At 37.4% G+C, this 72,089-nt stretch overlaps 1 long non-coding RNA gene across 1 annotated transcript; it reads right to left on the bottom strand.

The window, feature by feature from the left end:
• Positions 1 to 54,661: 54,661 nt before the first annotated feature.
• LOC143663483 (uncharacterized) lies at positions 54,662 to 71,547 on the bottom strand. The gene is made up of 3 exons (XR_013165955.1): positions 71,436 to 71,547; positions 63,717 to 64,064; positions 54,662 to 54,934 (listed from the first exon to the last, which is right to left on the bottom strand). It is a non-coding gene; the product is annotated as an uncharacterized LOC143663483 (long non-coding RNA).
• Positions 71,548 to 72,089: the final 542 nt, after the last annotated feature.

Here is a 72,089-nt window from a genome sequence, read left to right as displayed (position 1 = left end):
GGGCATCCACCCCATTGTCCTTCTTGGTACTTCTGCAGGCAAAGATTTGTTGCAGAATGCTGTGACAGATGTTGAAACAATCGAACACATCTAGACATGCTAATTTGTAAACTATGAGACTACTGTGGACCGCACAGCATCCATTCCTCTCCCCACTTGGGTACCCACAACACGCAGTTTGGAGAGTGAGGTCCTGCTTAGTTCAAGCCATCTCTGGGAATCCCATCCTTCTAGATGATTATTGGTTGGTGAATGGGCAAAATCTAGCCAATCAGTCTCTGGGAAAAGCTGCTAGAGAATTTAGAGAAAGTTTTCCCTCCCTCCAGAAAAGGATTTTCTCTGGCTTCCACTAGATGTAAACAAAGACAGTGTGGGTGGCCCTGATGGATCCAGAAGCTATACCATGACCACGAGAGAACCATCCTGAGATCAAGTCCACCTTGTAGATGGCAGAGCAGAGAGGCTGAGATAAAGCCACTCGTGTCTTTGTGGAACTATGGAACAGACCCACCCCAAAGCTGGCCCTATCCTATCTTAAAGTTATTTGAGATAAGATGTACCCAGTTTGCTTAAACCAGTCAGAGCCCAGTTTTCTGTTTCTTGCAACCCAAAGCATCTGGACCACTCTGACCTACCTCTGGAAGACCACATGGGCATCTCTCCAGATCTCCCACAGTCAGGGAAGCAGTTCCTCACCTTTTAATGTTGTGGATAGTTTAGAACTATTGCTAATTAAAAAAAAAATCTTTCTAAGAGTAATATTTTTACTACTTTAAATACAATACAGGATTGCAAATGAAACCAATTTAATGAATAAAATCTAGTTATCAAAATACTAAAAGTGAAAACACTCTGCACATATAGTAATATTTGTGCTTCTTTAGTAATATATTAAATAATGCTATCTAGTGGTAGGTTTAATAACTCCTGGAACATAACAGTGCTGTTAATTTACAACCTCTGAGAAATTATAATGTAATGAAAATATCTGTGATTTCTATTTATGACCAAGTCACAGCTTCTGCTATCTACTGTGTTTTTTTTGTGACCCCATGCAATAATTTAAGAGTAGCTACATTTCATTAGAAGTTATTGAAAATAGAGATATTCTGTCTTATTCTTGCATGTTTTTAGGTCCATTGAAATCTCTCCATAGGCCTTTGGTGTTACTTGATCTCAAGTTATGGGCTCTGAACCAAGGAAAATGCAGAGAATGCCTACATTCATGGATTCCCCAAATCCCAGGAGCTAGTCTATGCTTCAGATGCTCTTTCCCTTGATTTCTTCTCTTAGGCAGCTCCTGGAGCTTTTCTCACCTAGTCTACATTTTTTTATCCTGCAATTATCTGCAAATAAACATTCTCTCCCTTACTCCTGAAGCTCACTGTGATTTCCTTACTGCATTTTCTTAATATCCCCAAAGAAATTAAATACACATACACACATAAACAGATGAAACACACACACATTCGCCAATCTCCAGCATCTCGAAATGCTTTTATCCCAGTCCTCTCTTCTGGGCCACTGAATTCATACCTGGGTGAAGTGATATTTAGCCATCTCAGCTGCGAGCCTTGGAAGCCTGTTCCTATTTGTCTGAAAACATTGTGAGGAATATGAGATATCCACTTCTCCTCTTTGCAGCTCCCTATAGATCAAGGTTTCAAATATAAGTTTCAGTTAATCTTCACTAATGACCAGGAGTTATCCATCTACCCATGTACTTCTCTGACCTCACTCATACCAAGCCTCTCTGGACTGGTTTCAGGGGTATCTAGAGCAGACAAATGGGTTGCTACTCAGCTGGAAAATCAAAACAGACCTAACAGAAACATGAAGGGATGATGGAAGGAAATATACAAATCTATTAACAGGAGGAGTTGTATACAGTAGGATAAAGAGTTTGTATATTCCTTCCTCATCTTTTTTTTTTTTTTTGCATGGGCAGGCACTGGGAATTGAACCCAGGTCTCCAGCATGGCAGACGAGAACTCTGCCACTGAACCACTGTCGCACCACCCCTTCCTCAGCTTTTTTCTGATGTTTTTAAATGCCTTAATTGTGAGGGTGCATTGCTTTTAGACTATGAAGAATAATAAATGTTTCAAAAGAAAAAACATAAAACAAGCTTTACAAATACCAAAATTAGGCAGGGGAGTGTCAGCAGCACCTACAACCTGTGAAATTCCCTTGGTGTTCTTATCTTCCTTTTGGGAGTCCCTTCACTTGACTAATAAAGAATCGTTTAGAGAGCTTCATCATTTACGATGTACTGTGGCAACCATGGTTTCATCTCATTTAACACTTGTAACAGTTCGATGGGGCTGGTATATTTGGTAGTTTTGTTTATCCCATTTTACAGATGGGAAACAGAGATTCACACAATCTGGGGTGGGGGAGTTAGAACAACGAATGTCCTGGGTGTGACAATGAAGTACAAGAGGAGCACATGTGAGGACTCTTGGCATTGCAGTCAAGGAGGGCAGAGTTAGGAAACTGAGATAGCAACAGGGTCCTTCTGTTAGATCCTTTCAATGTACAGGCCCTCCCCACAACTGCATAATATAGACATGCTATTGTTCCATGTTCACAGGAATAATCAGTAGTTCAGAGAGATTAAGTCCATACCCATACTCAGAAGCTACCAAGTTTTGGAGCTGGGTTTCAAACATGGGCATGCCTGACTCCTCTGATCGTGTCACCCACTGTCTTTCTATGGAAGTGTTCACAGAAGGTCATTGTTCATCAAAACCTTGTACATGGCATTGTACTACTCCACAAGATTATGGGAACACTAAAGCAGTAAGCATTGACTTTCAGACTATCAGCATCCAATTAAGTATCTAGCCCAGAGCAGGCACTTAATAGTCACTTGTGGAAGACCAAAAGAATAGGGATTTTTCTATCTGAGAGAGTCCCGGCATCTGATCCTTTTATTTAGGGCCCACTGCATGAAGAAACACTTGGCTGGCATGTCTGTGCTCTCTGCCTTTGCTCTGGCTTAGTACAAGCTGCAGTGTGGCAGCTCTGAATCTAGCATCCATTGTCCAATAAACCCAGGCCAGACTGCCCAATGCAGCATTTTCATAAATTTGCAGGACAGGATGGGGAGATGGAGAGAAGGGGCTTACCTATAATGATTTCCCCTCCAGCTGTCCCCATCCCTGCCAGCCTTGGGCGAGGTGCTGGAAATGAAACCTGCCTTGGTGAAGCCTGAAAGGTTAAAATCTGTGTTTCAGCAATAGGCTTTGTGCAAAATGACTGCTAGGCTGTGGATTAAGCTGTTCCCTGACCTTTCTGGGATGGAGCATTCTTCACAGCTGTCATTGCGTCAGCGCACAAGTACAGAAATATCATTAGGGGAGACATCTTGGCTGGGAGTCTGTGCCAAGGCTGGGGGAGGGTAGCTGTGCAGAGGAAGCATGACCAGCAATTCAATTAGGGGAGCTGCAGCCAAACATGGATGCTGATACAGAGACCAAGGAGGAAGCCAGGATGAGGGATGCATGGCTTCTCTGTGGCCTGCACTGGGTTGCATTGCAGTGATTGATTTCCATATCTGCCTCCCTCACTGGTCTACAAACCTCTCAAGGGCAGGATCCTGCCCTATGTCTCTAGTCCCCAGCACAGTGCCTGGCACATAGCAGAAGTTCAAAGCTCAGAATACCTTTGCTGAAGTGAAAGGAATTCAAGAGGATCGGAAATAAATAGGGCTCACCTGTCTTAGCTTGGATTCCCATAAAGCAGAGCCTGAAGCAATGATTTCAGTACAGGATGTTGATCAGGGAGGAGATCCCAGGAGGAAGAGTGATGGAGCAGGGACAGTGGGTCAGGGAAGGAGAAAAGCCCATAACGATGGTGATTCTGAGGAAGGCACTGTGGTGAGCAGCTGGGGCTTAAACCCACAGGGTCCCTCTGAGGAATTTTGGAGAATGTGCCTCAGAATTGTCCCCCTGGATTATGGGAAACTGGGGCATTTATTCTTTCACTTCTACACCTGGGGCTGCTTCTGAGGGCAGCAATTACCTCCACATTATAAGACTGCACCTGCTCTTGGGCTAAGAACCCTACAGTCTTAGAGGGACCCTAGTGTCAGAAAAGCAAAATTTAGTGCAGAAGGCACACTTGAAGGGCCCACCAGAGCCCTGCCAATATCATATTGGCCAAGAGGATGGCACAGGAGGCACAGAGCACATTTGCTAGGCTTCCCATCTCATTTTCATCATGTCTTAAGCATGTAGGTTATTACAGCTTAATTAGAACTTCACAGTCTGCAAAGCACTTTTTCATTCACTACTTCACTTAATCTCCCAATAACCCTAGGCAATAGGGAAGGGCATTCTTTCCTCCTAGTCCCTACAAAAGATGTGAGCTTGAGGTGGTCACTAAGTTTGTTCCAGAGGTTGAAGAGGTAGAGACAGAACTCCAATCTCTGGGCTTTCCAACTAGTTCTCCTTTCATTCACCAGCACTGGAGTCTTTTTTTACTCCTCTCCTAGCCTTAGGATTTTTGGAATGAGGAAAATGAACCACTGGAAGAAGCAAGAGTTATTATAGTAGTCCCGTATTAGATTTATAAGCATTCAGATAGGACTTACACATGTTATGGGAGAGGGTTAGGGGGATTGAGCAAAGAAGGAACCCTGGACTAGGGATCCAGAGAGCTGGATTCTAATTTTAGCTCTACCACTAAGCAACTGTGTGCTCTTCTTTCCCTCTGTAGTCTTCAGTTTTATTCCTGTCAAATGAAAAAGTCTGATTAGATAAGTGGTGTTTCTTTCTCTATAATAATGTCCAACCTGGCAGCAAACCTACCCAGTATAATAGTGTTATCAGTCCATTGAATGAATGTTGCAAACATTGGATTTAATGTCAGGGAAGACTGATGCCATCTTGGCTTCACTAGAATAGTGTGATCTTGGACAAATGACCTACCTTTTTGCAATTTGATATATCTTAAGTGAGCTTAATAATACTTACCTTGAAGTATCAGTGAAATATTAGTGATAACAAATGTGCACTTACTATAGCATTGCCATACGCATAAAACTTATAGAAAAATTGCAGAAAGCTAAGGCTTGATAAGTAAGATAGTACCATCAAAAACTTTTTGGTATACTAATGGTCAATGTTTCTTCTGTTCAGAAAGTACTTTTGTATGAAGTTGTTTTATTTGATTCTAACTGCTTGGAAGCACTCTATTTATCACAAGTTCTACTTAGGCACTGTTCTAGTTTGCTAGCTGCCGGAATGCAATATACCAGAAACAGAATGGCTTTTAAAAAGAGGAATATAATGAGTTGCTAGTTTACAGTTCTAAGGCCTAGAAAATGTCCCAATTAAAGCAAGTCTATAGAAATGTACAATCTAAGGCATCCAGGGAAAGATACCTTGGTTCATGAAGGCTGATGAAGTTCAGGGTTTCTTTCTCAAGCGGAAGGGCACATGGTGAACGTAGTCAGGGTTTCTCTCTTATCTGAAAGTGCAGATGGTGAACACAATCAGGGTTCCTCTCTCATCTGGAAGGGCATATGGCAAACATCTGCTAGCTGCTTCTCCTGGCTTCCTGTTTCATGAAGCTCCCCAGGAGGCGTTTTCCTTCTTCTTCTCCAAAGGTCACTGGCTGGTGGACTCTGTGTTTCATGACTATGTAGTTCTGGTCTCTCTGAAATCTCCCCATTCTCCAAAATGTTTCCTCTTTTATAGGACTCCAATAAACCAATCAAGACCCACCCAAATGGGTGGAGACATGTTGTCACCTAATCCAGTTTAACAGCCACTCTTGATTAAATCACATCATCCAGGGAGATGATCTCATTGCAGTTTCAAACATACAGTATTGAATAGGGACTACTCCATCTTTATGAAATGGGATTTTGATCAAAACATGGCTTTTCTAGGGGGCATACTTCCTTTCAAACCAGCACAGGCACCCATGAAAATAATATTGTAACAGGATTAAATAAAACATAAGAAATTAGTGTCTTCTATTTATCATCTTTCAAATTAATTTTATTTAGCCCCTGGAAGATAAACAATGCATAAGCAAACTTGTCCAAGTGCTACAGAACAATGCGTTCTTTTGAGATTTCTTCTTCTCACTACTGATGTAGGTATTTATCTTGTTTTCCAGAGCTACTATGATAAACACCACACAATGGGTTGGTTTAAACATCAAGGATTTATTTATCATTCCATGTTTTTTGATGCTTTGGCAAGGCCATACTTTTCCCTTGAAGTCTCTAGTACTCCGTTGGTCTTACGCAACCCCTAGGGTTCCTTGATTTGCCTCTTTACCTTTTTCATATGGCAATATCTTTGGGCTCCTCCTGTGGCTTTCTCTCACTTTTAATTTCCTCTGTATAAAGCCTATAGTCATTCATATTAAGGACCACCCAGATTCAATTTGGCTACACATAAATAGAATCTTGGAGTTCTTATTCACAAAAGAGTCCATACTTTAACTGATAATGTATTTTCAAAGGTCCTATTTACAAATGGGTTCATCCTTAGAAGAAACCAGAATGGAACTTGAACATGTCTTTTTTGTGAGGTACAGTATCTTAATATAGAAGTAAGGGAAAAAAGGAAAAAAAAAAGAAATAAACAAATGAAAAACAAAAGGTGGGTCACGGTGGTTCAGCAAGCAGAGCTCTCGCCTGCCATGCTGGAGACCTGGGTTCAATTCCTGGCATCTGACCATGAAAAAAAAAAAAAAACACACATAGAGAAACACTAACAGATAATCGTTTTTGCTATTGATACTACAGTTGCTGTTATAACTGTGATGTCCAATAGTTAGTTTTCTTATCCTCCCTAGCTCTTTCGACAAGGTTTCTAATTGATGATTAGCCCTCTTGAGATCTCTCTAAATGTTAAAGATAAAATTTATCACTGTATCGTCTTTGTAATAAGTTTTGAGTAGGTGTCAATATTCATGTTCTCTTTTCTATTTTCCCCAGATATAACATTAGCCTATACTTGGCATTTTAACTAATAGAGGTATTTGAAATGACTGCACTTCAAAACCTCATCTTTTGCACACACTCAATAAAAAAAGCATTAGTGAACCTTTCATTGATAGTGATTGATAGTGATTGATTGTGACTCTTTAATTCCAGTTCATTTAACATTAACATTTTCTAAATACACTTGTACAAAAAACATGATCAATAAGTCTAGGAATAGCCCTAGTTGTTTTAAGTAAACTTACCACCTTGAAATTTCCTATGAAAGAAGCTTGTCAACTGGACTAGGGGGAATTTGGGAACCATATCAAGCCCACTTAAGATTTCAGGAATGGTTGTTCTCATCTGCTCCACTTAATTTGTAGTTGAGAGCTAGAGCCAAAAGTGAGATATATAAAAAAAGAAAAAGCATTAGGTAGAGTACTTTTTTGCTCATGATTTAGGATCTTAATTTCTCTTACTATGAAATGGAGATGACTTTATGAGGGTGACAAACATGAGCATCTGCACAAAATCCTTTGAGTCATTCACAAGACTCTAAGCATCCCAAAGGATTGTCAGGACACTTAGAGAATTATCATTTTCATCTTGAGCCATTGTGCAAAGTAAATTCTTGTTTAGTTTTGTATTCTCTAGGAGATGTTACCTACATAAATTTGTGAAAGGTCCTTGCTTTTGTCCATTTGTAATAGAAGAGTTCAAGTGTGTCAGAGCTTTGGGGGTTCCTCAAAACCACTGACAACCTGAGGTTACATGAAAGCATGAGTGATTTCTAGATATAAAATGTATCCAGCCATCTTTTAATGTAATCATACATTTCACTACAGAGAAATAGGGAAAACAGAAAGTAGAACAATGTGGGAATAAGGTCAATTAGAATGTTGTCTTTTGGGTATTCTATAAGAAATGAGAATAAAACTGAGGATTTGGTGGCAATCAAGAGTAGAATGAGTTTGTAAGATAAAGTGGCCAATACCACATCTATAGAGACTTTGTGATATAGAAGGAACCCAAAAATCTATGCAGGCAATCCCTCTTACTTAATATATGAAGAAATGATCATTCCAACTGGGTGTTTTGTCTAAAGTCCCTAGTCCATCAGTGTATTTTCATTAATTCAGTCAATTAGTGTATGTGTTAGAGATGAAGGTAAAATTGTGATACTACAAAAAACATGTATTGGCCTCAGGATTTAGGAGTCCTCTAGCTCCAGCCTGAGCTTTTCTTCTTACAAGGTCCCTGAATGGGTATACACACCCAGGATAAAGGCAAAAGACAGCTCTCCTCAACATGTACTTCAATTGATACAAAACAATCTAGAAGAGCTACATATGATCCTTGTTCATGGAATTTTCCAATCTTTGGAGGAAGACTAAGGAAAATGCTGGTATGTTTAGCAGAGAGAAAAATGAAAATCTATCCTGTATTGGATACTGCCAGATGTCCAGTCACTGAGGACCTAGAGCATATCTTCAAAGAATCTTTTAATTTGTGATCTTTCTGGTGGTTATTATTCCATGTTCTTTTGATGTCTGATGTATAAAGCACAGAGAAAGAACAGAGCTCAGTCATGTCCCTTTTGGTGGATTAAAGTTTTGGCCCTAGAGTCTGGCAGACTTGAGTTGGGTCCCAGCTCCATGACTAACAATCCAATAACTTTGAGCAAGTGCTATGTCCCTTCTAAGTCTCAACCCAATCATCCAGAAAAAGAAAATAATAATACTTTAACACATTTTATGAGCAGTAAATGAGAAGCTGTATTTAAAGCACTTAGCACAGGACCTTGTACCTATCAAGTTTTCAATATATGTTGGATGATATTAGCATGCATAATCCTAGGACTGGAAAACTAAGAACCGCAAAGAACCACACATCTCTCTATATTTAGGCAAAAGGATAGATGTAAGGATGAAATATCAATGATGTAGCTCGATGAATATAAATGAAAATATATAATACCAAACTTAGTAAGCCAAAGATGGAAAGTTGTTGACTACACATGACACTTAGATAAGTAGTATGGCTTTCACATTAACAAAAAATAAGATTTGGGGACACTATTGCAATGACCTGCTAACAATTCTCTCAATCTACAATAACGCACCCTCCAAACCAGATTCCACAGAACACGTAGAATAGTCTTCCTAAAGTTCAATATGACCATATTACTCACTATTTAAATCCTCCCAAACATTTTCCTTGCCTTTAGGATGAAATCCAAATTCTTTAACATCCCTAATAAGAGTTCCATAATAAGAACTTTTATTCATATTCTACTCATATTCATATTCTACCTCTGCAGGCGCCCCTCTTGCTACTCTTCCTATTTTATCCCATGTTCTAGTTATACTGACACTTTTTCAGAATTTGGAGCAGAAAATATTCTTCTCTCTTGCTAGTCTTAGTACTTGCTAGTCTTAGCATACCACCACCCACCTCCCCCACATGCACACCATCCTCCATTTCCTATCTTATCCCCTTCATCCTTTAAGCCTTCATTTAAAAGGAACTTTCTCAGAAAGGTTTTGATCAGTTTACCCCTTTCTTCAAACCTTTGAGCTTCCTTATCTAAATAGTTAATAAACATTTTGGTTATTAAAAGTATTCTTCATTATCCAAACTTAGTCTACTCCTAAAATTAGATTGTATGGAGAATTTTTGGATAGCTTGAGCCCATATTTTATTTCCTTTATTTTCTTGGCTCTGACAGATGCTGTTGGTGAGTAGCCCATCACTTACTGTCCCAGGCATGCTGATGGCTTTCTACTCCAAGAACCTGTGATTGTCTAACTGAGGGCCTTCTCTAGCCTCGGGAGTATATGTAGTCAATGAGAACATCCCTGGAGATAATGGGAAGTTGACTTAGCCAATAATGGAGGAAAATGGTGGGAACATATCCCAGTTTTCTCACTTCCCTAATTAGACCACTTTGAAGTGTGCTGTACATTGAATCCTAGAGTTTCCCATTAAGATGAGGCCCAGCTGCCTAAAGTGTACCTCTCATTAGTGCACCTATATTGGCTTCTTAACTTCCCTCTCTCACTTCATAACTTGCTTACTAGAACTCCCTTGGGGTCAGCTGACAATGAACTTCTTGCATTCAAACCCTTGTTTCAGAGTCTACTTGTGGAGGAACCCACACCAAGATGCACCCCATTCAAAAACCCAACCAATTTACCTAAATATCATTGAAATATTTTTAAATGCTTATATAACATTCCAAGAATAATTTTGAAAAACAAATATATAAAACAGTGATTGCCTAATTTTACAGCATTGTAATGAAGTAATTAGAGGACATATTTGGGTGTAATGTGAAATGATACTGCCTGTATGAAATACAAACTACATTTTCCTCTTAACACTGCAAGCAATGTATACTATAAGGAAAACAAAAATGCAATATATTAAAGATATAGGATGAATGAAAATCTTGCTTAGCAAAATCAAACAGGTAAAACAATTTTTAAATTTGTGCTTATTAATTGAAGAGGTACTTGAGTGAGAAAAGACAGATGACTACTAGATGGTAGAGAAGAAGGAGGAGAGGGAGCTGGATAGTGAATGAGTGAAGTAGTGAATGCTTCAGGTTTGCCTGTATTCAAATTTGAGGAGCTGATGGAAAGTCTTTTACTTGGAGTTTGTGATTCAGGAAGTAAATGCCTGTGAAACAATATTCAAAGTCATAGACCAAGCAGTGGGAATAAAAGGCAAACCTAAATGTAAGCTTTTATTTTTATTCCTCTTGCTTGAAGTTATATAGCTACCAATAAGAAGATATTGATGTTACAATTGCATTTTTGAATATGGTGCCTGTCCTTATGTCTTGATGATGATCACTTGCAAAAGCAATCATTTTATCTACACGCTCTATAATTTCTTTGAAAGCTTTGGTCTTAAGTATTGTGTGGTGCTTCTTACTTTTCTTACTTCTTAGAAGATATTTTCACTTAATAATCTGGGAAAGATGATAGCAATAAGCCACAGTGTGTGTAAACAACACAGGCACTAAATGAGATTCTTCAAAGAAGACAATTGAAATATTACTATAATGCATTTCACATTCTATTTCCAAGATCTGCATGTAAGTTAAATCTTTCCATTAGAACACATGCAAGCAGGTTTTACTCAGTTCATTGGGTTTTCAAGTTGGCAGGTAAAATTCACGTAAAATTTCTGCAAGTTGTCACAGAAATCTTTGGATAATGAGGATATGAAAATTAGTTAGCATAGCTCTATTTTTTTTATTTATGTATTCAGCCCACTGGATTCTAAGTTATTCTACATAAAGACTGAAGTGTAGTTTCCACTGAGATGCTGTAGAGATGTCATATTTTCTGTTAGCAACTCAATGATACTTTCACATTTCCCTGTTACCATAAAGTCTTTAAGAATGGAAACTGCATTTCTCAGGCACTCTTGTCAGTGTGGTTTTGGGTTTGGTACTATGAGTGGGCAACCCAGATATGTTATTAGAAGGTAGGAGGTTGGTTGTTCTTCTATTTAGAGAAGAGCAGTGCCAACAGGGTCCTGTTCATGTAGTTTTATTTGGCAGTGGTAAGAGTTGTAGGCAGTAGCATCATAAGATGGGGGCATCAGTAGCCTTGATGCATCTCTGTGGACTCCTAAAGCAGTAATAGCAAATTATGGTCAGTATTCTGCAAGATGGTAGCAGACTCCTGTAATTTGTGATTTCTGGGTAAGAATAACTTTCCGACCCTCTCTATTTTTGTAACTTCCATATATTCCAACAATTTTGTTATCTAAATATTTGTATTAAATTTCTCTTTCTTGAAATACCTATTGTCATTTCCAATTTTCTTTTTGAAACCTGATTCATATGCTTGTTCAATTCTGGGTCCCCAGGAATTTGGACATAGAGCAATACTCAATAAGTACTTTAAACATTAAATACAGGCTTCTCAAAGATGGCAGCATAGGAATGTATGAGATTTAGCTTGTCCTCTAGGGCATCAAGTAAATAGTCAGAAACTATCTGAAACAACTTTGGGGGGCTTCTATCACCAGACACACATTGCACACCAGCCTGAAATGGGTGGAAGGGCCAAGATTGATAAAACACAGCACAGTATTGTAAGTAAATTATTCCATGCTATGAAGGCGAGTGCTGCTTCCTACTGGTATGACAGGCTGGCTCGGGTCTTTTTCCAGTGGAAAATAGAAGCTCTCTCTACTAGGAGCAAGGAAAGGAGAGCTCTACCAAGCTCCAGTTGCAAATTTGATTAACAAATTCAGATTCATGAACATCAGCTTCAAGCAGAGATAAATCTAAAGCAGACAAGAAAGAAAGCAGGAGACCAATATTAGCTCTGTCCCCAGTAAGGAGGAGGAATGGTTGACAAGAAAAAATCAACAACAACAGAGGTTTCTGGAGTTGGCCGAGCTCAGAATACTGGAAAAGGGCTGTGCACCAAAACAAGGGGTACATAAAGCTGGGTACAAACTCTAGTCTTGATTGGTGAACCCCAGGAAGCTGGGGACACACTCTGGGAACAGATTTGTTTTTCTTTTTCTTTCTTTCTTTCTCTCTCTCTCTCTTTTAGCAGCCCATTAAGGAAAGCAACAGGTATTCTCAGTTATCAGCTTTGTTTCAGGCAAGGGTGTAATTAAGGAATGATTGTGAGACAAATAATCCGTGAAGAGGTTATTCTCTAAGGACTTTTATTCTCTAAGAAAAGGGAGGCCCAGCACAAGTGGTGGCTCTTATTCAGAGAATTTATACATCAGGGACTGGACAGCAGCAGTAGTTTCAGCCTACAAAATCCTGAGCCCTATCTCTGTCTGAAACATGCAACAACTTCAATCTAAAGAAACTGAGCCCAGCCTGTCTCAAACATGCCATGAACTGGAGAGAAAGGCAACTTATTGAGGGGTCTGAAGAGCAGCAGCTCCCCTTCAAAAAAGAGGGACCAAGGTCCAGCACAGATGGTAACTGTTATTTAGAGAATTGAGACCTTAGGAACTGGAAAATAGAAATAATCTAAGTCTGTCTTCAGTCTCAGCCTGTTTCATCTGTGCCCCTGGCAGGGAAGGGTCTACTCAAAATTAAAGGCACAGTACCACTTTATGCCTGTGGTGGGCAGCAGGGTGACAACTGCCATTTGCTTGGAAGGACAGGAAAAACATAGAATTATGAGGCTTCACAGGAAAGACAGGCACCTGGTGGTTCTCATCCACAGGGAACTTTGATACTGATTGCACTCACTTTGTCCTGGGCCTGTCTTGTCTGGGAAAATCTGACTTAGGTCAATCATAGGTGGGGAGAACTTCCTCCCAGAGCCAGACCTCTGGATAAAAGTTGCTAGAAGTAAGAAAAGGAGTGTGAAAAACATATAAAGGCAAAAACAAAGCAAAACAAATAACAGATCAGAATTTCCTGAGGAGGATGAAGAAAGAGAGCGCTTTCTCCTCAGGCTGAAAGAACTGCATACGGTAAAAGGGCAATATCAATAACTTCAAGATAGGCAGTGCAAGAATCAGAAAAATAAGAGCTGAAAAATACTGATCAGCTAGGCAGAGGCTATGCTAGAGGTCTAGAGTAGTTTGAACCAAATGTCAAAGAACAGTTAGAGAGCAAAGCCAATTAACAAGAAAACCCTAGCCAAAGAGAGAAAATTACCTCCCAAATAAAATAGTCGAGGAAAACATGCAGAGACACCAGCAAAAATAATGAGTTATACTAGGAAACACAAAAATATGGCCCAGTCAAAGGAACACACTAACAATTCAAATGACATACAGGAGTTGAAACAACTAATCAAAGATATTCAAACAAACCTTTGAAATCAGTTCAATGAGTTGAAGGAAAATATGGCAAAAGAAATTAAAGATATGAAGAAGACCCTAGGCAAGCATAAAGAAGAACTCTAAAGCTTGTAAAACAAATGGCAGAACTTCTGGAAATGAAAAGCACAATAGAAGAGATGAGAAATGCAATAGAGTCATAGAACAGAAGATTTTAACAGGCAGAAGAAAAGATTAATGAAATAGAAGACAAGACATCTGAAATCCTACACACAAAATAATATATAGGTAAAAGAATGGAAAAATATAAGTGGAGTCTCAGGGAATTTAATGACACCATGAAGTGCACATATATACACGCTATAGGTGTCATAAAAGGAGAAGAGAGGGGAAAAGGAGCAGAAAATATAATTGAGGAAATAATCACTGAGAACTTCCCAACTCTTATAAAATATATAAAATTACCAGACAGGAGAGAGAAGTTTGGAGAAGAGTGTAGAAATGAAGATTAATTAAAAGTGTAAAAAGAAAAAAAAGAAAAAATGAGTATGATATATGAAATCCAAGGGACAAAATGGTGGAAGAAAGTTTGCTTTTACAGTAATAACATCAAATGCTAATGGATCAAACTCCTTAATCAAAGACATAGACTGACAGAATGAATAATAATAAAAGAACATAATCCATTTATATGCTATCTACAAGAGACTCACTTTAGATCCAAATACAAAAATAGTTGAAAGTGAAAATTTGGAAAAATATATTTCATGAAAACAGGAACCAGAAAAGAACAAGAGTAACCATACAGATATCAGAAAAATCAATCTTCAAATGTAGAACATTTGAAAGAGACAAATGACATTATGTATTAATAAAAGGTACAATACCTCAGGAAAAATAATAATCATAAATAATTATGCACTGAACCAGAATACCCAAAAATACTTGAAGTAAACACTGCCAACACTGAAAGAAGAAATAGATACCTCTACAATAATAGTTGCAGACTTCAATATACCATTCTCATTAATGGATAGAATATCTAGATAGAGGATCAATAAGGAAATAATAATCTTGAACAATATGATTAATGAACTAGATTTAATAGACATTTACAGAATATGACACCCTACAACAGCAATTATACATTTTTTAAAGAGTGCTTATGGATCATTCTCCAGGATAGACTACATGTTGGGTGAAAAGGTAGATCTCAATAAATTCAAAAATATTGAAATTATACAAAATATTTTCTCATATCATAAAAAATGTATTTGGAATTCAATAACAGATGCAAGACTGGGACATTCACAATACATGGAGGCAAAACAACACACTTTTAAACAACCAGTGGGTCACGGAAGAAATTGTAGGAGAAATCAGTAAGTTCCTGAGGTAAATGAAAATGAGAACACAACATATCAAAACTTACAGGATGCAGCAAAGGCAGTGTGAGATGGAAATTTATTGCCATAAAAATCTAAATTAAAAAAGAAGAACCCAAAAATTGGGGACTTAACTGCTCACTTGGAGGGACTAGAGAAAGAATAGCAAACTGAACTCAAAGCGAACAGAACAAAAGTAATAACAAAGATTAGAACAGAAGTAAATGAAATTGAGACTATGAAAACAATAAAGAGAATCAATAAAATCATAAGTTGGCTCCTTGAGAAAAATCAATAAAATTGATGGACACTTAGGTAGACTGACAAAGGGAAAAAGAGAGAGAATGTAAATGAATAAAATCAGAAATGGAAGGGGGACATAACTACTGAACTTGCAGAAATAAAAGAGATGATGAGTGGATACCATGTGTAACTATATGCTATCAAACTAAATAGTTTAGATGAAATGGACAACATTGACTCTAGAAGAAATAGAAAACCAATCACAAGTAAAAGTATTGAATTAGAAGCTCCCCAAAAAAGAAAAGTCCAGGGTCAGATAACTTCATATGTGAATTCTTCCAAGCATTCAAGAAAGAATTTGTACCAATACATCTCAAACTCTTCAAAAAATTTGAAGAGTAGGGATGATGGAGAAGCCATAAAATATTGCCAACATGGCTGCTGTGGCTGATGCAGGGCAACACAAAATGGCCTAGCCCGCGACTGGCTTTCTTCCCGGAACTGGTGGTGGTTCGCACTGCTGTCCGCCCTAGCAACAACGGTGACCAATCCCAGAAATCTGCCTCTCACCCTAGCAACAACGGTGACCAATCCCAGCCTGACACGTGTCCCTGCATGCTCCCAGCCTATATAAGCTTGTGCACTTCCTCAATAAAGCGGATGCCTTCCACTCACCCCTGAGGGTTGTCTCCTGAGTCGTGTGCTGTGTGCTCTGTGTCTGTGTGAGTGACTCAGTACCGCCGCTTACCCCCAGCCATCAGCTACCCAACATAGGGAAAGCTACCTAACTCATTATATTAAGCCACAACATCATCCTAATACCAAAGTCAGACAAAGTTTACTACAAGAAAAGAAAATGACGCACCAATCTCTTTAATTTAATACAGTTTAGATGTAAAAATCTTCAAAAAAAACACTTGCAAACTGAATCCAGCAGCTCATTAAAATAATTATACACCATGACCAAGTGTGTTTTATTCCAGGTATGCAAGCCTGGTTCAGCATAAGAAAATCAATTAATGTAATATACCACATCAATAAATTAAAAGGGAAAAAGACATTATCTTCTCGATGCAGAAAGGCATTTGACAAAATTTAGCATCCTTTCTTTTATCTAAAAAAAATAAATCTCTTTCTTTAATCTCACACAGAAGTTTTTGCTTTTGTTTTTGTTTTGTTTTGTTTTACATGGGCAGGCACTGGAAATCAAACCCAGGTCTCCAACATGGCAGGCTGCACTGCCCTCAGCATCCTTTCTTGATGAAAACAATTCACAGGATAAGAATAGAAGGAAACTTCAGCATGATAAAGAGAATATATGAAAAGCCTACAGCTAGCATCATAGTTAATGGGGAACCCTGAAAGTTTTCTCTCTAAGATCAGGAACAAGACAAAGATGCCCACTGTTAACACTGTCATTGAGCATTGTGTTGGAAGTTCTTGCTAGAGCAATTAGGCAAGAAAAAGAAATAAAACACATCCAAATTGGAAAGGAAGTAGTAAAACTTTCACTCTTTGCAGATGATATGATCTTATACTTAAGAAGTCCCAAAAAATCTACAGTAAAACCACAAGAGCTAATAAATGAGTATAGTAAATTAGCTGGATACAAGATCAACACACAAAAATCAGTAATATTTCTATACACTAGTAGTGAGCAATCTGAAGGGAAAATCAAGGAAAAAAATTCCATTTACAATAGCAACTGAAAGAATCAAATATTTATGAATAAATTTAACCAAGGACATAAATGACTTATACATAGAAAACTGCAAAATATTGCTAAAAGAAATCAATAGAAACCTAAATAAATGGAAGGGCATATCATGTTCATGTACTGGACAAATAAATATACTTAAGATGTCAATTTTACCCAAACTGATTTATAGATTCAATGCAATATCAAATGAAGTACCAACAACTTCTATTGGAGAGATAGAAAAACCAATAACCAAATTTATTTTGAAGGTTAGTGTGCACCAAATAGCTAAAAATATCTTGAAAAAGAAAAGCAAAGAAGAAGAAAGACTTTTGATTAAATGGCCAAGTTCATTCAAGTAGGATAGAGCACCCACTTCAAATGATGTTTGGAGAACTAGACATACATATCCAAGAAAATGAAATAGGACCCCTATCTCACACCTTATGCCAAAATTAACTCAAAATGGATCAAAGACCTAAACATTAAAGCTAAGACTATAAGACATTTAGAAGAAAATGTAGGGAAATATCTTAAAGATTTTAGAGTAGGAAATGGTTATCTAGACCTTACACCCAAAGCGCAAGCAATGAAAGAAGAAATAGTTAAACTGGATCTCTTCAAAATTGAATATTTTTGTGCAGCAAGAGACTTTATCAGGAAAGTAAAAAGACAGCTTACTCAAAGGGAAACAATATTTGAAAAGTATCTATCAGATAAAGGCTTAATATCCAAATTATATTGTTGTTGACTTGAGACAACTCAACCACAAGAAGATAAAACACCCAACTGAAAAATGCACAAAAGACATAGGTAGACATTTTTCCAAAGAGGAAATACAAATGGCACAAAAGCATATGAAAAGATGCTCAAACATAGACTTCCTATATGATCCAACAATCCAGTTACTGGGTATATACTGGGAAGAGCTGAGAGCAGGGACGGAAACAGACATTTGCACACTGATGTTTATAGCAGGACTATTCATGATTGCCAATAGATGGAAACAGCCTAAGCATCCATCCATTTTTTATGCAATGATGAGTGGATAAAAAAACTGTGGTATACACATATGATGACATATTACATATCTGTAAGATGGAATAAAGTCATGGCACATGCAACTTCAAGGTGGATGCACCTTGAAGACATATTGAGTGAAATAAGTCAGAAATGAAAAGACAAATACTGTATGGTCTCACTAATATGAACTAACTATAATGAGCAAACTCTGAGAGTTAAATTTAGAGATCGGACATTAAATGTGGAAGGAGTACAGAATGTTTAACAAGATTGATTGTTTAAGATTCAGAAATGGATAACATAATACTGTTGATGGTAGCACAATATTGTAAGTGTAGTAAACAAAGCTGAGTGTGAAAATGGTTGAAAGAGGGCTAGTGGGAAATATGACACCAGAAGAAAGATGAAGGATAAAACTGGGATTGTATAACTTAATGAAACCTAGAGTGGACGATGATTATGAATAATGTACAATAGAAGAATATTTTTACATGAGGGAGAACAAACAAATGCCATCATTGCAAGGTGTGAAAAATGGGATGGTATATTGGAAAAAATACAATTAATCCAAAATACGGTCTATAGTTAACAGTAATATTGCAATGCAATATTCTTTCACTAAAATAACAAAGACAATATACCAAAATTAAATGTAATTAAGAGTGGGATATAAGGGAGGGGTACCGGCAGGATTTTTTTTTGTTATTGTTGTTTCACCTTTTTTTCTCTTCTTCTTTGTAGAAGAAAGGAAATGTTCACATGTATAGTGTTGTGGTGAATGCATAACTATGTGATTACACGAGGAGCCACTGAATGTACACTTATGATGGATGGTATGGTGTGTGAATAATACTGTTTAAAAATTTAAAAATAGAAATACTGGAAAAGTTGTGGAAAGCAACATATATTTAATCACTGTGAGCAGGGAAATAGAATGGTGTCTGGAGGGCAGTGTGATGGGTCCACAGGAGGCTAAATTCAAGATTGCTATATGATCTTGCAACACTGTTATTAGGTACATACTTGGAAGAACCGAAACCAAATACATGACTAGACATTTGCACACTGGTGTTTATGGTAGCGTTATTCACGATTGCCAGTGGATGGAGGTGGCCTAAGGGTACGTTGACTGATAAACAGAAGAGCAAACTGTGATGTTTACATATGGCAGAATATTGTGCAGCTACAGAAAGGATTGAATCATGAGGCATGCAACTAGGTGAATGAACCTCGAGGATATTATGTTGAGTGAAATAAGTCAGAAGTGAAAGAGCAAATATCATATGGTCTCATTAATATAAGCTGTATTTTAAAATTTCAACTTCTATGTGAGACCAAAAGCCATAATTTTTAATTTTCTGAAGCACACTATCTAATTTAACTTCTCTGGTCAGTGTATCTAAACAACTACTTACATGCGACCTAGATTAGGATATGAGATCTTATTACTCTGTACAGGTTAATGTAATACCCTGAAACATTCCTGAGTATTTTGAGCAGAAAATAAAAAAGTATTTCTGAAGTCTCCTTGAGGGACTGGGAAAAAAATTGTAGAACTGTTAAACTTCCCCACATGCGGAATTCCTGATAATCTCTCAAACATTAGGGACTCCCAATTTAATAAAGCAAGCATTTGATCTAGAGGTTTGCCCATATGAAACTTATTTCTGCAATGGCAAAGCTAAGCCTACTTATGATTATGCCTAAGAATCACCCCAGTGAACCTCTTGTTGCTCAGATGTGTTCTCTCTGTCTAAGCCAACTCTGCATATAAACTCACTACCTTCCCTCCTACATAGAGCATGAGTTCCTAAGGAATAAGTCTCCCTGGCAACATGGGACATGATTCCGAGGGATGAGTCTGACCCTGGCATTATGGGATTGAGAAAACCTTCTTGACCAAAAGGGGGAAAAGAAATGAAGCAAAATAAAGTTTCAGTGGCTAAGAGATTTCAAGTCGAGTTTAGAGGTCATTCTGAAGGTTAGGTTTATGTAAACTCCAGCAAGGTATTGCAAATTGCTGTAGTATGGCAAGCCCCAAGCAACAGTATTCCTGAATATTCTAAAGAACACCCTGTGCTCTATATAAGACTTTATAGATATTTTACTTAGTAATTTTATTTTTTCAGAAACTTAAGGCCTCAGGGTTGTTCCTATGCCAGAGAAGCGTTGAAACCCAGAGGTACCAGTCTGTCCAAGAACATCAACTGGTTTCATTTCTCTATCCGATAAGGTCAACATTTCTTTCTAGAATGAGGAAGCTAAAATAGTTATTGCCAAGGTATACCTCGAGATTGAGATAATGATCAAATGAGGGAGAAAATTTAACCTAGAAATTAGGATTTGAGACAGGATTATGACTACTGACTCATTATATAGATATTTCTTTTTAGTTTCTTATGTATCAGAATAGCCCTGAAATTGGTGACGTGTCATCCAATAGCCTTGATCTTTGATGATGATTATATAACTATATAGCTTTTATCTAGTGTGACCATGTGATTATAAACACCATGGGATTGACAATCCCTTTATCGGGGTATGGATAGATGAATAGTAAATAAAGATCCACATGAAACAAAAATAGATTGGGAATATGGGGGAAAATACCCCTACATAAACTATGAATAATAGGTATAGTACCACTTTAGTAACCTTTCAATTGTAACAAATATTAGTAGATAGTAAACTGTAATAGTTTAACAAATATTAAAAAAAAAGTAGAATTACAAAAAAATACTGTGATCATCAATTGTGACAAACTTTCCACACCAGCGCAAGTGTTGAAGGTGGGGTGGTATTTAGGAATTCTGTATTTTATGCATTATTATTCTATAAAACCACAATCTCTCCAACAAAAGACGTTAAAAAAAAAAAAAAGCAATACAAGAGTGACATCATCAACATGGCAAGGTAAGACAGCTGCTGAAAATGTCTCCAGAATCACCTAAGAAGTGCTTAGAAGTCCAGAGGATGATAGAGACTGGAAAAGGTCCCTACAAATGCTCAATCAAAGAAGAAAAAATAATCTCTCAGTTCAGGTAGATTTTCTACCTTAACTCACCTACCCATATCCCTCCTTCTCCTTGGTCTTGCACAGCCTGTGAGTCACACACTGGCTGCCTTGGGCCTTCCTGCCCCAGATGCAGACTACAGATTCAGTCACAGCAGTAAATTGGAGCCCCGCACATATTCGTGCCAGGGTCCCAAGTCCACAGAGACCCAAGGCACAGCACAGGTGGCCGAGGAGTGCTGCATACAAAAGGGCCCGCAGGGAAATAGAAGAAAAAGAGAGACCACGGCAGAGCTAACAGCAAGAGGTGCACACACTCAATCCAGCCTCTACTGAACCTCCTAAAACAAAGTGGGCCTTTCTGAATTGACAGAACTTTCCGAATTAACCCCATCTGGCTCTCTGGTGTGGGATACCCTAAAGGGGAAGAAAGCAGAGACAGAAAATCTTCACAGAACAAAAAAAAGAGAGTGGCAACTGAACTGCTGTAATACAGGACAGGTTCCAGAAATGAAAACTGTATAGGAAAGGTGGCACTGAGTGAGGGAGAGAATTTAAACAAAATAGAAGTTTCAGGAGGAAAATACTGGGCAAAAACAAAAATAACAGATCAATGTTACCAGAGAAAAAATGGGGGAAAGGAAAGTTTCTCCTGGATGTGAAACAATTGTAAAAAAAAAAGTGCAATTTAAAAAATTATACCGTATATCCATGGTAAGAATCAGATGGAGAAGAGTTGAGAAAATCTGAAAAGTTAAACATAGGCTATTCTACTGACCCAGAATAAATTGAAACAAGTGTCAAAGAATAACGTTAATGCAAAGCCAATTAATAATAAAACCCTAGGCAAGAGGGAGAAATTGACCTCTCAGAGTTAACACACCAAAATAATCAGATGCCCAGACATCAGCAAAAAAATATTACAAGCATAATAAGATACAGGAAGATATGGCTCAGTCTAGGCAACAAATTAAACTTCAGAGGAGATTTAGAATTTGGAATAACTAATCAAAGAAATTAAAACAAACCTCCTAAATAAATTCAAAGAGATGGTAAATAATATGGTTAAAAAGATAAAAGGATATTTAGATGAATTGGGCCAGCATAAAGAAGAACTTGAATGTTTAAAATGTAACAGAAAGTTTTGGAGTAAAAGACATAATAATAGAGAATAAAATACACTAGAGGCATACAAAAACAGATTTGAACAGTCAGAATAAAGAATCAGGGAACTAGAATAAAGGACAATGAAATCATGCAATAAGGAAGTTTTACTATTAGACAGAGAGTTTTTCTACTGGATAGAGAAAAGAATAAAAAAAATTTAGCAGTGTCTCAGAGATTTGAGTGACAGTATGAAGTATAAAAACATAGGTATCTTAGATGTTTCAGAAGGTGAAAAGAACAGAAAGAATATTTAAAGAAATAATAGTAGAAAATTTCCTAATTTTATGAAAGACATGAATATACACATCCAAAGAATGCACCACATACTAAACAAAATAAACCTTAATAGACCTCCAAAACACAGACTAGTCAGAATTCGAAATGTAAAAGATACAGACAGAACCTTGAAAGCAGCAAAAGAAAAATGATGTCACATATAAAGGATCCTCAATAAGACTAAATTCCAATTTCTCATCAGAAATTATGTAGGTAAGAAGCCAGTGGCATGATATATTTAAAATACTGAATGAGAAAAACTTCTAACAAAGGTCTTTATCTAGCAAAATTGCTCTTATAAAATGTGAGAGTGTTTAAAATAGTCACAGAATTCTAGCTTTTCAACAAAATACGATAGTTTGTCAACAAAAGTCGTGCCTTTCAAGAATTACTCAAAGGAGTTATACAGTTTGGACAGAAAAGACAGGAGAGTGGGTTGGAAGAGTAGGAAGAAATGAAGATATTCAATATAGGTAACTAAAAAGGTAAATGCAAAAACTGATAGTACTGAATCTTCTATTGTGCAACTCTACTTTTAATCTCTATGAGTCAGAATGCAGATGAACATTATAAAGACATATTTCCTGATAACGAACACACAAATAGAAAGAGGTGATATGGTATAAAATAACACAAAGAGGGGAAACAGGGATATGGAAGCAGTGAACATGTATGCTATCGAATCCAAGTTGTTATCTTTTCTAGTAGGTTATAGATATAAGTTTTGCAATACATACCCTAGGGTAACCACGAAGAAAAAATGGAGAGTTAATGTTTAATTTGTACAGAATTTCTGTTTGCATTGATTGAAAAGTTTTGGAAATGCATGATTATGGTAGCCCAACATTAGGAGTGTAGTTAACAACACTGAATTATATGTGTGAATGCAGACAAAAGGGGAAAATTTAGGCCATATATATGCTACCAGATGTGCTACTATGAAACTGCTATGTTCCCCAGAAACACTATGCTTTTTAATCCTGATCCAATGTTGGGGGGCAACCATGTTTGGTTAATTCCGATCCAATACTATAGGGTGGAAATTTTGATTGGATTTTATTCATGTAAATGTGACACGCCCAATTGTGGGTGAGACCTGGATTAGATTGTTTCTGTGGAAATGTAATTCACTCAGTTTTGAGTTTGACCTTTTGACAGGATGTAGATGTGACTCCACCCATTTAAGGTGGGTCTTCATTCGTTTATTGGAGTCTTTTAAAGGGGGAAGCATTGTGGAGAAATCTCAGAACCGATATAGATACAGAAATCTGGAAGTGCTTAGAGAGCTGACCGATTCAGATGCAAATATTTGGAAACATTGAAGCCCCAGGAGATGGCAGGAGCTGAGAGAGACAACAGAAGCTACACAGAAACCAGAGCTCAATAGATGTCACCAGGTACCTCTCCATGAGATGCTAAGCTAAGAGATGAAACCCCAAGTTTTGCCCCAGAGCAGCTAAATCAGCTCTACAGACATATAGAGAGGAACCCACTGGAATCAGAAGCTGGAAGCAATGGAAATGGAAACAAAGACCAGCGGATGCCAGCCATGTGCCTTCCCATGTGACAAACATCAATCTTTCTTCAGAGTCAAGGTACCTTTCTCTAGATGCTTTAGTTTGGACATTTTTAACTTGTAACTTAATAAAGCCCTTTAGACAAACTGACTCACTTCTGGTATACTGCGTTTTAGCAGCATTAGCAAGCTAAAACACTGGAATAAAAAATAAAGATAAAACCTAAAACTGTTCAGTATATCAAACCCTATTTCAAATGATGGACTGTAGTTAACAGTACAGTTATAAAAATGTTCTTTCATGAATTCTAAAAAATTTATCATTCTAATGCAAGGTGTTAATAGAATGGTATATGGGGGAAATATACTCCAATTTACGCTGTGGATTATATTTAATACAATTATAATATTATTTCATTAATTGTTATAAAGGCACCACACTAATGCAAAGTGCTAATTCTGTGGAATATATGGAAACACTGCATTATTATACTATTTTTCTGTAAATGTACAACTTCTCTGATTAAAAATATTACTGAAAAACAATACAGGAAGGAAGAAATTTTCACAACTAATGAGAGATAGAGTCAAGACTTGAACCCAGGCTTTACTGAAATCCCATGCTCTTTCCAACAACCCACACATTTTCAGCTAACGAGCATCAATGAGGCTCTGTCTGGGCTCACAGAAGGTTGATTTTGGACATGTAGATGAACAACAAAGTTTGAAGGCACCCTCACAAGCCATGCGACGTGGCCAGAAAAGAAGTTAGCTGATGCAAAGATTTACATTTATACATTGAGCTGAATTACAGTCGTGCCCCTACAAATCTTCATCTGTTTAAATAAAGTTGTATATTTTCTTTAATCCTAATGTAAAAAATAATGATGTGTTTAAAATATATACAAATATATACAGTTTACATAATGTATATTTTATATATCATTAAAGTATCAAAAACCTTGAAAATAGTAGTCTTTCAGTTTGCTAGGCTATATGTCCGGTTGTGTTTCATTTTATACCATTCGTATCAGCAAACATTTATTGGAAAGTCATTTTATAATGAGAAACCATTACTAGACAAGGAGACAGAACCCACTTATGTTTGGAGAAGGATGTGCTCAGATAGAAAGAGAGAGGCACAAGCAGTGAGCCCATGAGGGAATTGATAGGCATTTTAAGGAAGTGGGAGTAGCTTGGCCAAGATGGAGTGTCAGGTGCGGGGAAGACAGGAGGACTTCTATTCTCAATGTTAAACTTCAGTTCAGCCCAGTATATTCACACACTAAAAGCCAAGTGACTGGTGCAGGCACAATCCAGATCTCTCAAAGATGCCTGGGGTAATTTTGCCAACCTCATATCTTAGGTTGCTCTTATTTGGATTCCATTTCATCCCCAGCTCCCATATCTCAATTCTGTCTTACATCTGCATTCCTCTTTTTAAGACTCAGGTCTTGGAATCTGTTTCTCTCTCTTCAGGAACTGGCTTTTGGTTCCCCATCAGAACCTGCTTGGATGACATTGGCTAAGTACTATGCTTACAAGGCACTGTGGTTTTTAATGGAAAGCCCATTTCCCTCTGGACTGCTTCATCTGTCAATATTGAGACAGAGTATCAGTGAAGTAATTAGACAGGTGGAGGGAGAGATAGAGTGGAATGTATCAAAATTATGCAGGACCTTATAAATAATCAGTAAAATGACAAAACAGTATATTTACAAAACCCTTCATTCTTTCTTCTTTGGTTCAGAATATTCATTAACTAAGAATATGGGTAGGTGCTATATCTTTTGTGGGGAACATACAATCTGAGTCCTCCCTTTTTGCTTGCCAGCCACCCTTCACCACCTTCCACCAGCCCAAGGCTGAACTCTGACTCTCTTTGAAGATTAACATTACCCTTCCTTGAGACTGACAATTTCAGCATGGGCAATTATCCTTGATAGAAAGAAAAAGCCTGAAGGCTTATGTGGAAAGGTTTAAATGCTTAGCGCTCCCATTATACGTGATCACAATTCTACTTTGTAGAGCCCAGGAGCAGAGATAATACTAGAGGCTACCCTGCAAAATATTCAAAGTTTAATTACTTTGACCAAAAAAAATTCCTCTTTTCAATTCAGCTACAGTATAACTTCAGAAGTACTAAGTCTTACTAAATTACTTCTTAAATCATAATTAACAGTCCTGGTTTTAAGCACAAACTCACTAAAAAATGGTGCCTGAGGGGAAGAGATGGGGGATTATATGAGAGAAAAAAGTTTGCAGGATGAAAGGAAAAGGTAGGTAAAATAAAAACGTGTATAAACTGTTTAACTCTTTACCACAAACATTTATTGATGGGTAGGTTCATGCATGTGATAAATGCTTTGACTTAGACAAACTAAGTCTAAGTATGAGCTCTGATAGAGGGGCCATGAATTAATGTGATCAATCACTGTACATGTATTGAATGCCTACTGCTTAGCAGGAACTTTGATAGTGACAAGTTATTACCCAGAGAGCAGCCAAAGAGATCTTTTATAAAAATATGTGTAGAGGATCATGTTACCCTTGCTTAAAACCTTTTCATGAATTGCAACAAAATAACATCTAAATCCCTTTTCCTGGTCTACAAGACCCTATAAGATTGGATCTATCCATCTCTTCAGCCACATCTTCTACCTCCATGAAGTTTTACAGGATAAAGTATTCTTGGCTGGCAGTTTGTCTTTTAGTGCCTTAAATGTGATACAACTGCCTTCTTGCCTTCATGATTTCTGATGAGAAATCAGCACTTATTCTTATTGAGGATCCCTTGTATGTGACAAATTGCTTTTCTCTTGCTGTTTTCAGGACCCTTTCTTTACCTTTGGCAGTCAACATTCAGATTAGTATGTGTCTCAGAGCAGGTCTATTAAGATTTATTTTGTTTGGAGTATGTAGCACTTCTTAGACATGTATATTTATATCTTTTATAAGAGTTGGGACATTTATGGCCATTTCCCCAAATATTCTTTCTGTTCCTTTCCCTTCTCTTATCATTTTGGAATACTCATGGTACAAATGTTTGTACACTTCATACTGTCATTCAGATCCCTGAGACACTGATCAATTTTGTCATTCTATTCCTTATCTGTTCTTCTGTCTTTGAGAGTTTAATTGTCCTTTCTTCTAGTTCATCAATTCTTTCTTCTGCCTGTTAAAATCTGATCTTATATGCCTCTGGTGTATTTTTAATCACTTCTATTTTATCTTTCATTCCCATAAATTTTGTTGCCTTTCTTTTCATACTTTCAGATTATGTTTTATTCTCACCCAGTGTCTTCTTAATATCCTTTATCTCTTCAGTCATATTTTCCTTCATCTTCTTGAATTGATTTAGGACATTTGTTTGAATCTTTTTAATTAACTGTTCCAAATTCTGTGTCTCCTCCCAATTTTTAATTTGTCTCTTTGACTGGGAAATATCTTCCCATTTCTTAGTATGACTTGCAAGTTTTTGCTGATATCTAGGCATCTGATTATCTTGATGAGTTTACTCTGAAAGTCAGCTATAGTATAACTTATGCTATACTTAGTGTTGGGTTTCTTCTTTGACACATGGTTCAACTTGTTCTAAGTCTTTAGAATTGCCCTTGTTTCACTGACCAGATTTGTTCAGCCTTTTTTATCTGACTCTTGCCTAGGATATGTAGTATAATTTTTAAGATTGCAATATTTGTGCAATTGTTTCATCTCCAGGTGTAAACTTCTTTTCCTTTATTCCTTCTCTAGGAATCTTAATTGTTATGTCTGTTTTGTTTTTCATCTATAATTTTTGTTTGTTTGTTTTTTCTTCTCCTTTCATTGCCTCTTGCTGCTTTTGCCTGGATGGTTAAGTCTGGGAAGAGAGTTATCTCATAGAGGATTTTCCAAGTCAGTAATTTCTAGCCAAAACAGGGCCAGGGAACCATGAAGGGAATGTAGACCAACTCCAAAGACCCTGAGGAGAGGTTCAGGAAAGATGCCAAAAAGCCTTTTTGATGGCTCCCGGAAGCTGCACTTTCCTAACCTGCCCAACAGATGGTGTCCTTGAGCAAACTTTTCCCTTTAACCTTACATAGGCCCTGAACTTTAAATATCTACTGCTTTTGCCCTGTCAGGGACAAGGTTGATACAATCACATGACTGTCCCTGTCTGGGGTGAACTGAAGAGCTGGGACTCAGCAATCTAAAATTGCCAGTCAAGAACCATGATCAGTATTCCAACTTGCTTTCCCTCTGCTGTGTTCTTGGGAAGAGTGCTTCCAGCTGGAGAAGCCAGCTATGAGCCAGGCTCTAGGCTGCTAATCTTGGGAGTGGGAGATGCATGCCAGCAGTTGCTGCTCAGTGATTTACTCAGGTTTTTACTGTAGTATTTCAGCCTCCTCTTCCTGCTCTTCCTTGGATACTGTAAAATGCTCCCGTGTCTGTAGCCCTAGAAAAGTTGTTTCAGACAGTTTCTTCCCATTCACTAGCTGTTTTTGGAGGAGGAGTGAGCATTGCATTCTCCTACTCCACCATCTTCCCCAGAAATTATCACTAATTACTTATTGGCCTAAGAAGTTCCCTAAAAATCTAAATGAAAAATGAATTTGCTTGAATTTACTTCCTCTGTGTAAGGATTTCAGGATATCCCTGGTATTTCTTGGGATCCCATGGAAACCATGTCTTGAGTTGGGGGAAGGAAGTACAGTCGATCTTTTGGCTCCCTCCTGTCTCCTGTATCTAATGAATTGGTCAAGGTCTGCTCTCCAGAGGATTGATACCTTCTCACTTCTGATTCGGTAACTCAGCCTCTCTGGACTGCCACTGGTCTCTATGGGCCCAACTGCGTTCAGAACCAGGTGCTGGAGTCCTGCAGTTTTCATGTTGGTAGGCTCAAAGGAGACCACTTGTAGGACACATTTTCAATCCAGAGGGCCCAACAACTGTAGTATTAAGAGAGAAGATGGCAAAAGGCTTATAACCACAGGACCCTGTGACTCTGAGAACTATATGAGCCATTGTGAGGTCTGGGATAAAGACAAGCAATTGAAGTTCAAAGGAAGTGGAGCTGAAGAGATCTGAGGTAACACATAACATGAGGCCAATATGGCTGCTTTATGTCCTTGGCACGAGCTTAGCTCTTTCTCAGTTTAGGGCCTTTACTTTGTGCGCTACATATAGGAGTAGCTGTGCCCTTTCTGGGAATGCTCTTCCTCTAGATCTACTTATCCTTCTGGTCTCTGCTCCAATGTTACTTTCTCAAAGAAGTTCTCCTTGATTACCTTATCTACAATACTACGCCTCTCCCCTCACCCTCATATCCCGTTTCCAAATGTTTTTGTTTTCATAAATTTCATCACTATTTTATTCGTTCAATTATTTATGTAATTTATATGATACATTTATAAACTCCTTTAGGCAAGGACTTTGGCTCGTAGTCATATTCCCAGTCTCTGGGAATGAAATTGGGATAAAGTTTGTGCTCATTATTTAGCTATTGAATGTTCAATGAATGAATAGAAGGACAAGAGGATAAAATGTCCAGTCTCTGCTAAGTAGGAATTCCAGATTGTGCAGGAGACAGGTAAATTCAATGACAAAATAGTGTGATGAATGCTAAGTTTGAAATAAATTCCAGGTGACAACGATCACAACAGGAAAGGATTTCAGACTGAACGGATGGGTTAGAAATTTCTTACCAAATGAGCAATGCTTAAGCAAAGTCTTAAAGACCCACTGAGAGTTAGCCAATAAGAGAGGGTAGCAAAGGACCTCACTTTTATTCATTCACCTTGGAGTAAAGATAAATTATATAAACTTTGCTTGAGTCTGAATCCTGCCCTTCTGTCACTACTTTTGTGACCTTAGACAAAATGTATTGCATTCTTTGCCTCAGTTTCCTCATCTGTAGAACTCAAGTAATATTACCAGCTTTCATAGACTTGGTATAAGGAATAACTGAGAAAGTCCATGCACAGTACTTAGCACAGTACCTGGTCCATTGAAAACACTCAACACATATTAGCTATAATATTACTAATGGTTATTAATTTGCCAATTGTCAAATAAATACCAGGCACTGAAACACACTGAGCATGCGGTGACAAGTAAAACAGACCATGTACCTTCCTCATAAATTTTCATAAGCAGGTATTCAACAAGGAAACAGATAATAAAAGAAATGTTTCTAAAATGTGAAATGCTGTGAGAAAAGAAATAGGGATTGAAGAATGCTCAGGAGAACAGCCAAATAAAGTTTACTGAGGAGATGACATTTAAGATGAGATCTGAAGAACGATCAGGAGCAAGCCATTCAAAGAACCAGAGGAAAGCATTTCAGGATTAGGGAACAGTAAATAAAATGGCTGTAAGTTTCAAAAGCAGCAAAAGGAAGTTGTGTCTGAGGATCTGAAAGAATGATTGATGTCTGTTTGCCAGAGAGGAGGGTGGGGAGGTCAGAGATGAAGTTGTAGATGTGATCAGAAATCATGCTAATCCATGAAGGACAATGTGATGGATTTGAATTTACTTGAAAAATTTAATAGAAGTTTTTAGATGGCTTCTAGCAAGTAAACAATGTGATCTAGTTGCCTTTTTAAATGTGGCTCTGGCTTCTGATATGGTGAATGGATTGGAGGTGGCAGAAAGTGGAAACAAGAAGCTCAATTAGTCGGCAGGGAATATCAGCTCCATGAGTTGGAGGTTGAAAAGCCACAAGATATTTGTCCCTCAGACCAAATTTTCTTGCTTCCATTGGAGCTTTGCCTCTTCTTTCTAGTGTCTGCTTCCTACAGTGTGTGAGAGTGATGGATGACTTGACTCCAGAACCCAAGGGGAGGTCCATGTTATAGAGCAAAGTGAGTCTTCTTTGGAACATTCACAGACACTGATTTTTATGACCCTTCTTACTTTTAATCATGAAGTGCTAAGTCTTAATGCTCTGAAGCCACCATGGTCAACTGCTTGGTGGTCAAAGTGATTAATCTGTTTAATTATCAAGTGACACTTGTTAGGTTTTATTGCAACTGTTTGTGCCATCTCCGCCCATAAAAATTCACCTGAGTCCAATAGCAGCAAGGATGTGGTTGAAAATCATAAGCTATCTATCAAATTGCAGCAGTACTTCAGAAAGAAGCTAATGGTTTAGAGAGTCAAAGCTGTCAAACATCTATTGAAATAAGTTGTTAGTACATTATGTCCTGTGATCTTATAAATCAAATATATCGCAATTATTAAAAATGCAATTATCCTTGTTAATTGCCACACTGTTTCAACTGTAAAAACATAATTATCTAAATATTAACTTAGAATAGCATCATCTTCATCATCATCCTCATCATAATTGTCATCATCATTGTCATCATCATATCATAGCAACAAAATTAATAACATGCTCAACATTCATCACATGCTTTGGGGCATACTAATTCCTCTGCATACCAATTTTATTGAATCCTCATGGGAACATGGTCAATTAGGCCCTGTTATCCTGTTTTGTAACTGAGGAGAATAACAGTGTCTTCCAACTGCTAAGTAGACATGGAGCTCACACTCAGGTACTTACGACTCCAAACGCCATCCATATAATAACTATCTATACTGATCTCACTGCACCCCATTCCAGATATAGAGGGCAGCATTATCATTTTTGATTGCATGGGTAGGGGGCAGGGACTCCAGTTTAGTGACTGTCTCCAAATGAAGTAACCTGTACGATCTTCATTTTCCTCCATTGTAAGAGAAGAAAGAGTTGAGTAAGAAGATCTTTAATGTCCTAACACTTTGTTTTTTCTCAGTACGACTGGGATATTTTTTCCTTGAAGCCTCCTATCCCTAGAACGTCCTATTTTCCATAACTGTTTGGGGAATCATGCTTGGTGCATTTTCTTTAATGGTTTAACAGAAGCCAGTAAGGCATCTGTAATTCTTCTGAACTGATACACCATGACACAACAGCAAGTGGGAGTTTCCACCCAGTTATGTGCTGGGAATAGCTGCAGGTAATCTGTTAGTTTCTGGGCATGGTCCTCAGAGTAGTTTATCTGAAAACCTGGAAAGGAAAGAAAATTGTCCACTAGGTCTTTATAACACACAAGACTCTGAGCAGCATTAGTTTACTTTGTAACTATTACATCTTCAGAAGACCCCAAATTCATCTTTTATTTCTTTTTCTGTAAGATTAGATGCCTCTAAAGTTGATGAGTGGTGATTGCCTAGTTGACAGGCTCATGCCTGTCAATGCCTCTGTGAAGCAGGGACTTCTCACTTCATTTTCTGTCTATCTATCTTTGGTGGTCCAGGACATCGACAGGCTGGGATATCTAGTGATTACTTTTTCACATCTACCCATTGTCTAACACTTTGTCCTTTTCTCCTTTTACATTCTGTTTTCAAGTTACTTTCAACCCTTGTTGGTTATTCTAATTCATCGTGTTCTTCATTTGTCTGAGCTTTCTTTCTCCTCAAGACCCTTCTTTCCTTCTGTTTCAAGTTACCATTTCCTTCACATCTCTCAAAGCTCAGATTTTTCCCTTTGAAACATTTTTTTGGAGAGTCACTCTTTATTCCTTTGTATCTCATCTCCTCTTCTTTCCTGTCCATTCATCCAGCTGACATGGATTGTAATAGGCATTGTGCTAGTTGAGATGTTTAAAGAGAGATTATTATATTGAGAAACTTCAACATAGAGTGGTGTACTGGTAAATATTTGAAAACTAGCAGCAAAAAATGAATGCCCTTATTTGTAGCATTTGCACATTGCAATGGTACAAATATTCCTACTATGGCCAATTTCAAGCTACCAATTGGATTTCACAAAGTGAATTTGGGAAGAAATGTGCACAATCATTTCTTTTTTTTATTAATTAAAAAATTAACAACAAACAAACAAAACATTAAGATATCATTCCATTCTACATATATAATCAGTAATTCTTAATATCATCACATAGTTGCATATTCATCATTTCTTAAAACATTTGCATTGACAATCATTTCTTGCTGGCCTGTGTAACACAATACTGCCTACACACATATTCTAACATTTCATTTAAACTCAATTATATTTATATTAATATTAATAATGTATAGATATGTTAAATGTTATGAAATTATGTGATACAATTTTCATGTGCTAATTGTAAAAACACATATCTTTATATTTTCTTGAAACAAAAACAAAAGCATTTATTAATGTAAATTAATACTATAGCAAAGTTTATGCTTTTAATAACTTTCTACTTAATACTTTGAGAATGTACATAGTTGTCATAGCTAATCAAGTAGTAATTAAGTTAAGGTTTAGTATTTAGAATTCAAGAAACTCTGATATCTGTATCTCTAAATTTTTTCTGGTTCATCTTAATTTGAAATCAGTTTATGAAACTTACTATATAAATATAGGCTTTATAATGATTATATTTTATTTAATATGCCTATGGATAAGTTAACCAAGATATCCAGTTTTGTTGGTTAAGGTTTTCATATATTAATTGTAAAAAGAATTATTATCTTTATAGTTTCCTGAAATCAAAAACTTGAAACTCTTCTGTAATATAGGTCATTATTATAGCAAGGTTGATATTTGTAATAACTTTCTACTTGATATTTTGAGAACCTTCACAGCTTTGAAAGCTAATCCAATGGTATTTGTTTTAGTTTACTAAAGCTGCTGAAATGCAATATACCAGAAACAGAATGGCTTTTAAAAAGGGAATTTATTAAGTTGCAAATTTACACTTCTAAGGCTGTGAAAATGTCCAAATTAAGGCACCTACAAGCAATTATCTTCACTCAAGAGAGGCTGATGCAGTACAGAACACTTCTGTCAGCTGGGAAGGCATGTGGCTGACACTCGTTGGGAACTTTGGCTTCTGTACACCTCTGTCAACTGAGAAGGCACATGGGGACACCTACTAGCTTTCTCTTCTGGCTTCTCCTTTCATAAGGATTCCCCAGGGCATTTTCTTTCTTCGTCTCCAAAAATCTCCAGCTGTGTGGGTTCTGCAACATTTTCCAAAATGTTTCTCTCTTAAAAGACTCCAGTAAGCAGCCCTACCTTGCATAGGTGGAGACATTTCTCCATAGAAACCACTTAATCTCCGTGGAAGCAACTTAGTCAAAAAGATCCCACCCACCAATATTGCATTAGGGTTAAAGAACATGGTTCTTCTGGGGTACACAACAGTTTCAAATCAGCATGGTATTTAAGTTACTGTTTACTATTTAGAATTTTTTAATCTCTGATAGATATCAGATATTTATACATTTACAAATACAGGATAAGATGCTAGACCCAAGATTTGCTTTTAGGGTAATAAGTTTGAATATTAATGGACAAAATTCACTAATTAAAAAACTAATAGACAGAATATCATCTATCTATATACTGTTCACAAGAGATTTATCTTAGACCTAAGGATAAAAACAGATTGAAAGTGAAAAGATGGAAATAGATGTTCTATGTAAGCTGTAAGTAAAAGAAAGCAACAGTAATATTAGATAAAACAGATTTTAAATGTAATGATATCATAAGAGATAAGATTTTCATAATATTTAAATAAAATATATTGGTATCTTTGTATTTTCTTGAATTCAAAACCTTAAAGATGTTCAGTGATATATGCCATTGCTATTGCAAATTTGATGCTTCTAATAACTTTTGCTTGATATTTTGAGAATGTATATAGTTAATCGAATGGTATTTAAGTTAACGTTCAATATTTAGAATTTAAGAAATGCTAATATCTGTATCTAAATTTTTTCTTGTTTGCCTTAATTTAAATTGGTTTATGTAATTTACTGCACAAACACAGACTTTACAATGATTATGTTTGTTTGGAATGCCAAAAAATAAAGTGTACAATAATTGAAAAAAAGTATCAGTATGGATACCACAGTTCTCTTAAACCAACATATATCATATCATATATTAGCACTGCATATGTATGGCAACAATAGTGTCTCCTAAACAGGGCATTGAAGAAATTAGGAGTATCTGGGGAGTTACACTTGTCTGAGACCTTCTCTTTCCTCAGAAAGGTTCTAAGTCATATCGCAATCCAGCTATTTGGTGTCCTTGTCTACTACTTCACAAGTTTCACTTTGAAGCATATAGAGTTATGCTAACTTTATTGCACAAATGTGACACATAATCTGTTTTTTTTAATTCTATTCAGAATTGTTTCATAAATTTGTATAAAATAGTGAGTTTGGGAGATGAAAATCTCCACATCTAAATCTCCAAAAACTCCCTTTGTGGGTGATGACAGTGACATTAAAGTCTTTTCTTGTCACAGCAGACTAAAGTGAAGGTCGAAGCAGAATGTGGACTTCATCTAACAGCAGCAGAAAACACATTACTATTCAGTGCACCTGGGTCATTCCCCAGGAGATTCTATACTTAGGTCATGAAACAAGTCTCAATAAATTTTAAAATATTGAAATTATGCATTATATCTTTTTTGAAAACAATGGGATGAAGTTAGGAATCCATAATGGACGGAAACCAGGAAAATTGACAAAAACATGGAAGTTGAACAATGCACTATTACACAACCAGTGGGTCAAAAATCAGAAGGAAAATTAAGGAATTTCTTGAAGTGAATGAAAACAAAACACAACATGCCAGAATATGTGGGAGGTGGCAAAGGTTTTGCTGAGAGGGAAATTTATAGCTCTAAATACTTATTTTCAAAAAGAAGAAAGATCTCATATCAGACCTAACCACAATGGTAGGAAATGAAGAACAAATAAACCCAAAAAATAAGAAGAAAGGATAAAAAGAACAAAGATTAGAGCAGATATTAATGAAATAAAGGTTTAAAACAAAATAACGATAGAATCAGCAAAATCATAGCTAGATTAATAAGGAAAAATATATTAATGAAATAGAGATTTAAAAGAAAATAACAATAGAGAGAATCTGCAAAATCATAGCTAGATTAATAAGGAACAAAAGATACAAGACAAAAATCAGAAATGAGTGGGGAAGCATTACGTACAGCACCATTGAAATAGAAAGAAGTATGAGAGGATACTCTGAATGCCCATAAATTAGATAAACTAGATGAAGGGGACAAATTCTTAGAAGTACCCAAACTACCTACACTGAATCAAGAAAAAAAAATCTCAATGAACCAATAGCAAATAAAGGATTGAATCAGTGATCAAAGAAATCACAATACAGATAAGTCCAATACCAGATAGCTTCACTGGTGAGTTTTATAAAACATTCAAAGAAGAATAAACACCAATCTTGTTCAAACTCTTTCAAAAATTTTAAGAGGCAGAAACACTTTCTAAGTCATTCTATGAAGCTGGTAACACCAAAGTGATATAAATATATCCCAAGAAAAAATTATAGAACAATGTCCCTCTTGAATATAGATACAAAAATTCTCAAAAATTTCCTAGAAAACTGAATCCAACAGCATATTAAAGAATTATACACCATGATCAAGCAAGGGTGGCTCAGCCTGAGAAATTCAATTAAACTAATAAACCACAATACTAGAATAAAGGAAAAAACTTCATGACCATCTGAATTGACATAGAGAAGGCATTTGACAAAATCCATCATGGCTCTTGATAAAAGCATTCAGAAAAGTAGGAGTAGAAGAAAACCTCCTTAACATGATAAAAGTTATATATGAAAAACTCACAAAGTTGGACAAAGTTGGAGAATTCATGATTTCTAATTTTAAAATTTATTACAAAGCTACAGTAATAAAAATTGTGTGGTACTGGCACATGGACAAATGTATAGACCTATAGAATCTAACTAAGAGATCAGAAGGAAACCCTCACAGCTATGGTCATTTGGCTTTTTTTTTTAATGAGTAGAATTGTAGGCTTACAGAAAAATGATGCAGAAAGTACAGCATTCCCATACATCCTCTTCTCTCACACACATTTTGCATTAGTGTGGCACATTTCTTGCAACTGATGACACATTATTATAATTATACTATTAACCATAGCATGTTTACTTTAAGGTTCACTTTTTGTGCTGTACAATTCTAGGTTTTTGTTCTTTGTTGCCCACTTAATATACACTTCAGGGGTGTTAATCACATTTGGGTTGTTGATCACACTCACAAAGTTGTACCTCTAACACCATTATTAATTTTTATCACTTTTCTATTATTAATTATGAACACTTTCCAATTTCCAACAGCTGGAAAAGCTGATATTAAGAAAAAAAAGAACAGTGTTCATGAATGGTTCAGTGATAGAAGGCTCAACTTTTATGCAGGAGACCCGGGTTCGATTCCTGGATCATGCACACTCATACACACACAAACACACAAACACACACTCACACAAAGAACAGTACATAAAAAGTGTTGGAGAGGATGTAGGGAAACAGGAACACTCATTCATTGTGGGGGGAAGTAAATGATTCTATCACCGTGAAAAGCACAGTTTGGTGATTCCTTAGAACTCTAAGTACAGAATTACCATATGACCCAGCAGCCCTACTTCTAGATATATACTCTGAAGAACTGAAACAGGGACTCAACCAGATATCTGTACTCTGATATTCATAGTGGCATTACTCAGAATTGCCAAAAGATAAAAGTACCTCAACTTCCATCAGTAGATGAATGGATAAATCAAGTGTGGTATATACATACAATGGAATATTATTTAGATGTTAAAAGAAATGAAGTTTTGATATATGTGACAACTAGATGAACCTTGATGTCATGTTGCACGAGATAAGTTAGACACAAAAGGAAAAATGTTGCATAATCTTATGTACATAAAATAATTAAGTTATGCAAATTCATAGAGTCAGAAACTAGAATACAGGCTACCAGGGCCAACGTGGGAATAGGGACTGGGAAATCAATTCTTATTTGGTACAGAGGTTCTGGTTGATGTGATTGAAAAGTTTTATTAATAGATGGTGATGATGGTGACACAACATTCTGAATGTAATTACACCACTCAGTTCTGCATTTGAATACTTAAGAGAGGAAATTTTAGTGGAATATAGGTTATCATAATAGAAATTTAAAAAAAGAACCAAACAAGAGAACATTTTCAGGGAAATAGAGAGTTTTGTGTGTAGGTGAGGGCCATATCACTTTCAGAGCAGAAATGAGCTGTTCAGCAAAGACACTTCAGGGAAATTATCTTCATTCATTCTTTTCCACCAAGTGGGTAGAAATTTTGGCTAGTTCAACTCCTTCGTTCTTCCCATTTGCCCTTCATTTCTTCTGCATTTTTGCTTCTTTTTGCTTCTCCTCTTCATTCTCTGTTGTCTCTCCTTTTTTTATAGCAGGATGATCTTTTATTTTGCCTCACTGTTTCTAAGATCCCATGCCATTGAAGCCAAGACAACTGCTGCTTCAGGAGAAGTGGAACACTTACAATAAGAAAAAAGTTATCTATATTTTCTTTAAAAATAGGTTCTGAAAGCAGTCAAGAAACTACACTGTGCAGACAAAGGCTTTTTTTTTTTTTTTTTTTTTTTTTTTTTTTTTTTAAAGGAAAGACAGAGAGAAGGAAGGAAGAGAGGAAGAAAGGGAAACATCTTTTAAACATTTTCTTGTTTTATTGTATTTTGTTTCTCCGTTTTTTGTTACATGGGCTGGGGCCGGGAATCGAACCGAGGTCCTCCGGCATAGCAGGCAAGCACTTTGCCCGCTGAGCCACCGCGGCCCAGACAAAGGCTTTTGCTTGTCAGCGTCAGACTCAGATTCTTGAAAGACAACAGGGTTTTCTAATGTTAAAAACTTTATTTTAAATTTCAAGGACCAAAGTCCAGCTAGTCAAGATCAGGGCGTCTTACCATTAACCACAGAACAGGGAGGATGAAAATGTGACCTCAGGCAAGGGCCTATTATGCAGGAAAGTGAAAAGCAACTTCCTTGGGTGGAAATGTTTGGAGAAAGAAGGTACAACTAGTGTAAGAAGAGTGACAATGCTGTCTGATCCCTGAGAATGACCCAATATACCAAATGTCTAAGCTGTACCTAGGGTTGGGGGCAAGGCTTCAGCAAGCTTTTGTTTGATAAACAGTCTGAAAGCAGTGGGACTCTTTCCCTTTTGGAAAGCTGCAGGAGGGCATTTTGCAGGATGTCCTGGACCCACATGAAACAGCCCCAGGAGAGTCTAAATAGTGCAATGGCTTGTTTTGGCAGAGGGAAGGTTAAGCCAGTTCTCCTGGTTCTCCATCAAAGCAGGACTTTGATTTGACTTGCAGGCAGGACTATGTTTCTTTCTGGTGGCTCTAGGGAAAAATCTGTTTCCTGATAATTTGGGTTGTTGGCAGAATTCAGGTCCTTGTGGTTGTAGGATTGAGTTTCCCATGTTCTTGCTGGTTATCAACTGTGGGCCCTTTTTTGACTCAGGGCTGCCATAATTGTGGGCCTGTGGCCCCTCCTCTCCAGTAAAGCCAGCAATGGCGGATTGAGTTCCTATCATACTCCCTGACCCACTCTTCTTTCTCCCTCCTCTTCTACTTTAAGTACATGTATAGATCAACTCGGCCACCCACATACTCCAGGATAGTCTCCCCATCTCAAGATTTATTGATTAACAACCTTATTTCCATCTGCAACCTTGATTTCCTTTTTCCATGTAAGGTAGCACATTCACAAGTTATGGGGTGTCAAAAATTTGCTAGAGCTGCTGTCACACATGCATACAAGAGGTTAGCTGAAAGAACAACACTTATTTTATCATGGTTTCAAAGGCTAGAATTTCAAAATCAAGATTTGGGGAAAGCCATGCTTTCTTCCAGGCTGGCTGGCATTCTGTGACAGCAGTACTCCATCACACAGTGGTCGTTTCCCTCTCAGGCTTCTTCGGACTTCTAGCTTCTGTTGCCTGTGTATGAACTTCCTCTTTTTATAAGGATTAAGACTCACTCTAACTCAATCTGCCCACAAGTTAACTAGTAATAACATCTTTGAAAGGTCCCATTTACAAGGGTTCACATTCACCCTTAAGATTTGGACATGTCTGCTGGGGTGTATGTGATTTAGTCCCCAACAGAGGAATCAGGATGCGGACGTCTTTGCGGGGTGGCATTATTCTGCCTCCCACAGAGAATGTCAGGGTTGGAAGCCAATAATAGGACCCGAGGGACCACTTATATCACCTGCAGAGCCAACAAGTGTGAAGAAAGCAGGACTCATATCAGAGGTCTGCATCCATGATGTCATATAGGGGTTCAACTAAGTCCAGAAATAACCCTCTATGAGAAGGGAAAGGTAGTGGAAAGGGGAGGCAGAGAAAGTCATGCACAGACCAAATTAATGTGAAGAGTGTCAATGATTTAAACAGGTAAATACAAATAACTTTAAAATGATAAAATTAATTTTTTTTTGCTGATATCAGTGGAACTGGAAGTCTTATTACCAAGTTACTTGAGTAATAGAAAAAAAAAAGAAAATTACATGCTAGCTTAAGAGAATGGCAGTATGTACATTTCAATGTTACTAATTTCCTTATTTTTTTATCTTATTTCTGCTCCAACTTCTTTTAATCAAATAGTTTCTCTTCTCTGCATTTTTTCTCCTGGGTCTTGCCAACCCTCTTGATTCTTTTCTTATTCTTTCCCTTTCTCCTCTTTCTGTTTTTCTCCTAATCGCACAGCTTTTCTTTCTCCTTCACTTCGTTTTTTTTTTCCTTTCCTTTTTACATCTAACTGGGAATAAGAAGAGAGAAGAAAGGTAAGTCGACATCTTATTCATATTTTGTTACCCAGATTTAGTGAGGAGCCTATGCAGATGCAGAGTAACTTCATTGACTAAGTGAATAAACAAAATGAATCTTCAGCATGCAGTAAGGAAGTTATAGAAGGGATCTTGTAAAATGTTTCTGGAAACGCAGAGAATAGCTAGGTTGCATTTAAAATAATGTTAACTACTCTACCTTTAATGACCACAGTTTTTCCAGCTGTCAAGTGAATTGTCATCTTTTAAACATGCCAGTTTGGAAAGAGCTTTAAATTACAACCAGAAGGTGGCAAGGGAGTCAGAGTAATTGGAATTAAATTTATACAGGAGAGTTTTCCTTTTTACTGTTGCTTAAATGGGTTCAAATAAATTGAAATAGCAAGAAACTTCCAAATGGAGAAAGGCAACAAAATGCGATTGCTTCACCCGAGGCTAACAGCCTGGAGATAAACTGATCCAGGAAAGAATTATTCTCAGAAACAGCAAGCTGGAGTGTTCTAAATCGCATGGTTATGTGGGTTTCTCCCTCAAAAAATAACCCGTCTTGAAAATAGCACATCATTCCCTGAGGGGGAATAGCTCTAAATTACAAGAGTGTCCAAATTATGGGCTAGACACCTCCTGGTGATCGTGTTCCTCAAAATATCACTTCAAAGAAAGGCATTACCAGGCAGGCCATGCTGGCTCAGCAGGCAGAGTTCTGGCCTGCCATGCCGGAGACCTGAGTTCAATTCCCAGTGCCTACCCAATGCAAAAAATAAAAAAACAAAAACAAAGAAAGGCATTTCTGATTTCATGAGGCATTTGCTGGGCAAACACCATCCAAATGAAGCTGTAGACCTGGGAAGTAATAAGATGGGCATAGAGTGGAAACCAGGGAATAGTCACAAGGTAGAGAGGGAGATGACCTACATTAACCAGTGGGCTGGTTTGAAATGATGTATATACCCTAGAAAAGTCATGTTTTAATTCTAATCCCATTTTGTAAAGGCAGCCATTTCTTCCAATTCATATTCAGTATTACATGTTTGAAATGGTAATCAGAGCATCTCCCCAGAGATGTGATTTAATCAAAAGCGGTTCTTAAACTGGATTAGGTAGAGGTGTGTCTCCATCCATTTGGGTGGGTCTTGATTAGTTTCTGAAGTCCTATAAAAGAAGAAACATTTTGGAGAATGAGAGATTCAGAGAGAACAGAGTAGAACAACATAGCCATGAGAAGCAGAGTCCACCAGCCACCTTTGGAGATGAAGAAGGAAAATGTCTCCTGGGGAGCTTCATGAAACAGGAAGCCAGGAGAAGAAGCTAGCAGATGGAGCCATGTTCACCATATGCCCTTCCAGATAAGATAGGAACTCTGACCATGTTCACCATGTGCCTTTCAAGATGAGAGAGAAACCCTGACTGTGTTTGCCATGTGCCTTCTCACTTGAGAGAGAAACCCTGAACTCCATTGGCCTTCTTGAACCAAGGTATCTTTCCCTGGATGGATGCCTTTGATTGGCCATTTCTATAGACTTGTTTTAATTGGGACATTTTCTTGGCCTTAAAACTGTAAACTTGCAACTTATTAAATTCCCCTTTTAAAAAGCCATTCTGTTTCTGGTATATTGCATTCTGGCAGCTAGCAAACTAGAACATCCAGCCACAGGTGAGACTCTGAACAGGTAGGAAGTACCAAGAAGGCCTGACAAGAAGATATAAGCAGGTTTTATGGAAAGGGCAGAATTTTGCATGCCTTGTTTTATTTAATATTTTATTTGTTATATTACCATGGTCATTTTACTGAAATGGAAACTAGAATTGCTAATTGTTCAGTAACTTGCTGTTACAGGTTGAATTGTGTCCCATAAAGGATATGAAGTCTTAATCCCCAGTACCTGAGAATCTGCCCCTCAGATTCTGGCGCCTGAGTTCTGTGTGACTTATACCCACCTAACTTTTTACAGCTTATCTTCTTCTACAATTCCTGCCTCACTTTATCTTCTAATCAAAGTGGCCTCTGTTCACCAAAGATGCCTGCCCCTTTTCTCACCAATGCCTTTGTTTAGGGCAGCGCTCACCCTGGCTTACTCTCTCTCATAATATATCAATTATATTTCTAATTATCTCACATGGTTGGTCTTAATCTGGACTCTGGTGCTTACTGAGGCAGACAGAATCTCTCCCTCCCTTGAATTTTACTTTGTGGCTGTGTGAGTGATCTCTCAGGAAGAGCATACAAAACACCCATTCTCATGGATGACTCTGGCTTTGACCTTCCAGCATCCATAACTCTACTTTCAACAATAGCCCCTGTAGTTATTAGGGTATTGTACCACCACCACCCCTCTTGCATGTAGTCAGAGGAGACCTACCACATGTCTGGGGTGAACAGACCCAAGTATCTATTGCTCTTACATCCCTGGGCCACTGCTGGTGCACAATAAAACAGGGCTCATCAGAATTCTCATGGTCCAGTCCGAGGAAAGACAGAGAACAGAAAAAATACAGAGGTTCTCTTCCCTTTTAAAGGGCAAAATTTTGAAATGGCTCATATCATTGTGACTTATATTTCATTGGCAAAACTTGTCATATTCAGAAATTTGTGGTGTGAGACACTCAGAAAAGTAGACTTTCGCTGGATGTCCATTTGTACAGCTAAAGCTTTCACTTCTATGGAAGAAACAGAGAAGTTATATTGGGGGAATAATTAGGATTTTTAATAACAGTCATTTCTTCAGCCCCAAATATCCATATATGTCTATGCAGGATTTTTGGCTGATGTGAAATCTTCTTTGGTACAGATGTGGCTCTGCATGACCTATTGACCTACAAATCAAAAGATGAGTATTTTCTGCCACAACTCCATCCCCATCCAATACACACACATGCACATGCAACTATACTAGGCACAGATAACAGCAAACAAATAACAACAACAACAACAACAACAACAACAACAAAAATCCAGATATGTGGTAGCTCACCTTTGACTACATGCAGGAGGATGAGTAGAATTTGGAGCTATCTCTCAGAGGAGCTAATGAAGGACCTTGCCCAACTTCCCAGGCAGGTAGTTTTCATAACTCTGCCCAACAGAAATCACCTTTATCTTGAGCCAGGGGCTGCTATGTGTTTTGTCCCCCTTCTGAATGGTTATTTCTTGATTTATTTGTTTGCTCTCACTGTGTCTATTGTTGATTACATATTGGCCTGTGTAGAGTTCAGAAATTTCCACTAAAGCTGTAAGTTAAAGCACATGCCACCCAAGTCTCAGTCGATGGGTCTGAAAGCTGGGAGCAGTCAACTACCAGGGTTTTCACTGCATCTGCCTTCCTACACCCACTTCTTGTTATTCTTATATTTCTGTTTCAATATCATAAAAAAGGATGCTACAGGAGGGGGGAGAATAATGTCTCCAGAAACCAGCCTAGAGCAGTAAGAAAACAGACCCTACCTCACCTCTGCCTTCCAAATGTTAAATATGTCTATATAATTGGTAAAAATCTTCATTTGCATGTAGAATTCTAGTTACATGCAAGTCTTGGAAATACGATTTTTACTATTTCAGTCTATGAAATAAAAAAAGGCACAATAGAAGGAGATTAGAATGAATGCTGAATATGAATTTTTTTAATAGCCCAAACCTCCAGGGAATAGAGAATTTAAATTTTCCCACCTCTATTGTAGAGAAAAGCAAAAGATTAGTGGGTGAGAATGTGGGTTGATATGCCACCTTATTGTGTCTTTCTTAGAACATGATGTGTGTCATTGAAAGAGAATTAATTTCAGGATCTTTGCATATTTGAACCTGGAAGCACATAGCCCTAAGAGCTTCTGGAAGCTATCTTGCAAACTCAAAAGGAAAGTCCATCAACACAGAAAAAGTAGGGCTAAGAAATGAAGGGAAAGTAACAGATCGAGAGTCACATTATCCAAATCTTTTTATCTAACCGCACTTCTAACCAGATGCTTCCTTCACATATTTGACTGCATAAGCTTGAAAGTACAAAATAAAAAAAAAAATAAACCATGTTACCTGTCACCTTCAGCCAAAATATTCTCAACTAGTATGCTCTCATTTAACATCAAAAGGTAAACAGGTCTCAGCTTTTCAGATTCCCAATCATAACATATAAGAAACATAGTGTTGGGGCCAGGGAAACCATAATTATTACAATAATATTAAATATAAGACATGGTCAACAGAAGCAGCCGTAATGTTCAGGGAAGATAGACAGCCAGACTGCTAAAAGAGCAATGTTCCATTTCCAGGGATCCTGTAGGCAGCTTAACGTTTACACGCAGGATGCTCAGTCTTGCTAAGGTCTTCATTTCAAAGGAACTGACAAACTGGGACCCAAATGAAATTGGGATGCACTGCCTTAACCCAAAGGACACATTTCTAGTTTTGTATAAAATTAGCAAGAAAATGATGGTTTGTTATGTTATGGATGTGTGAGAGTATAGACTTAATTAATATACACCAATATTTGCCTCTTTTCCCTTTCTGGGCACACCAGTAATGGTGCTTTTCAGCTCCCCTGTAGATGGTTAGATCATGTGACCAGTTTTAGTCAATAAAAAATTACCATGGATGACATGTATCAATTCTGAGCTGAGACTAGCAAAATAATTAGAAAGCCACAAGTTCTACTCACAGCCACAAAATGCCGGAGGTTTTGAATCAGAAGCCCCTATCAACCCATGAGGATAATGTGATATGAGCAAAAAATAAACGTTTGCTGCATTAAAACAAAGATATTATGGGGTTGAAGGTTATTGTTATTGCAGCATTATCTAACCTATGCTGGTTACTATTGGGGTATTAATGCAAAATGAGAAATTTCTCATCATACTACCTTTTATGCAGGAGCAAATGCTTTCAAAGCAGAGGCCACTTGTGCTGACCCTGAAACAAGGTCGAAGATTGTTGAGACTAAATAATAAATAATAGTATCTCAGAAAGATCTTTATCACTGAGAAAGGAAAATGGTAATATAATTAACAACAGACAGAGAAAATCTGGTTTTGACTGCTGGCTTTGCCAATTGCTATCTGAATACTTTTCTGTAGGATTTTAAATATTTATATGCCTCAATTTATTTATCTTTAAAATTGGAACAAAACTTCCAGTCTTGTATGACTAATGTGAGAATTTAATTAGAACACATGAAATGTAAAATTAATTATTTAAGGACAATCAGTGATTTCCTGAAGAAGCTAGAACCCAAGTCTCTGGACACCAAATTCAGAATAGTCATCCTCCTATTTTAAAGACTTCATGTAAATATAAATTCCATACAATTTAGGATGTGGACCACATATTCCCATTTATCGATCATTAGTGCTAACCCAGTCAGTCAATGTGGGTTGAATAAATGTCCAGACATGAATGTGTATAAATTGATGTTCTTATTTCTTATCACCCTGCTCCAGGGTTAATTTGCTCCTTATATTAGTTTGTCTTTATATTCTTCAATATACTGTGAGGAAAGAATACTCATAGCTCTCCTTTTGCTTTCATATAAAAAAAAAGTATGTGCTATTTAACGTGGATGATGCAAGGTGACAAATACTCTTTAGACCTATAGTTTTTTTCAAGAAGAATGAAATGTCCCCAGCCTAATGGGATAAAGAACCCTTCATCCACAGTTCATTGGTTCAAATCCTCCATTATGAGGTCACTAGTGAATCATTGCTGTCTGATTGCTGCTCAGTGACCTATGTAAAAATGCATTAGAGGTTTCATTCCCATGCATAACGGACAACATTCCAGATTAAATGGAAAACAACATTGACACCAGAATCAGGGTTCCCCAGAGAAACAAAACCAACAGGAAATATACATATGTTTATTAATTTAATATTTGCACATATATGTCAATATTAAAAGGCTTTAAAATAGTAGTTGGTTCATGTGAGTGAGGGAATTGACATATGCAAATGCTTTCAAGTTGGAAACTCAGATGAAGGCAATGTTGAATATCCTTCAAGAAGTGAGCTGGCTGCAGTAATGTTAGCAATTCTTCTTTTCTGACTGCTGAAATCCTAAGTTTCCCTTTCAAAGTACCTGATTGGATGATGTGGTGTTTGGAGCTAAGTATGCCAGAAAAATATGTCTTTAAACTTAATTCATCCTTGTGGATGTGAACCCATTTAAGTAGGACATTTTGATGAAGTTACTACAGTTAAGATGTGACCTAAGTGAAGAAAATGGATCTTAATCCTACTACTGGAATCCTTTATATGCAGTGTGGAAGTCAAACATAAAAACAAAGACACAGAAGATCAGCCAGTAGGTAAATATCAATGTGGAAGAGAAGGGAGAAACCAAGGGAGGCTGCCATATGCACTATCATGTGACAGAAAACCTAAGGACCAATGATAGACAGCAATCAGCACCCAAATGCCACAGTCTTCTGGGAGAAAACATTGCCATAAAGAGCCTTGATATTAGAGTTCTCCCATTCTCAAAACTGACAGTCAATACAATCCTATTATTTAAGCCAACCCATTGCATGGTATTTGCTTTGGCAAGTGGGAAACTAAAACAATATTTGATACAGGAAAGTGTGATGCTTAAAAATGTGGAAATAGCTTTGGAATTAAGGAATGGAGAAAAGCTTGAAGAACTTGTGAAGTGCTTCATAGAAAAAGCCTGGATTGTCTTAAAGAGACTGTTGGTAGAAATATGGAGGCACTTCCAGTGAGGCCTTGGAAGGAAATGATGAATGTGTTGTTGGGAACTTGAGGAAAGGCAATCCTTGCTTTAAAGTGACAGAAAACTTGGCAATATTGAGTTCTGATGCCAGATAGAGACGTAATTTGAAAGTAATGAGCTTGGAGGAGACTACCAAGCTAAGTTTCTCTTTGCAGCTTATAGTAAAATGAGACTAAAGGGATAAGCTGAAAAATGAATGTTTAAGCACATAGCAACCAGAAATTGATGGTTTGGAAATTCTGAGCTTTTCCAGATAGTGTGCTCTGAGACTAGGGCAAAAAATGGCTCTACCAGGGACCTCCCTAAGCATCTGGAAATTGAGTCCCAGGGGAGCAGTGTTCTATGTGGGGGTCTAACTGATTATGGATCCATTGAGCCATTTAAGTGAAAGTTAGAATTGGAGATGCAGGTATCCAAGAAGGAAAGTGGATTCTGTGGAAAGTCCTATTGTCTCCCTTGTCTGATGGTTTGCACCCCTGTAAACTGCACATAAATTTTATAAAGTTTTTGTAAAATTTGTTTAAGTGGAACCACTGACAACCTAGACTGCATGGGAAAGAGAAGGAACAGGTTGAAGGAAGAATGACTTCCATGAGCCATGGAAGCTAAGGAAGTCTGGACAGAAGAGATCTCCTTGGGCTAAGAGAATGGGCCCACCATGTGTGTAGAAAGGGTAGGTTCACTTCCACATTTGGAGTGGACAGGATATCAGCTCTAGTGCTTTGAGGGGCAGACTTTATGCCATATTGTTGCTACTCAATGCTCAGAGAGGGTGGGTCCCATGTTCCAGTGCTCATAGAGTGACTGGTCACTCTGCTGATGTTTGAGGAGCATGGGACCTTCACTCCAGTGTTCCAGGAGAGCATGTTTACTGTACAAGGGTCTGGAAAAGATGAGGCTGCCACTCTTTCAGGCCTAGAGGAAAAACACTGATCCGTAGATGACTCTCAGACCTTGAAATCTAATGCAGTTTGTCTTATTGAGTTTTGGAATTGTTTGAGTCCTGTAACTCTTGTTTTCTTCCAATTTCTTCCCTCTGGAATGGGAATGTCTATCCTACACCTGTTTATCACCGTATTTTGGAAGCAAATAACTTGATTTCTAGGTTCAGCAAGTCACAGAGAGAAGAGAATTATGCCTTAGGGCAGACCGAATCCATAACTGATTTCAATGAGACTTTGTCCATAGCATTATTACTGAAATGACTTAAAGTTTTGGGATGTTATGATGGAATGAATGTATTTTCATGTAGAAAGAACATGCCTTTTGGGGCTCTAAAAGGCAGACCATGATGGTCTGGAATAAGTAACCAGAGAAAGACGTTTTTAAATTTAATGCATTCCTGTGGGTGTGGACCTTTTGTAAATAAGATCTCTTGAAAATGTTACTTCAGTTAAAGTGTGGCCTAAATGAATCAGGTTGTTTTAATCTGGATGACCAGAATCTTTATAAGCAGAGTGAAAGTCAAACAGGAAAAAAAAGAGAGAGAGGGAAGTGAGAGGGTACAGCTACAAGTTGAAAGTCAGTGGAATCAGGAAGAGAAAGGAGAAGCTAAGAGAGGCTGCCAAGTTCATTGCTATGTGACAGAAAAGCCAAGAGTCAAGGATTGCTGGAAGCCAGCTCCAGAATACCACAGTTATCTGGGAGTGAGCATCAACTTGAAGACTCCTTGATGGTGGACTTCCCCTAGCCTCATAACCATGAGTCAACACATCCCTACTGGGAAAGCAACCAATTGCATGGTATTTGCTTTGCCAACCAGGAAGCTAAAACAATCACTCACATTATTGAGGGTAGTCTCCTTGACTTAAAGTCAACTTTCACAGCAACATATAAACAAATATTTGACCAAATAACCTGGCAACATAGCCTAGCCAAGCTGACACGTAAAATTAAGCATATACCATGTAAAGAAATAATATTATTCTGAATGAGCCATATAAAAGAGAATTGAAGTGCTCCAGCTGATAGCGCCTGACATCCAGGTCATCAACTCCAGGTGACCTCCCATATGACAACAAATTCATGAACAAGCCCATCATATCACACAGAATTATGAACAAATAAATGGTGGTTGTTTTAAGCAATCAAGTTTTGGGGTATTTGTTTAATATAACAAATGCTAACTGAAAAAGAAATTAATATTCTGCCTCTACTAAAGATCATGCTTTTGTAGTGTCGTTTTACAATCGCAATCCATTCCTTTGTTCACCCATTCAGCAAATATATATTAACCATCTTCTGTGTTCTCATCACCATGATAATTTCCATGATGCAACAGTGAATTAAATACATGTGATACTTTTCCTCATAAAGCTTCCACCTGAGGTCCCAAATTTGTGACTCAGGATAAAAATATGGCCTCCAAACATGTGATATTTGGCCCCAAATGTGCTGTGATCATTTGCAAGCTGCAGGAATTCAATATACCAGAAAATGAATGGCTTTTAAAAAGATGAATTTATTAAGTTGCAAGTTTACAGTTCTAAGGCTGTGAAAATATCCCAATTAAGGCACCAACAAGAGGTTACCTTCACTCAAGAAAGCCGATGAAATTCAGTGTTTCTCTCTCAGTTGGGAGGGCATATGGTGTTGTTTGTTATTTTCTTTCCCAGCTTTTTGTTTCATGAGGCTCCCCCATGGACATTTTCCTTCTTCATCTCCAAAGATGAAGGTCCAAAGGCCTCTGGCTGTCTGGACTCTGCTCATTCTTGTGACTCTAAATTTTTCCAAAATAGTTCCCTCTTAAAGGGCTCCAATAAGCAACCCTACCTTGAATGGGTGGACACACATCTTCAGGGAGACCATCTAATGAAAAGCTACCACCCACAATTGGGTGCATAACATCTCCATGGAAAGAATAAAAAATTTCCTACCCAACAGTACTGAATGAGGATTAAAGTACATGGGTTTACTGGGGTACACAAAAAATTCAAACTGGCACATATGTCATTTAAATTTTTAATTAAATTTAAAAATTAGAACCTTTTATATTTAAAATTGGGAGATATAGCTTCTTTTTAAAACTCAGAAGAAATACCATCACCAGATCTGTACTTCCATAATGTACAATTGGCTGACCTAAGTGGAAACTGCTCATCCTTCCATATCCAGTTGGGGCATGAGTTCTCTAGGGTCCACAATTCCTATTATTTCCTAAATTGTCCATGTATGGAAGGACTAGTGTCAAGTTGTCTTTTATCATTATTGTTTTTATCATTGTAGAACTGTTTCACACATTTTTATTACTTATGTGCTCTCTATAGGCATCTAAATCTAAATTGTTTTTATGATGGGGATGTAGTGAATGAGACAGACATAACTACTCAGAAAAGATTAAAAAAAGATAGATATAGAAATAGCATGTGATACAAAAATTAAAGGTGAGTAAATGAAGATAGAGGATTAAACCTTTCCAAATCCAATAACTTATTCCTTTAACTCTATATTGATAGAGTTTGGGACACTCAGCATATCAATAAGAACAAGGCACCTCAGGTTATTGGATTATCTTTTAATAAATATCAATTCTTTTATGTGTCCATAAATAACCTGTAGATTTTCTTGTGCTTTTGCAAATGTCCTTAGAAAATCATTGACCTGCATTGCAACTTCTTCAAACGTGAACCTGCAGGGTCTAATTCAGGCAACATGATGGGTAAAAGAAATATAAAAATCCTTCAGGTTATTGAAATCCATGAAGGAACTCAACTGGAAAAGATTTCACACTCACCTTGTGCTTTTGGTGTATCCAATCTATCTTCTTTCTAGACCAGAGTCTGAACTTATTTCAAGATTAGAACTTGAAGAAAAAATGTATATTTCATTAAAAGTGATTTATAGACTGTACAGCTCCCATTCCATAAAAATAACCTTTGTATAGCCCCTCTATCCAGGGCCCCAGTCTGCTCAGAAAACATTGTGAGCTTCTCATAGCAGCTGGAAGCTCTCTGACAATCATGTCACATTCAGATAATACTTTGGCTCTATCATAAAATCTATGGAATGATAAAATAGAAACAGAAATACTGGAAGAATATTGCTTATGAAATAATGCCACATTATTCTATTATTTATACATCTGCTCAGCACAAAATATCTATCATCAGCAGTGCCTTTGAGTGCCAATGATTGTTTAAATTTTGTATGTAAAAGTCATATTTTAAAAGACTGAATTGGCAGCAGGTGGCACTCGGACCAAGTTTCTGTTGTTTATGTTTTCCTCCCTTAGGGTTTTGCCATTGTCATAGCTGTTGTTGTTACAAGTAGAAGAATTTATCTTGACATTTGAATGGAAACTATACAATGCTTTGGCTTTTCAGAGGTCAGCAAACTTTAGCCTCTGTACCAAATCATACCTCCCACTCATTTTTGCATATAAAGTGTTATTGGAAAATAGCCAAACCATTCACTTATATAACACCTGCAGCAACAACTGCAGAGTTGAGAAGTTAAAGAGACTGGATAGCCCACAAAACCTAATATATTTACAATCTATGCAGTCCTTTATGAAATAAGTTTGCTGATCCCTGGACTAGATGTTTCCTTTGACTAAGATGTTTCCTTTGACTAAGATGGAGAAAGGGCCAGACCATCTACACAAGATCACAGTAAAGATATGGATAAAAATAAAAGGTCTCATAATCCTTTGAATAATTTAAACATGACAATTTGGAACAAGGAAAATCACTATCAGATCATTTGGTACAATCATCTTAATTACAGATGAGGAAAATGTGGTAAATAGTCTCCAAAGAGGGTCTTACTCAACACTACCCCACTGCCATGATTCTTGCTTCTCAGTAGACAAACCCTTTTCTAGGCCCTCCCTTGGTGTGTGAATCGCCCTGTGAGTAGTTTTTGAGTAATAGAATGCAGTGCATGTGGCCATGTGTGGTTACCAAGGCTAGGTCATAGGATGTCTTACAGTGTCTGCCAGTGTATTAGTCAGGGTTCTCTAGAGAAACAGAACCAACAAACACCTATAGTGTTTTGGTATTTGCTTATTATCTGTAAATATGGGATTTTATAAAAGAGTATCACAACTGTGGGAATGCACAAGTCCAAGTTCTGTAGGGCAGGCCACTAGCTGACAACTCCAATGAAAGTCCATTTCTGTAGGGCAGGCCACTAGCTGACAACTCCAATGAAAGTCCATTGCTGAACTCTCCAGGAAAGACGGGCTGGCTGAAGAAAAATGAAAATTCTTTCTTCCCCTTTAAAAGTTTTCAAAGGATTGGAGTAAATTCAGCTGATTAGTTTCTCTTGTTGGGGAAGATGCTCCCTTAGTTCATTGTAGATGTAATCAGCCACAGATGCAATCAACTATGATTTAGTAAACCAGCTTTCTGGTTTGTTAACTCATGATGAAATGTCCTTGCACTAATGGCTAGGCCAGTGCTTGCTTTTGACCAAACAACTGGACACCATCATTTGGCCAAGTTGACACGTGAAGCCAACCATCATGGCTCACCCCTTGTCAACTTGGCAGCCATACACATCACCTTAAACCATACCTAGTTTCTAAATAGAACATAACAGACATATGTTTTGCCTAACTATTGTAGTTTGCTAGCTGCTGGAATGCAATATACCAGAAACGGAATGGCTTTTAAAAGGGGTGATTTAATGAGTTGCTAGTTTACAGGTCCAAGGCTGAGAAAATGTCCCAATTAAAACAAGTCTATAGAACTGTCCAATCTAAGGCATCCAGGAAAAGATACCTTGGTTCAAGAAGGCCGATGAAGTTCAGGGTTTCTTTCTCAAGTGAGAAGGCACATGGTAAACACAGTTGGGGTTCCTGTCTCATCTGGAAGGGCACATGGTGAACACAGCATCGTTTGGTGGTTTTCTCTCCTGGTTTCCTGTTTCATGAAGCTTCCCAGGAGGTATTTTACTTCTTCATCTCCAAAGGTTGCTGGCTGGTAGACTCTGCTTCTCGTGGCTATGCTGTTCTGCTCTGCTCTCTCTGAATCTCCTTCACTCTCCAAAATATTTCCTCTTTTATAGGACTCCAGAAACTCATCAAGATCTATCCAAATGGGTGGAGACATGTTGTCACCTAATCCAATTTAACGACCACTCTTGACTGAATCACATCTCCAGGGAGACGGTCTAACTACAGCTTCAAACAGTATTGAGTAGGGATTATTCTGCCTTTAGGAAATGGGATTTTGATTAAAACATGGCTTTTCATCAGTCCATGTATTTCCCTCTAGCTAATCTGGTACACCAAAAACTGAAAAGTGATATCTACATACTGCATAAGAAAAACCTGCAGAATGACCTCTCAACTCTATTTGAAATCTCTCAGCCATTAAAACTATATTTCTTCATTTCTCTTCCCTGTTTTGGTCAAGAAGGCTTTCCCACTCCCATGATGCCAGGGCCAAACTCATCCTCTGGAATTAGGTCCCATACTGCCAGGGAGATTTACATCCCTAGGAATTATGTCCAACGTAGAGGGGAGAGCAGTGAGTTTACCTGCTGCGTTGGCTTAGAGAGAGACACCACATCTGAGCAACAAAAGAAATTATCTGGGGGTGACTCTGAGGTATAATTACAAGTACATGTAGCTTCTGCTGTAGAGGCATATGTTTCATAGGGGAGAGCTCCAAGAGTGAGGGCCTGGCCCGTCAAATTGGTAGTCTCCAATGTTTGTGAGAATATAAAGTCTGCCCCCGGTGGGGAAATTTAATATTTCTACCTTATTCACCAGTCCCTCAAGGGGACATTGCAAATACTTTTTAATTTTCTGCCCAGATTTCTCTGGGATATAACAGGACATCACACCAACCTATACAAACCAATAAGATCTGAATCCCTATTCAAAGTTCCACGTAATTATGGCGTTCAAATAAGCTGACCATACAAGCATTAACTCTTAAACTTGATATCCTATAACTTAAATATTATAACATGAATAATATAACATGTCATATGATAGGAAGAAAACAAGATATTTGGTTTGTGTACATATACAAATACACACATATCAAAACCAGAAGGAAATATTCATATCATCACCGTCAATAACACCCACCTCACACCATACAGACACCCTCTTCTGAACTTTCTATCACTAGCTCTCCCAAGCATCCATTCATTCATTTATTCATTCAGGCAATCAATGTACTACTGAGTATTATTTTTGTTTCAGTTTGCTAAAAAGCTGTTATAATGCAGTGTACCAGAAATGGACTGGCTTTTAACAATGGGAATTTATTAGCTTGTAAGTTTACAATTTAAGGCCTTGGAAATGTCCAAATTAAGGTATCACCAGGATGTTACCATCTCTGAATAAAGGCTGCTGGTAGTTCCAGCTCTTTTGTCACATAGCCAGGCACATGGGACTTTGGCAGTTATCTTCCTGGGAAATCAGGGAAGGCTGTCCTGAAGAAGTCGACATATTGAATCTTGAAGGACAAGTAGCAGCTCTCCATGCAGACTGATAAGAGGTGGTTAGTTTTGAAGAAAGACTATGGCCATGAAAGACCTAAGCAAAGAGGAAAAAAATCATGGAGAAATTATAAAGGTTTTCTTTTCATGAAGTCAATACCACATTTCCTGTAACTTCTATCTTTAGTCTTGGTTTTACTGGTTGAGTTCAACATGACAAGTCTATAACACTCTTTACTAGACTCCGTGGCAATCTTTAGATGGCAATCTTTTTCATTTAAATATATATACTCAGCACCACCCACAGTGTTTGGTGCATGGAAGGTCTTGCTAAAATTTTGTTGATTAAATTTCGACTGAAATACATAACCCCTTTTCCAAATAGCAGCACTTTGGACAGTGGATGTCTGTTACCAGCTTCTTTCTGAGTCTTCTTTTCCCAAACATAATTTTCTGAGCATATTTGATTCCTTCCACATGACACAACACAAGTATTTTTCACTCAATGTCTTCTATCTACTGAATACCACCATATAATGGGCAACAAGTACTAGAGATATACCATTGAACTAGATAGTGAGAAGCTGCAAACTCAAACCCCTTTGACATCCTGGTCTATTTACTCTGAATGGGCTCTAGTTAACCTATGCCCTAACTAAATTTTGCAACTGAAGGCTAGATCTCAGCCCTTGTCTATATAAGTTTGCCTGATGTGTGGGATGCCACATCATTTGCAATGTAAATTATCATGTAACTTATGGGATTGGTGTTGCCCCTTACCTTCAGTTATCCTAAACTTATACACACATTATACACCATATCCATGCAAATTTAGTTGGGAAATGTTCCTCATATTCTCAATGACATTAATGAGTGCATTTAATTTAATTACTATATTTAACCAAAGAAATTGCTCAAAAGAGATATTTTTAACCGTTAATGAGGCCTCATTAGTAAGTAGGTTGAATTGTTTCCTTGTGAGGAGGCAATAAAAATTGCTTTCTCTAACAACTTAACCCTTTTCTCTGGAATGGGCATAAAAGAGGGCATAATAAATAGTTTTCCTTGGCAAAAGAAGAAACTAGAAGTGCTTCACATAGATAAGAAAAGATGGCAGAAGACATAACTATTTTTTTCAAAAGATCTCATGGTTTTTCAAATGTAAAGGCACACATACTATGGAGGCAAATATGCAAAGTTGGGACGAATGAATTTAAAAAAATAAGGATAAAGGCTTCAGCAATTTATAAGGAATAATGAATGATCAAGCTATATAAGAGTTCATTTGGAGGGTCAGGAGTCCTATAGTAGAGATGTTACAAGAAGATTTCAAGTATTGCTTAATTAATATTTGAATAGATGACTTTTTAGGGCTCTTACATCCTAAGACTACTGAGGTAAGACATTTGATATTAACATATGCTTACAAATATATATATATATATATATATATATATATATATATATATATTATATAGTAATATATTTATTGGTACTGGAATAAATGCATTATGCCACACAATGAGCACACACATACACACTCACACATATAATCCCAAAAATTTAGATCCAAATATATTATTTCATAAGAAATCAATTTTTTTTATCTTTCCCTTTACTCTTATTTGGTCATAAAATAGGATTGCCTGACCTTTTGGAAGTGTTTATAAAAGAGTAACTGATCTTCTTCCCACCCTCAGATGTGTTATCCAGTTGGTAAAACTGGGAAATGGGGCTCCCTGGAAATGGGTGGATTTAGCCTTGTTTCTGTACCCAGGGAGTAATGCACCTAAACTGGGCCAGGGCATGGCTTCCTGCTCTCCTGTTATCCCAGCTCAAAGGGTGTGAGGCTGCAGTTGTTATAATAAGCTGGGTACATGTGTAGGCATGATATATCAAATAAATTTTGGGGAAAGGATTAGACAATATGATTGTGGCCATAGATCAAATCATATCATCCAATCCAAGTATGCTAGAAATGATGATGACAATTTTTGATTTTATTTGTGTTTTTTTCCCAACTGATATATGACTTCATCCTATAACAGTGACCTTAGAATGGGAACCATCAAGAGATGAATTTTTAAAGTATTTGCTGATTTTCAGATTTTTGCATGAACAAAGATTATTGTAAGAAGTATTTTAAATAGCTCTCTGCTTCTATAATTCTTATCGCTATAGAACCTTCCATAGTATTTATTTTTGAAGAAGTAGGTACTAGTGACTAACAAAAAAGATGTTCTTACTTTTGCATTATTCCCAATGTTTCAGTTTTTCAATTTTCCTTTTAATTTTATTACTATTATGCATTCTCATGCATCAGGATAATTATGATCAGAATGTAGGGCAGAACAGTGTAGATAGAAGCTATCCTTCCGCAAAAATATGAGCTGCTTAACACCGTTGTCCCATCTCAGGACCTCAGCTTCTTTCATTGACTGACATCATTTGGGTGAGGGTGGAGGGAAAGAACTTCCAACTTAGCTTCAAAAGACTTGCGTTTTACTCCAGGGTCTGGTAAACCACTAGCTACTGGAATTCAGACAAGTTATTTAACTATGAAATTTGATTTGGAGATTACAGCCATGTGTCTCTCATAGGGCTGATGGAGGATAAGATGAAATAAACAGTATGAAAATCTGTTATAAACCTCTGTATAGATATGATAAATTTATCATTAAAATGTGACCACTTTAAATAGAAAGAATTTGAGCTTGGCCTTCTGAATATTTTAGAGGAGAAAAGAGAGGAACTAGCCCCTGAGCATTGTGAATTTAATCCAACATTTGAAGAGTTTTAAAGGAGAAGAGGGAACTTTGATTTACTGATTTGATTTACCAGCTTTCTACTGGACTCCCCGTTCATGCTATCATCCAATGTCCTAATCGTTCCTACACTGGCACTGCTTTTAACACAGTGACCTTTGCTGTTTCTGGAAGTCTGTCAGCTGGTTTTTCTCTGCCATGCCCTCTTCTAAAACCATTCTGCTTCCCAATAGCTACATGGATATTTCTCTAATATCCATGAGGATGTTGTTGAAATTCCACCTCTCAGTGAGGTGCTCTCTGAACACATTGGCATTCTTAGGGAGATAACTGCCTCATCCATGACTGACTTTTTTTCTATAGCCTCAATCACAATTTGATTGACACATATACACATGTAAAATCATGCATTTATGTATTTACATATGTATGTATATATTTCTGTCTGTCTTTGCCTCAGAATAGAAACTTCATGAAAGCAAGGTTTCAATCTTTCTCATTCCTGCTGTATTTCAGTGCCTACAATAATACTTGGCATGGAAGAGGGTTATATGACAAATCCAGTATTGAATGAATGAATAAATGCTGAACCTAGGACTTTAGGCCAAGTATGTCTAGCTCCAAAGCCAATATTTTTGTATCTGAGCATACTGTGCAGACCTGTCCCTTTTTCTAGTTGGGAAATAGACATTTGCTCTAGCACTTGTTTAAAAATATTTGATGTAAACCCCATTAAATTAATATTTTAACGTGAAAGTATCCTCTGCTCTTTTTAAGGGAAGACAACAGTTCTCCAAAATGGACTTAAAAAATAGACTCAAAGTGATCTGTGCAATATTTGGATACAAAAGTAAATGTTCATGATCTTTACTGATATGGAAAATTGGAATAAGCAAACTCATAGAGTTACAAGGTTACCAGGTACTTAGGTAACCAGGTTATGAGGGGATAGGGTAGGAATAGGGAATAACAAGTTAAAATTTAAAATGCACTGAGTTTCTGTTCAGAATGATGGAATTTGTCTGGTAATGGATGGGGGTGATGACAGCAGAACATTGTTTTAATGTAACTAACGCTGAAATATATATCTGAATGTGGTTAGAAGGGGAAGTATAAGATTATATATATGGTACTAGAATAAATATTTATAAATAAAATCATGAAACAGCACAACACAACAATGAACCCAAAGTTAAACCATTAACTATAATTAGTAGTATAATTATAAAAATGTGCTTTCACTAATTGTAACAAATGTATTGCACCAATACAGGGTGTTAATAATAGGGTGGTAAATGGGAATTTTGTATTTTATGCATGCATTTTTTATGCACTTCAGTAATTTAAAAAGTTAAAAAGAAATAAATAATTGAGTTAGTAAGCCATGAAAAAACATGGAGGAAACTTAAACAAATACTGCTAAGGGAAAGAAATTGAAAAAGAATCAGAAAAGAGTATATGCTGTATGAGTACATCTATATGACATTGTGCAAAACATATGACCATAGAGACAGCATAAAGATCAATGTTTGCCATGAGCTGGAGAAGTGGGATGGACAGATGGGATGAATAAGTGTTGCACAGTGCATTGCTAGAGTTACAAAATGTACCAAAATGGCTAGTAAATGACATTATGCATTTGTCAGAACCCACAGAACTGTGTACATGAAGTGAGTCCCCTACTGTAAACTATGCACTCTACTGATAATATATCAGTATTGGTTAGTCAATTGTAGCAAATCTACCACACTAAGGCAAGGCGTTTAAATAGGGGGAATTATCTGTGTATATAGGTATGTAGGAATGTTGTACTTTCTGTGCAATTCTTCTGTAAACCTAAACTTTTCTAAAAATAAAATTTACTTAAAATAATTGAAAGTGTTAATGCTCAAGATGAAACTGAATTCTATTTGAGCAAGAGATGTGCTGATGTGTCTAAAGCAAAAAACAGTACAATGACTGCTGGGGTCAAACCTAACAAAGCCCGGATAATCTGGGGAAAGGTAACTTGCATCCATGGAAACAGTGGCATGGCTCATGCCAAATTCTGAAGCAATCTTCTTGCTAAAGCCATTGGATACAAAAGCCATGTCATGCTGTACCCTGGATTTAAACTGATTGATGAGTGAACAAATACAATTGTGGGTTTAAAATAATAAATAAATATGTCTTCTTTCAAAATGTGCATGACAGGAGAAGAGGCAGAAAAACCAAAAAGAGTTGACCAAGTGAGATGCAGGCACAACCAAGTGTCAGAGGTCAGAGTTTTGTGAAGTTGGGCTATATTTTGTATTACAAAACATGTTTCTAACTTTGATTCCAAGAACTTTTGGTTTAATATTAAAGAACATTATCTTACCACTGTAGAGTAAGGTAACTTTCAGGATTCAAGTTTATTGGTTATTGGGATTTTTACAAAGTCAACTCTGGGGGAGGGATGTGCAGATGTGCATGACTCTTTCTCTATGGATTTCCACAAAATGACAATTAAAAAAATAAGACCTCGAGGTGAATTTCCTCACCCTTACCAGCCAATCTAGTGGCATTTTGTTCTTAGGGAGAAAACATAGAGATACCATTGGCTTGGAATGAAGCAAACCAATAATTGAAGCAGAACTATACCACTTAATAACATAGAAGAAGTATTTAATTTCACTTTCTTTCTGAAAAGGTGATAACAGTATCTAGGTAGCTGGCTGTTGAGTACCTGATCCGAACCACCACGCCAGGCACGCTAGTCCTTTTGCCTAAAAAGTGCCCCATCCTTCCATGTCATCGGATTAATTTCTACTCACTTATATCATGACTCATAAGCTTCTTCTTTACATTCTCTTGACCTAGCCTGTTAACTACTCTCATGGCATCATATGTCTTTCTTCATAGCACCTTCTGTAGTTTGTAATTTTTGTTTTATATTTTGTGATTGCTTCAGTATCAGCTGTTTTCCCTACTCAACTAGAAGTTTTATGAAGGCAGGGCTACTGTACCCCCTATGCCCAGTGTTCAGAGAATTTAGCACAGTGCCTGGGTGACAGCAGGCTCTCAGCAAATGTGTATTATATGAATAAACACATACACATAGGGAAACATGAAGCAGCAATTCAATTAGTAACTGAAAGAACGTTTTTTCTAAAGCCTCTATTAGGTCCCCTTCATGTTTACTCCCAGGATGGAAATTGATTCCAACTTTTGCTCCTGAGTCAATGCTTCCAAGGGAATCAGCTTTCAGTACCCACTAGTTCCACTTTTAGAACCACCATGTGTATCGAGATAATTAGCATGGCTAGTATGCAAGAACTTCAGCCTTAGTAATGTTTAAGTGCTGAACTGGCCTAATCATCATATATTTAATTATAAGAAAGACCTGGAATTATCTTCTTATTCAGATTCTCTCCCCATTTTCCCACATGAGAGCTGAAAAACAGAACCCTGTACTTCAGTCCCAAACTCTTGTTACAACAAAGCTCAAAGATTATAGACCCTAAATGAATCTCCTTGAAGCTCCAGGAGTTAATTTATAACTCGGTGACAGTTCTGGAGGCTGCATAATTCAGTTCACAACAGTGGATGTAGGGGAGAGATCAATCATGGATGTTATGTTTTTACTGTACTTCTCCTAATGCAAGGAGAGCTGTATTTTCTTCTTTTCTTTTGATGGAGAACGGGCACCCTGCTAGCTGAGCTGTCTGACAGTTCAAGAAATGAAATGATCCATTGTCCCACAAGCTCACACAGAGCGTTCCAAAATAACAGCAAGAAAGAGGGCTCATTCTTTTCTTTTCTTTCTACTTTTCTCTCCAAAGGCACAACTTGGGGACTGGAACAGATTTTTTTTATGAGGCTTGGTTTAAACCCAAAATAATTACTTAGTGGCAAGAAGCCACATATTTTTGGTAGAAAGAGGCTTTCATGGTAAGGCTGGGAGTAGATTGACATGAGTGAGACACCGGCCTTAGGCAGAGAATTTAAGGGGACACCAAAAACCCAGTAATCAAGATAAATAATATTTAACAAAATATTCTTAAAAAATTAATACCAAATATCCATGATGAGGAAAATATCAAAATTTTAAAGAAAGAAAAGATTAGTATACTGACTTCTTTTGTTTCAGTTGCCTCATCTTAGCCTGAAATCTAGTGGGATGGCAGATGAGACTATTCTTATTGCTTAAAGCAATTTCCTTTGTTGACTGCAGATATAATTAACCATAGATGGAATCAACTGACTAATGATTTAAATCCATGATATATCCTTGCAGTAATAATCAGGTTGTTCACTTGTCCAAGCAACTGGGCCCCATAACCTATAACTTAATCATCACAGGACCTATAAAATATTCACAATTTCTGTTATTTGATTACTACATTTATATGCTAAATACTTGATTTTTGTGATAATGATAATATTGTGGGTAAAATAGTCTAATGCATTTTAATTTCCCAGTTTTTTCCATCCTGGAAGTTGTATTTTGTCTGGACAGGTGGTAACTGAGATCTGATTTTATAACAGGACAGTAAGTTTGAAAGCCAGGTTTGGAAGACCAGATTACACAGTTATATAAAAGCAATGTATTGATAGTTGCAGTTAACACCTCCCATGTACCAATCATTGTTCTGAGAACTTGGCATATTTAACCTATGTACTTCTTCAACAATCTTATCAGATAAAAATCCAGTATTTCCATTTTATGATGCAGAAGCTGAGGTGCAGGAAATGTTAGTGACATCTAATAAGGGAGAGAAAGCTAGCAAATGTTGCCATGTGTGCTCCCAGGTGAGAAAGAGAAACCCCAAACTTCATTAGCCTATTTGAACCAAGGTGTCTTTCCCTGGATGCCTTAATCTGGACATTTTTATGGCTTTAGAATTGTAAACTTGCAAGTTAATAAATTCCCCTTCTTAAAAGTCATTCTGTTTCTGGTATATTGCATTCTGACAGCTTTCAAACTAGAACAGTAGCAAACAACATCAAATATCTCAGTGACTTAACCTAAGAAACATTTATATTGTGTTTCACTCAGAGCCTCCTCAGGTCTGATGGCTCCCCTGGAAGTTCTCTGCAGACACTGAATGAGTCAGGATGCTTCTGTCTCATGGTTTTACCATTTCCACAATATCTCCAAGACCAGGTGTGATAGAAGGAGAGATTAACTGTAGACTCCTAGAGGGGTGTTTCCCCTAATACAGCCCAGAAGTGACTGGTCACTTCTGCTCATGTTTCATTGTCAATTGGACCCTGCTCAACGAAAAAGGCTTGGGAATAATATTCTACCATTTACCTAAAAAGGAAATCAGATATCCCAATAGCATTAGAGGAAAAGTAGGAGAAACGAAGCTGCTTTGATTTCTCTTCTCTCAGAGTTCAAACATCCAAAAGGGGATTAACAACATTGGACTATTTTAGGCTGTGTGGAAAGAAAAATGTTTTTGCTCCCTTCCTGCTTTTAGCCCATGGAAGGGAGCTGCCTGATGGGATGCTTCTCTGCCTTCACTCCTACCACTGGGGAGAGAGTCACACCTGGGTACCATACAGAAGAGAGGCTGAGTTTAGCTCCCCCGAATCCCTTTGATTTCTATGTGCTGTGAAAGGATTTGGAAGTTCCTCAGGTGCAAGCATAAAAAGAATAATAGTGTCTGAAGTTTCTGGACAGTGAACTTGCCAAAGGAACCCCAGAGGAGGAACAAAGTGGCCCTGCAAACAAGGTATGCTGGAAAGATTCTTCTGGGCCCAGGGACCAGACAAGAGTCATAGCATTGACCCAGTTTTCATACTCATTAAAATCAAGGTCAGTACAATTCAGTCACAGAGCAAAAATGAGTTCTAACCAACCTGGGAGAGAAAGAGAGAAAGGAAAGACCATGTATTTACCAGAGACAGATCCTAGGAGCCCCTCAGCACCCCCATATAACAGAGGGTTCTTGTCAGGAGAGAGGCAGGTGTAGATTAGTCAGAGGTCATCTGAGAGTCCAAGTAAGATCAAGTATTATTTGGAAAAATTGTGTGGTAGGGAGAATAACATCCTCTCCAAAGATATCCATGCATTAATCCTCAGAACCTAAAAATGTTACCTAATATGGAAAAAGGGACTGTGCAAATATAGTCAAGTATACTAACCTTAAAATGGAGAGATTATTCTGGATTATCAGTGTGGTCCCAATCGAATCACATGGGCCTTTAAAGATGAATGTCCTCTCCAGGATGTGGTCAGGAAGATGTGTCATGTTACAGCTTTGAAGATGGGTAAGGAGACTACAAGCCAAGAAACACAGTGGCCTCTGGAAACTGGAAATGGTCCACACTTGAGAGCCGGCCAAAAAAGGGAGTCCTCAGTTTTACAACCACAATGAAATGTAATTCTGTCAGCAACCCAAATGAACAGGACATGGATTTTCTCCCCTAGACTCTCCAGCAATGGACACAGCCCTGGTTTTAGGCCAGCGAGGCTCATACTGACCTCCAGACCTGTAAGATAACAAATTTGTGTTGTTTTAAGTCACTAAATTTGTGTATTGTGTTACAACAGCAATATATATATATATATATATATATATATATATATATATATATATATAACCTCTTTAAATCAGAGTGAACTAAAATAAAAAGTGCTTTGTTGTTTTATCTTATTACCTGGTGTTTGAGGGCTCATGAGGAAGACTAGACAAGGTGTTTTAAAATTTTTCATTTTCTCTGCACATCAGAGCTGTAACAGGAGTAACTGTCTGAACCCACAACATGTGCCTCATATTTCTTAATGCTCACAATAGCACTGCAAGGCATGCACTTTTAGGCTTTTCATTTGCAGATGTGAAACTGATATTTAGCAAGGCTAAGTAAATGGCTCAGGGTCACCCCACTGACAAGAGGCAGGACTCGGGTTCAAGCAAGTCCATCCAATAATTGAGCCCGGGCTCTCAGTAATCACACTAGGCATCTTAACTTCTTTGATCTCCCCCAGGCATTTCTTCTCAGCTATTATTGATAAAACACAAATCTGATTATTTTTCTTTGCTAGGAGATAATCTATTGGATCATATACCTACATATTTCACCAGCTTTACTTACGGGCAACCCCTAGTCAGTTACACTGACTATTTATCAAGTCTGGAGCGCTTATTTGGGTTCCTGCACCTTGGTTTGTGCTGCCTCTTAGGAGCCAGGCTTGAGTCCCCAAATAGATTCACTAAGGTATTTTGGTGGATCATATATGCAGTATGGATTTGGATTGTGTCTTCCCAAAACATATGTCTAAGTCATAATTCTCAATATCTCAGAATGTGACATTGGAAAAAGGATCATTAGCAATGGAATTAGACAAGTTAAAATTGTCGTACTGGCATAGAGTGTGTCCCTTATCCAGTATGACTGGTGTCCTTATAAAAAGGAGAGAAGAGACACAGATGGACACAGAAAGAAGGCAGCCATGTGAAGATGGAGGTAGATGCATCCAGAAGCCAAGGAACACTCCAGGTCACTTGAGGCCAAGAGAGAGTCATGGAACAGATTCTTCCCTAGAGAATTCAGAGGGAACCTAGCTTTGCAAACACATTGGTTTTGGACTTCTAGCCTCCAGAATTGTGAGAGAATAAATTTCTGGTGTTTTAAGCCACACATTTTGTGATACTTTGTTATAGTAATGTCAGCGAATTGAGACATAGGGCAATGCCTCTTTCCATGAAAACTGGGCCCCTGCCATATTTTTTCTGGGTTTTTTCTTTTGCTTCCCACCTGTACACAAGTTTCCCTATTGGGGCTGAGCTCCATCTTGGGCCAAGTTCACACTTGTCATTCCCTTGTCTGCCAGTCTGGTTTTTGCCAGGACTTTTTCCTTACCCTCTGTGATGAGCTGTGTCGTGAACCAGACTCAAGAAACTATCTAGAATCCATATCTCAGTTGTATTCTCTCCCAAACAACACTGATTTCAAATAAATTATTGATGCTTCATCACACTTACTGAAACCATTCATCTCTCTGGTCCTATAGGTATTCGGATATTCAATGGGTCTAGATCAGAAGAGCCTAGCATCAATACATATCAGGCTATAAAATACCCATTATGAAAATTCAGTCTTTCACAATCAGTTTGCAAGGTTTGAGAATAAACTGCACCAGGTCCTTGTCAACTCACAAAAGTGAGCCATAAACACTGGTATTTACATAAATTACCCAGAAAATCCCTTACTTGACCTGGGTCTTCACTCCTAATTCCTTCTCTCTCTTCAAAACTCATGGGTTGGAGCTTGTACACAGATTGTTCCTAATACACTGTTTTCAAAATGTGTTTCACAGGATATTTGATCCATGAATTGTCCTGGAATGACGTGGCCAAATAATTCTAGGCAATGCTGTCTACTATAGCCCATTCTCGGAGATTCAAAATGTCCATTAGCATATTTAAAGGCTCCAAGAAATTTGCATTAGAGAAAGTATTTAACTCTGAGTAGAGCAATTACTAAATGTATTTGCTCATAGAAATCCCCTTTTTATACGACCTATTTGTATCCCTCTATGATTCCACCGTTTTGGGGACACCACCTTAATTTTGACCATGCTTAACCCCCTCTGCTCTCTCAGGAGAAATCGCTGCTCAACTTTCCTACTTGTGGAAGCCCATAATAACTTTGGCCATATGAGAAGTCCATCCCTGCCCACCTCTGCCATCCCAGTAGTAAATTCACAGTCTTTTTGGCGTTGAAAATGTTGCCTATTACCTGCCGTGATGAGCCATCTCTCTATGACAAGGGAGTGTCATTGTCTTTGATGTCAGCAGTCAATCGTTTGTTGGGGGCATCTTAAAACCAACTATTCACTTATTTTGAGGAAAGTCAGCACTTCCTGTATAATACCTTTTTAAGTTCCCTATATTACCCCCTACCTTCAGCTATAGATCAGAAAGCTGCTATTCTTTAAGCACTTGAGGTTTAGAGTTATTAGGCTGCAGCAGTGGTTCTCATAATTAAATGAGTCTTAAAATTCTTTGGGGTCTTAATAAAACAACAATTTGGGGGCTTACCCCAGAATTTCTGACTCAGCAAATGTAAGGTAGGACCCAAGAATTTGCATTTCTAACATATTTCTAGATGATGCTAAATTTGCTGGCCCAGGGACCATGTTTTGAGGACCACTGAGCTACAGAAACTGTTTAATATATCAAAGAGAACGTTGCTCTCAAGGTTGATATGACTGGGGCATATATTTAAAAAATGAAGGGAAAATAATTTGGATAATCAAGATAGGTAATCAGAAGTCTACTGAGATACCATTTCCCTAAGAGAGCAGTATAGGGGGCATAGAAAGAAAAAGAATCTCTCTTATATTGTTAATATAAATATTAAGAAAGGACTTGAACTGCACGAATATTCTTGATAGGATTAACACAGTGTCTGAGGGAGTGGGGGGACCTGGGACTTACACTATGCAGAAGGACAAATAGATTTATTCGCTTTTAGCATATTGTATTAGTTAGGATATAGATTTTGATGCTATCACAAAGGTCACAATATCAATGACTTAAATAAAATGGTTGAGTTTTGATTTCTGTAACAATGTCACCATGAGCTGCCCCAGCTGAAATAGCAGCTCTGGGCTGTGGAAAACCCACACATTTCCAATTGCGTTGCCCTGTTATTCTGAGTATAAGGATTTTGTCTTGTGTAAAAGGAGGCCTCCTTCAACTTTTGTAGAAAATGGAGAAAAAGATAAGGAGAAAGCATACTCCTTTATTCTTCAAGGTGAAACCTTTGATTTATTTGCATCCTATTAGTAAGAACCTAGTCACATGATAGACTTAGCTGCAAGGGAGAACAAGATATATCATCTTTCCACCTAGTTAAAGCTTCTATTTTGCACAGGAGAGTGCAAATATTGGGGAGAAAGCCAGTGGTGTGTGCCAGGTATATTGTAACGCAGTGCACTGTATGTGTTCCTAGTTAATTATATTCATAGGTCAACTTTGCTGGCATTCTCAGGGTAAACAGGATATCTCAGAAGTATAACAGGATATGTACAAATAAATTACTGATTGAACATAATGCCAATAGCAAGAGAACGCATGAAATAAGAAAATGGCAAAACTGACAGTTCTTCTCCAAGGTCTTTGTCTACCACAAGAATGTGTTAAATAGTCTGGAACACAGTAAGACAAAAAAAAAAAAAAAACAAATAAACAAAAAAGCAAATTAAAGCCCTAAATTCTGAAATTATTGGATTGGTTAAAACATGAAATAAATATTTACATCCACTTTCATGAGTATCAGCAAATGTTTTATAATTTAAGGTATATTGAAGGTGAAATGCAAGGTTAATATTAGTGGGGCGCACACACAATCACACATATGTAATTATATTTGTTGCATTTTTAAACTTCTGGCATTTTATGTTTATAAACTATAGATATTCTATAATTTGTATATATCCTGTAAAATGAATATATATATAATTCTTACATATTATAATTCCTATTTAGTAATGATAGACATAAAAGTTATGTAAGGTTCATATATTTGTTATAATGCCATCACAATCAACAAGATATTTAAATATATTGTTTGTCATCTTTATCACCTCTTTTTATGTCCAATTTTGTAAAATGCAAAGTATATTAGTATATTAGCACAGACACAATTTATAAATAAATAGCTGTGTGCATGTCAGTAGTGTATGTTCAAAATGGTTAACTATTTGAGATACGCAGTTTTCTAAATGCTGCAGGAATTGATCAATGTGGATAACAACTGTAGAAAGGAAGGAAGGCTTTGCAAAAGAACAAAGTGTATGCTTTTCATTGACAAGTAAGGAAAGCCCCCAATTACCATCACCTACCATGTCCTCACTCCATGTCTAAGCTTCCTCCAGTGCCATTAAAGCAAAGTGAAAGATTCCATTCTCTGACATTCAGAAGGCTTATGGATCTTCTGATGCCCTATGAGATCAAAATAGCTGAATGGTGTCAGGTTATCAATGCACCTACTATAAGAGGATGTTGAGGATGTTTGAGAGAACCCATTTCTATAGAAATGAAGGTGCAGATGAAGAGTTAGATTCAATAAGGGTGGAAGAGGGGATTTTGCAAAGGAACATGGAAGGACAGCAAAGAGGACATTCAGGTTGGTCTAATTGTGACTTTTGTCTAAGAGTCTGAGTCTTGAGAAATGAAAGGTTTTGATTGCAAGACATTAGTTTATGTCTGGCCCTGATGTTTATGCTTTTGTTTCTCTGTAGTCCCCTAATTTCTCCTAACTTAACTTCCTCATCTGTTTCTCTTCTGAAATGAAGAGGAAGTGTTGCCTACCTCATCTCCCTCACAGTGTGTATATAGGTCAGTTGATATCATGTATACTAAAACCACTTTGCAAACTACAGAAATCTGTGTCCCAGACTTTTATTGAAGAGTGGTTGAACTTGAATAGTAAAATATTATAAATAAATGTTTCAGATGGAATCAAAGAACTAAATACGTTAGAACAGTTTTTATAGTAAGAGAACTGGTGTTTATTTTACACCATGATACATCAGACGCTTTCCATTTCTTATCTCATTTACTCCTCACCACAGCTCTGTAGGCAACATCATTTGTTACTATTTCACAGATCAGGAGACTAAGGCTCAGTGACATTTCCTGATCTATCCAAGATCACTGTGCTGGTTTGAAAGGATGTATGTCCCCTAGAAAAGCCATGTTTTAATCTAAATCCCATTTTATAAAGGCAGAATAATCCCTATTTGATACTGTATGTTTGAAACTGTAATCAGATCATCTCCCTGGAGATGTGATTTAATCAAGAGTGGTTGTTAAGCTAGATTAGGTGACGACATGTCTCCACCCATTCGGGTTGGTCTTGATTAGTTTCTGAAGTTCTATAAAAGAGGGAACACTTTGGAGAATGAAAGAGATTCAGAGAGAGCAGAGAAGAACGACATAGCCATAAGAAGCAGAGACCCCAAAAGCCAGTGACCTTTGGAGATGAAGAAGGAAAATGCCTCCCAGGGAGCTTCATGAAACAGGAAGCCAGGAGAGAAAGTAGCAGATGATGCCTTGCTCACTACATGCTCTTCTACCTGAGAGAGAAACTCTGACTGTATTCATCATGTGCCCTTCCACTTGAAAGAGAAAAACCCTGAATTTCATCAACCTTATTGAACCAAGGTATCTTTCCTTGGATGCCTTAGGTTGAACATTTATATAGACTTGCTTTAACTGGGACATTTTTCTCAGCCTTAGAACTGGTAACTAGCAACTTATTAAATTCCCCTTTTTAAAACCCATTCTGTTTCTGGTATATTGCATTCCAGCAGCTAGCAAACTAGAACAGTCACATGTTGGAACATAGCAGAGCATATAGCAAGAACAAGGTTGAGCTACCTCCCCAGATTTTGTTCCTAGCACAGCCTCAGTGAAGCAACAAGCCCATTGGGTTAAATGGGTTTTTGCCAGAAAATATTTCTAAACTAGATGGTGGGGATGAGATAATGGATCTGAGATGCTAGAATAAATGAGCTGTCAACCACAAAAATGTGTAAAAATAAAACTAATTTAAATGGCCAAAAAACAGTAAGACCAAAGCAAACAAAGGTGCATCCTGAAATTATCTGAAATAGTGTTGGAAATGTAGATTAGTATATACTCTCATCAGCATCAGCTAATATTTTGCAGCATCACTGTTTAAGTTTGCTAATGCTGCTGGAATGCAATTATACCAAAATGGACTGGCTTTTATAAAGAGGATTTATTAAGCTATGAGTTCACAATTCTAAGGACTTAAAATATCTAAACTAAAGCATCCAGAGAAAGATACCTTGACTCTGAAAAAAAGTCAATGTCTGCCACATGGGAAGTCACGTGGTTGGTGTCTGCTGTCTTTGTTTCTGGTTCTGTTGCTTCTAGCTTCTGATTCTAGTTGCTTCCTCTTGAAGCATCTGTGGGCCTTCCAGAGCAAAACACTGTTCCACAGCAAAACACTGGGATTCATCTCTTAGCTTAGTTTCTCCTGGGGCCAGATATTTCTTCTGTTCAGGGTCTGGTTATTTCTGTGAGTCCTTGCTTAGCAACCAGGCTTTCTCTGTTTCAATTTCCAAATGTCTGCATCTGTGTCAGCTCTGAACATTTCCAAATGTCTGCACCTGAACTTTCTCCAAAATATTTCCCCTTTTAAAAGACCCCAGTAAACTAATTAAGGCCAACCTTAAATGAGTGGAGTTACATCTGTGTCTAAGCAAAAGGTCACACTCAAAAGCAGGTTTGTCACATCTCCATGGAAACAACCTAATCAAGAATTACCACCCTACAATATTAGACTAGAATTAAAAGAACATGGCTTAATGGGGTGCAAGGGTAGTTCAATCGTAGAATTCTCGCCTACCATGCAGGAGACCCAGGTTTGATTCCCAGTCCATGCACTTCCCCCAAACAAACAAACAAAACAAAACGAAAAGTTCAACAAATGGTGCTACAATAATGGGATACTTACATGGAAGAATAATGAAATGTGACCCCACCATACAGTATACAAAAAAAAAATGAGAGGACATGGCTGCTCCCACACGGCTATATCAAAATTTAAAGAACTTGGCTTTTCTGGAGTATATAATAGTTTCAAACCAGCACAATCACCTTGCAGGTAAAAGGCAAGGTTAATATTAGAGAAGTATGCACATCCTCATACATATATCACCATTTTATGTAGAGTTCTTACCAAGACCCATCTGTTTGTATCAGAAAGATAATCTGGTGGGAATATGTTTGATGACTTGGAGGGGGAAAGATTTAGACTATCAGAGAGCAGTCTGAAGTCTCTTTGTTTAGAAAATGACACGAGCATGTTATAAGGACTCACCTTGAATGTTGGAATTTGATTGAGCCAGAATTAGATAATTTGGTTTTGGGCACAGGATACAGCAGACTCAGTGTTTCTATTATTAAGGATTGGCTTGGCAGGTAAAGTCTCCTAAGGACAGAAAGTGATGTGGATATAGAAGAACACTCAATCTTAATTGTCTTAAGTACTGAGGGCAATATACATTTATGGGCTGAAGTTAATATATTAATGGAGCACCATCTATAAAGGAGCTATTCCATACTCTAAACATTAAAAATAGTTATTGACACATTCTCACCCTGCAAATCATTAGTGAAGGACTATTTTACTTTCTCAGCTACTAAACTAAATGCATACAATGGGTTGGCATAAGCAACAGAAACTTATTAGTTCATGCTTTTGAGGCTAAAAGAAGTCCAAAACCAAGGGATCAGCCAAGCTATACTTTCTTCCCAAAGGCTGTAGCATTCTTGGGCTGACTGCCGGCAATCTTTAGTCCTTGACTGAAGTTGGGACCTGAACATGCCTTTGATGGGAGATGTGATTCAATCCCGAATAAAGACTTAGACAAGTAAATTAAGGTCTATATAATATGGCATATTACATCAGAGGGAAAGCCCTGAGCACCACTGGAACAAACCAAAACAAATCTTTACCTTCCCCAGTACTAAC

This window comes from Tamandua tetradactyla, chromosome 19, assembly GCF_023851605.1.
Source record: "Tamandua tetradactyla isolate mTamTet1 chromosome 19, mTamTet1.pri, whole genome shotgun sequence".
Classification (NCBI taxonomy): Eukaryota; Metazoa; Chordata; class Mammalia; order Pilosa; family Myrmecophagidae; genus Tamandua; species Tamandua tetradactyla.
Note: the sequence above shows the minus strand (reverse complement) of the source record. Positions and strands in the feature narration are given on the sequence as shown.